Source organism: Hibiscus syriacus, unplaced genomic scaffold (genome assembly GCF_006381635.1).
Source record: "Hibiscus syriacus cultivar Baekdansim isolate YM2019G1 unplaced genomic scaffold, ASM638163v2 tig00110418_pilon, whole genome shotgun sequence".
Classification (NCBI taxonomy): Eukaryota; Viridiplantae; Streptophyta; class Magnoliopsida; order Malvales; family Malvaceae; genus Hibiscus; species Hibiscus syriacus.
The window spans coordinates 2,116,436-2,177,383 of record NW_024062730.1 but is presented as its reverse complement, the minus strand read 5'-3'; the positions used below and the strand labels follow the sequence as shown (position 1 = coordinate 2,177,383).

The window sequence follows — 60,948 nt, the reverse complement described above, 5'->3', positions numbered from 1 at the left end:
AACTCAAAAACCAATGCCTAATGTAATACTAGGATGTGAGAGGAAAGCTATGCTTACAATATATCAGATTGCCGAGGAGCACATCGACAAAAACACAGGTCAGGTTAGAATGAAAGTACAAGAGATGGACTATTTTATTTTCTAAGGGTCTTGAAGCTGGAAAGATAAATCGAGAATTGCAACGCAAAAGGAAATACAAAAAATCACAACTCTTAGTACTTTTACAATCTCTGTTAGTTGCCGGTGCACCCTGCAGTACGCCTCAACATGAACAGCAGCATATAAGCAAACAATCAGAAAGTTTAAAAGGGAAATTCGCCCCTCTTTTTTTTATATAAGAGAATCAGTCATAAGGAAGCAAAGATACAAACACTGCTGATAATTGGTTTAACAAGAAGAATAAAACTATATATTAGTTTTCAGAAGAAATCCTCTAACTATGATTGTCATGGCGAAGTAATTCATCAAATTGATAAATCTTACCTTCACTTCTGAAAATCCACAAACTCCGAAAATGAAGTTATTCTCACAGGCTAGGCCTAGGCTTGTGCATACACTCAAAACTATATATTAGTTTCGGATTAGGCACTTTCGAATTTTAGCTTCGTGAAAACCGTTAATTTAAAGCAATAATACATAAAAGGACGGTTCATGCCACAGCAGGCATTAATCGCATAGAGTGAATTTTCAACTTTGGAATAAAACAAAATGGTCAATAATCACAAAGGAGCAGAACGACAATTGAGTGAAACAACAGCAGTATTCTTTTGATTGCATATAATTTCCTATCAAACTGAAGAAATACCACCAATGTATCATAAGGCACAAAAAGGAAAGATATTTGGGATTTACATTCTGTAAATTCTACCTGTATATCTGCTACAATTGATACAGAGCTTGAATTTAGAAATGTCGTTGAGAATTTTTTTTTACTCATACTCAAACTGCACCTCTACTTGTATATATTTCCTCATGAGCTGAACCATAGACGAGGTGAAATTGGCCAATATCTGGCATTCCGCGTGTGACTTGGCTTCCGAAACAACCCCAAAAATAATAATTTTTCTAAGATTTGGGCATCGTTTTAGCAGCTCCTCAACCCAATGCGAGAAAAGGTCGTTGAGTACAGTCCATCCAAGCTCCAGCACCGTCACAGTCTCCAAATTAGAAGATCCTTGGAGACCGTAATGCATTTCGCCATGTCTCAACTCGTACCGCAATGAAAGATGGTTCAATTGTGGAAAACAAACAGCAATTGTTTCCAAATCGATAACTTCGTATTCATCATCAAAGGTCACGTCCCAAAGTCGAAGCTTCCTCAATTTTGAGGATCTTGAAATCATCTGGTAGAATTTTGTCCAGAAGATTGCATAGCTACTAACATCAACAACCTCAAGATTATCGACAGTCTCACCCATGTCGAGGTGTATCACAATAGCATCATCAAACTTTAAATATTTTAAGGTGCCTTTTCCAATCAGTTCAAAAACCTCAAGGGAACAATCCCTCAAGTGTAAACGCTCGATGCTATCAGCCTCCAACATAAATCTATCCAAACTGATTGCTTCAACATAAATACTCTTTAATGTTGGGCTGCTCAATTCAAGTGTCATCTGTGCATCTGAAATTGCTATCTCTAGATCGACAAGCTCCAAGCATTCAAGCTTCGGACATGCAGTGAGCAGAAGTCTCAAATCCAAATCTGAAATAGTAACATAACTCAGAGAGAGGGACTTCAAACAAGGGAATCTCTGAAAGTTAGGTTCAACCCCAGTTATCGAACTGTGAGCCACTGCCAATATTTCCAACTTCTGCCTCCCACAGATTTCAAGAATGTTAACATTTGGGCTCGTCCGGACGTTATAAAATAACCGGCGCAAGGTTCCCCTGGTATACATGAGCCAAGCAATTACAGTTGCAGCATTGAACTCATCAACATCATCCATTAAAATCGATAGGCCTTGCAGTCCTGTAGTTTGGAATATTGTTTGAGTAATCAAGATCTCTAATTGACTAGCTGTAATATCACGATAAGCAGGCCAATCATTAGAATTAAATGCTAAGGTGTGAAGGTGTATCCGGTAAGCTTCACGCCATTTTCGACATGCCATAGAGGCTATCACCACATCCCGGGCATCTTCAAGCCGAGATAAGATGTTTCCAATGACTTCAATAGGTAGATGCTCCATCGCCAATAAAGATCAAAAGCCTCAAATCGACAAATGCTTTTCCAAAGATGCTCAACTAGATATAAGCAAGCAACAGATATTCTTCATAACTCAAAAAACCAAAGGGGAAATGGGTTGAAATCGTCGCCATAATCTTGTTTTCCAGCACCTAAAAAGGGTCTGTAGAATAAAACAAGCACAAAAGCGACTCAAAAACATAATTTTTTAGCTAGATCTTCAAACATACTCTTATGTCCAAACAAAATGTCAAGCATCAAAAGAAGAAACAACTTGTTGGGTTTCAAAGGGAATTTGAAGATCAGAATATAAGCAAGATTCCAACTAAATAAACGTTGACCTTAAAAAGAAGGATCAAGGTAAAGATCATGTAACTGGGTATTTTAAAAAGAATGATTTTTACAAGCTAAAGTCCCTTCAATGACTCAGAAAAGATAACAAAATAGGGTTTGATACAGAATAAACTAAGAATTCAATACACGTATAAATTCAAATAAAAGAAAAGAAACAACAAAATAGAAATTTCAGCATCTGGGCATATAACAAATATGTTAAATTGTACAAAATAAACCACCCAAAGAGAGCTTACCAAGATTGGGGTTCTCTATATGGCAGCCACTGACGATTTTTTTTTTTTTTTTGAAGAAACCACTGACGATTTTATGTGAGTGAAAAAAGAATAAATAAGGTTTGCTGAATAATAGATTCAATGTTTTTTTCTTTTCTTTTTTTCCTACTTGATTTGTTCTTTTATTTCTTTATTTCGAATTTTAGGAAAAATTATAAATTTGATAACTGAACTTTCATATGATTCTTATTTTACTCACAATACTTTTAAAATTTTTAATTTACCCACTCAACTTTATAGATTAAATTTTTTTATTACTCTACTGTTATATCCCTAACAACTAATTGACGTGACTTCTTTTAATATTAAAATTCAACCACATAAGACGCCACATAAGATTTCGATTTAATAAAATTAATTAGAAAAAACCCAATACAAAATCCTAACCCCAAATCCTACCACAAAAAAAATCTTGCAAATTAATAAGGCAGTCATGAAAGTCCACAAGCAACTCCAATGGAGATTTTATAAACTTGTTCCAAGAACCAAGCAATCACAATTACTAATTGAAATTTACACCCAAAATCCTATACAAAATCCAAACCCCAAATCATATCGTAAAAAAATTGCAAATTAATCAGACAACCATAAAAGTCCACAAACAACTCCAATGGAGATCTTATAAACTTGTTCCAAGATCCAAACAATCACAATAAATGTTTTTGTTCTCTCTCTAAAATTCAAAAATGAAAACACAAAAAAAAAAAACAAAGAGGAAGAAGAAGAAGAATAAAGAGGGAAAAGGGGGAAAAATAAAAAGGATGAAAATACCGAAAAATTGTTTTCAATTTTCCTTGCATGTCGTATTCTTCTTCTTCGTCGGCTCCAGCAACAGCCAAGACTCAAGACCATCGCATGTTTTTCCTCAGCTTCCATAGTAGAGAAAATGGAAATGATAGGATGAAGAAAAATAATAAAGAGGAGAAAGGAAAAAAATGAAGGAAAAAAGGAAATATAATTTTTATTTAGATTAAAACAACGTCAATTTGGTCAAAATTTTAATTTTTTAAAGATTCAAAACTACGTCATTTTAGTATAAGTTTTCACGTCATAATGCCATTAATTATTTAACGGCTGAGTGACAAAAAATATGTATAAAGTTTGATAATTAAATTAAAAATTTTAAAAGTAAAATAAGTAAAATATATATCGTCTGAAAGTTTAGTTATCAAATTTGTAATTTACTCTTTTTTTTAAAGCTTTGAAATTTAATTGAATCAAATCAGACCAGAACGTGCCTGCTTTCACCTCTCTTTAAGCAAAACCCGCTGCTATTCCAGTTCACGCCAACGTGGGTCCTTCGTTTCCTTTTTATTTTGTCGTTGTATAAGGTTTAATTCAAGTAGAGATCCCTGAATTTTAAGTTAATCTCAACAGTTCAAAATATTTAATTGAATCTTTGAAAACACAGTTCACATGTAATTAATTCTAAGTTTAATTCATTTGTAGAATTTAAATTTGAAAGTGTGGATTTTATTAAAAGTTTCGGTAAATTATACGTTTAGAACCTAAACTATCAATTTTGGTCTTTTTAATACTTAAACTTTCAATTTTTTCAAAATTATATCAAACATTTAGAATTTGTTTCATTTTAGTGTCTATTGTTGAGAACTTAACTGATGGGTTTGTTGTCCGATGTGTCTACAGTTGTCTCATCTGTCGATCGATGAAGCACAAACTTTTTAACATGCACCTTTTTGACCCCTTAAAGGTGATCCCGGCATCTGTTTCACTGAAAATGCTTCAATCTCCCCAAATCAACGATAGACTCTTCGACTCCTTCATACTCTGATCTCTGTCATTAGCAGTCTGATAGACCTAAAATTGGACTATGTTAGTCGACTTGTCATTCTCTCATGGTCCATCATTTGGATTGATCGTCCATCCATCAGAGTTATACCCTGTTAACCTGTCTGTTAAGCTTTTAACGACAAGATATTAAAATGAAACAAAAACTAAACGTTAGGTATAATTTTAAAAAAAATAATAAAATTGTAAATACTAAAATATATCAAAACTGGTAGTTTATGTACTAAATATATAATTCACTCTAAAAAGTTTTGAGTGATTTCATAATTTTGATTCGGTTTACCTATATTAATATATAGTTGATAAAATTATCTATATAAATATAAATGACTAATCATCTTTTATAAAAGATATCAGAACTTTTTTGTGGAACATTTAGTAACAACTCAAGGTGAAATTCAATTGAATTTGAAATTGATCGTGTGTCATGAGTTAACTCCTATCAGAATAAGTTCAAGATTTATTCATTTATTAAAGAGAATAATTACTTATTTTACTATATATCGGTTTAAATTTGTAAGATACTCATATTTTAACAGCTAATCTTATTGTCGTTATTTTTTTTTATTTTCACTCAACTTTAATTTTTCTTATGTTCGCAAAAACTCTACTACTTACATTAGTGAAGGAACATTGGTAATGCAAATTGAGAAATCCCATTTTATTTGAGTATTGACGTACTTAAGTGTTTAAATATAATCTTCGTATTATTTTAATAGTATAATTATCATTTTGTCTTTTTTTTTTTTGTGTAATCTAAGGTGATTACAAGTGATAATATTTGTTTTAAAGACTTAATCATTTGACAATGAAAGCTCAAATACACTGCTGTCGTTGGTGTTCGAAACCAGAGCTTTTAGAGATAACAACTATATCTTTAGCCACATAGGTTGTTTGATTCGTGCTCCTTTTTATTTTTTTATTATAAAATGAGAGAACAACTTTTATGTGATTTTCTTATAAATATTATGAACATATATTTTTATAATCATCATAGAATATTAAAAAATGTCTTGTGTAATTTCTTTTTATTTACTTTTACGTTTTTCATTAGTCTGAGATGGTTTCAAGTTAATTTTTATTCAAAATCTTAGTTTTTAACGATGTGTACACACCCAACAAATGCAATTGTTAGAAGTCAAAATCTTTAGAAAAGATAATACTCTATTTAACACACTCCATAGGTTATGTATAATATCGGTTAAAACACATAAATGACACTAAGTGTCCTTCACACAACGTTTGATTAAACTAAAGTGATTACAAAATAGTATCTATTTTAAACACTTTCAATCATTTGACAATGAACACTCAATCATCCTGCTACAGCTGCTGGTGCTCGAACCCGTGACCTCTAGGATCAACAACAATTCCTTTAAATACTGAAGCAATTTAGTTCATGCGAGCGACCCTAATTGTTATGTCACAATAAAATTCACGTAAGACCCATTGTTGTTGAGTCGGCTAACATTACAATAGACATGCCAAATCAAACCAACTCTGAGCCCAAATGAATTCGGTCTAGACATGCAGTTGGCCCAGTTTCAGTTTATTACAATTGCTAGGGTTTGTCATTGACACCCCTATATATTTTATCTTCAGCCACAAAACTCAATTCGCGGCTAGGGTTTTCTCTCCTCTGGTAAATGCTGTGTATTCAAACTCTCATTTATTCTAAAAAAAAACTCTCATTTATTCTCAAAACAACTCTCATTTATTCTCAGATCTAATCTTGATGAGTCATCTTTTCGATTTTTACGTGACTTGATAACTTTGCTTCGCAGGTAATTTTATAGTGTTGTACGTGGAAAGAACAGATATTCAGAGATGAGGTGATTTTAATTCTGTTTTTTTGTGTTCATCTCATCGGCTTGATTTATTTTCTTCTGAACAATGCTGAATTTAGATTGCTCATATGTATATATGTTTTCCTGATATCTGTTATTTATATTGATTTGTTTCTTAGGATTTTAATATTGTTTTTGAGTTGCTGGACTTGAATTAGAAGAATTAGGATCCTTTGAATGGAATGTGTTTTATGGAATGATCTGTTCGGTACTTCCATCTATGAAATATGAGATATGCATGATTTTTTGTTGTTCATCGTATGATTATGAGCTCTTTATTTGTTGCCTTGGATTATTAATCCTTCACCACGCTAATTTGTGAAACATGTAGTTGGTTCTTATATATACTAGTTTAGGGTTTTATTTCCTTAGGGATTTTTGGTTTCTCATTTACAGTAAGCTTCAGAGTGATGCCCTTAGAGAGGCTATTTCAACCGTAGTAGCTCAGTCCAACGAGAAGCAACGTAAGTTTACGGAGACCATTGAGCTCCAGATTGGGTTGAAAAACTATGATCCCCAAAAAGATAAGCGTTTCAGTGGTTCCGTGAAGCTGCCCCACATTCCTCGCCCTAAGATGAAGATCTGCATGCTTGGTGATGCTCAACATGTTGAAGAGGTAAATTTTCATCTGCTTGCTTTCCTTTCTTGGAAGGGCATGTTGTTTTTAGATTCGGGTATAGGAGTTATGTGAAGCTTATACCTCTAATATTTGATTGCTGATCTATGCTGTGAGAATTGTTGTTTAAATGGTTTATTGTACTGCAGGCAGAAAAGATAGGTTTGGATTATATGGATGTGGAAGCACTTAAGAAGCTTAACAAGAACAAGAAGCTGGTGAAGAAACTTGCCAAGAAGTATCATGCCTTTTTGGCTTCTGAATCTGTCATCAAGCAGATCCCTCGTCTCTTGGGTCCTGGTCTCAACAAAGCAGGCCAGTATTCTTTACAATCACTTGTTGCACCTGTTATCAACAATCTTTTTAGTTGCACTCCCTTAGGCAATTGATTAGATTCTGCATTTTTTCAATTGTGGTTTCTGAAATGTGATCTTACATTGCTGATTTTGGTGACAAGTGCAGGAAAATTCCCGACCCTTGTTACCCACCAGGAATTACTCGAGTCCAAAGTGAATGAGACCAAGGCAATGGTTAAGTTCCAGCTAAAGAAGGTGCTTTGCATGGGTGTTGCGGTTGGGAATGTAGCTATGGAGGAGAAGCAAATCTTCCAAAATGTGCAAATGAGCGTCAATTTCCTTGTTTCGTTGTTGAAGAAAAACTGGCAAAATGTGAGTTTCCTTGGCTTTTTTCTGTGTAGGCTAGTTAGCTACTCCTTCCGCACAATGCTTATCTTCCTTGATCGTATATATGCAATGGGATTTTAATGTTATTTCAACTTGTTTAGTACATAATAATAATGACGTGTGCTAATTGCAGGTGAGGTGCCTTTACCTGAAGAGTACTATGGGTCCATCAAACAGGATCTTTTGAGTTAACATTTACCATTCTGTTAGAGTTATGTATGTGGGGATTAATACTACTATATCGGTTTTAATCAGAATGCTCAAATTTCCTGTTATGCTTTTCCATTATCTTAAGAATTGCAAGTTCTAGATGAAGTTTTTTGTTTTTTTATGAGAACGGCTTCTTGTGAATGAATTTGGCCGTGATTTTGCATGAAAAAGTACTGCTTTGATGGAGTTTTAATGGATTGCTTTATGGTTTATAACCGAACAACAATCTGTAAAAAATACCACGGTAACATGATTATAGATACAGAATATATAAATTTTGAAATAAAATATAAGTAAATTTGAAAATGTATCTAGTTTCGGGGGTGCAGTTCAGCTTATTTCATGTAGAGGTCTTTTTATACAACTTTGTTTTTGGTAACTAAAGGTAAGTCTAAACTAATAATGTATCAAGCTTCTCTTCCTAAGCTATTTGCATGATACTTTCAAAGTAGAGCTGGTGGGGCTGCCGCCATGATTCTTCCTTCAAGCTCATCTTTCGTAGCCAGCTTTGCCAATTGATCTGCTGTCTTGTTGCCATTTCGACCTACTTGTGATAAAGAGATCGTCCGTGTTCTCTCCTTTAGCTCATGTATGTGAGATTGTCGGTGATTTTCCGTCCTTATCTTTCTTGCTTAGAAGGTGTAGTGCTTCTCCACTATCCACTTCGAGGATTATTTTCCTCTCCCCTAGTCTCCATGCATGCTTAAGCCCCTCTAATACTCCCCATAATTCAGCTTCTACTGTTGAACAGATTCCCACGGCTTTTGAAAATCCTAGAAGCCACATGCCTTCGCTATTTCAAATTACTCCACAAGATGCATATCCATCTATTGCGTCTCTTGCTCCGTTCGTGTTGATCTTTATCCAATCTCTCGGTGGTGCTTTCAAATGTTGTGATTTCCGTTTGTCTACAGTTGTTCTTGCTATTGCCGTCTCCCTCGCTTGAATACATTCATCTTGAAGATGTTTCCCTTGCTCATACACTGTTATTCTTTCCATGCTTTCTGGTTCGAATACACATACATTCCTATGTTTCCATGCTCCCCCAGTCTTTTGGGTCTTTTGCAAAATGTTTCGTCTTCTCTAGATTTGTCAAGATCCAGTCTTTAAAGTTCATCTCCAGGAATTCGTTGAACAATTCTGGGCGGATTAATGACTTGCATATTTCTAGCGCTTTTGGGCATTCCCTGAATAAGTGTTCATTCGTTTCTTCATTAGATCGGCACACTCCGCACTTGTTGTCTGAGTCCATGTGTCTTCTCGTTCTTTCGCTGTTGGTGAGAATCTTACCTCCTGCTAGTCATAGGAAGACTTTCATTCGTTGTAAGTCATTGAATCTGTCAATCGTTTTCCATATTCTTTCTGTTGGTTCGACTCTTGTCCCATCCTTACCTATAGGCTGATCGTACTGTGAATTTACGATTCGGATTCCATTTCCATCTCGGACTGTCAATCGCCTGAACCTGTTTTGGAGTCAAGGTTGCCATTAATCTGTGTAAAATATTACGAGGTAGTATCGGGTTTATAAGTTCCCATCTCCATTCCCCGTGTTCATTGACCATGGCTTCAATCGTCACCTTGGGTAAATTTCTGGCCCGTTCTTGGTCGTTGACGTGATCTTTTAACGCACCAACGTCGTCTAGCCACGGGTCTTTCCAAAAATCAATGGAGTTGCCGTTTCTAATCGACCATACCAAGTTGTCTCTTGCAGTCTCCCATAAGCTGACACCTTTCCAGAGTCTCGTGCAGTTATGTTTCGATATGTCGTGTGGTACTGTTTCTCTCCATTTATATTTGGTCTTCAGAACTTGTGCCTACAGTTGGTTCAGGCAAGTTACTAGATTGAAGGCGATTTTCATTAAGAATGCGTCGTTTTGTTTTTCTAGGATCTTGAAGCCAAGTCCACCATTCGGGATCAGTGAACACACTGTATCCCATCTAACTAAACTTAGCCCTCCTTTGTTTTCCGTTTTGCCCCCATAAGAAGTTTCGGATTACCATTTCTATCTCTTTGCATGTGCTTTTAGGTAGCAATGTCGATTGCATAGAATAGTAGGGGATTGTTGCTAGAACCAATTTCGCCAATGTTATTCGGCTTGCTAACGATAGTGTCTTCGCCGTCCATCCTGTCAGCCTATCTCGGACTTTTTGGATGATGTGCTGGTATATATCTTTAGTGACTTGGTTGTGGAGTAATGGTACTCCTAAGTAGCTACCTAGGTCCCGAACTTCAGCAAATCCAAAAACATCACTGATTTCCTTCTTGCATTGGGTATCCACATTCTTAGAGGATAGAATGTCTTTTCTACGCTTACCTTTTGTCCCGAGGCGAGACAGAATTTCTCAAGTATATCTCTAATAGTTACCGCTTGCGTTGTTGTGGCTTCGGCGAATAACATCATATCGTCCGCAAATAATAGACATGAGATTTCTGGCCCATTACGCACAAGTCTAACCGGTTTCCATCCTCGACTCTTAATGCTCTTTTGAATGGCTAGTGCAAGTCATTCCATACAGAGCACGAACATATACCGTGAAAGGGGGTCTCCTTGACGGATACCTTTACTCGGTTTAAATGTTTCTGATGCTGCACCGTTCCATAGTATTTGTGTAGTCGCTGAAGATATGCATCTCATAATAAGTTGTCTCAGTTTTGTTGGTAATCCAATATCTTATAGCGTATCATCTATCAATGTTCATTCTAGGCGATCGCAGGCCTTTTCCAGGTCAATTTTGATGGACAGAAATCCTGTTCTTCCTTTTTTCAAGCGCATGGAGTGCATTACTTCTTGTGCGATAATTATATTCTTTGTGATTAATCTCCCAGGAACGAAACTGCTCTGATTCGGTGATACCCAGTGTGGCAAATACGACTTTAATCAATTGACTATCACCTTCGTGATGATCTTGTACAGTACGGAACAAAGACTTATTGGTCGAAATTGGGTAATTTTCTCAGGTGCTTTAACTTTTGGTATAAGCACTAGCAGTGTTCGGTTCAAAGCTTCCTCGAATTTACCCCCTTCGAAAATATCTTTCACAATTTGACAAACGCTGTTGCCAACTGTCGACCAGTTTTTTTGGTAGAAAAAAGCGTAGAAACCGTCTACAACCGGGGCCTTTAGTGGTGCCATATCGAAAAATACTTGTTTGACCTTACTGTCAGTGATAGGTTTGTTCATGTCCTCTTTAAAGTTTGCCGGGTTCGTAGGAAAATTACCTCTTAATTCATATCTGTGTCGAGTGATAATCGAACTTGTGAGGAGTTCTTTGTAGAATTGTACGGCCATGTCTATTAGCTTGTCTTGTTCAGCACACCATTTATCATCTTGAAGTTTGAGGGCTTGGATATAGTTCGTTCTTCTTCGCTGCATGGTGCTTGCATGATAGAACTTGGTGTTTTTGTCACCATGTAATACTCATTGCTGTCTTGCTTTTTGCATCCATATAGTTTCTTCTTTTTCTAGTACTTCGTCAAGTTGTGCTCTTAGTTCCTTATCAAATTGGTTTAGTCGCTCCGAGTAGACTCGTTTCAATACTTTGTCAATTCTTCTAATCCTTGCAAGTAGTGTTTTTTTCCGTTGTCCGATGTGTCCAAATACTAATCAGTTCCAGCTATTGACTTTGGATTTGAAATTCTCAATGTTGGTTAATATATCATGTTCACTATCCCATGATTCTTTAACCAGGTTTGAAAATTCCGGGTGTTCTTGCCACGCGGCTAAGAACTGAAAAGGTCTCTCTGAAGCACGGCCTCTTGATTTTGGTTCATGGAACAATACAGGACAGTGATCGGATCCTACTCGGTCTAAGTGCGTAACCAGCGACACGGGATATATATTAGCACATTCTTCGTTGAAAAGACAGCGATCTAATCTTTTCCACAGATTCCCGCGTTTCCAGGTGAATTCCGCACCTCAAAATTCTGCTTCTATGAGTTCCGATTTGAAGATGAATTCTTGAAAGCCTTTATTCACTCCATTGCCGTGGTTTGATCCTTCTCTCTTCTCTTCCCTTCGCAGTGTACTGTTAAAATCTCTGCCTAGCATCCAAGCTTCGTCATGACCGAGGTTTAAAGCTGAAAGTCGACCCCATAATTCCTTCCTTGCTGTTGGTTGTGGACTGCCATTTACGGAAGTAAAGAATAACCATCTAGAATTCCCTTCATCTCGTACACTCCCATGTATAAATTGTGGAAATACCTTCAAGATTTCTATTTGTATAGAATCCTTCTATAGTATCCAAATTCCTCCGCTATATCCATTGGCTTCCATTCGAAAAGAGTTTGAAAATCCCATTTTATCTATTATTTTGTCCGCTCTGTCTCCACTAGTTCGAGTCTCAAGAATGGCGACTACCTTAGGATTATGTTGTCTGCAAATTTCTTTAAAATGTCATCTGAATGACGGACTTGCTGCTCCTTGGCAATTCCAAAATAGAAAGCTAATCATTGGTTCTATTGATAGCCTAGTATTCCTACTCTTTTCTTGATTATCCTTGGCTTAGTATCCTTACGGGGAATGGTTTGATTTTTTCACTCTTTCCCTGCTTCTTTTTCTCGTGCAAGGATTTATTTCGCATGGATAATGTTCCTTCTTCCACTATGGACACTGCTATATGTTGTCCACTACCTGCTTTTGTCCTTTGAGTTGGAATTACTGTAGCTTTTGATCCATCAGGTGTCTGGATTTCGATATTTCCGGTCTTTGGGCTCTTAAGTTGTGTGTTTCCATTACTGCCTTTATTTTCTTGTTCTCTCCTCTCATCGTGTTGCCTAGTTCTTCCTTCCACATATGGATCCTTTGTTATTTCTTCCTATGATATTTCTAAGGCCTGGAAGCGAGAACCATTGTTGGTGTTTCCTCGTTTTGTGTCTTTGTTGGTAATTTCCTGGTTTCTGAGTGGTGGTCTCCTTCCGGGTTTTGCGACCATCCATGATCCGTAAATTGAGTTTTCTTCGGGTACTCCAATGCTATAATTTTGTTTCTTTCCTTGACTTGTATCAGTTTCTTGAGTCGTATTAGTAGTTATGCCACAAGATTCTGTCGAATGACAATATTTGCCACACTTGCAACAGATTTAATCTTTTGTATTCTAGTTGTTGAATCACTCCGTCAATACGAATACTCAGAATTAGAGGTTTGTTCAGATCTACTAATATTGCGAGTCTAGCAAATTTCCCATGGCCACCAACGTTGGTATTGTAGTCTATTTTGACTACTTTCCCAATGATTGCAACAATGTGTTTGAAGAAAACTTCGGAGTAGTATCGATATGGTAATTTTGGGATCCTTACCTAGACTACCACTTGTGATGGGAAATTTTTCGATGTCGAAAAATTTCAACTCCAAGGTTGAACTGTGAGGTGTCACGGACCGCGAGCCAATGGTCGAGGTTGCCACAACACAAGGAGTCCAAAACTACTTAGTTGGTGTTTTGGGCCTTCCCACATCCATTCAGATTGACCCATTCCATGGAGATGAAGAGCTTGGCATGATTATGGAAAGAAGATCACTTGGTTAATGCATGATCCTTCAGATTCTTTCCATAATCCTTGTAGTCTTCTATTTAAGGCATATTCTCAATAGCTTGATGTACTTTCCTTAGATAGAGAGAGATTGTGTATATATGGTTCCCCTAGATTGTGAGATTGTATAGATCTGGACCGTCGATGTACTTTAGATCTTAGTTGTTCATTGAGGAGAACTTTCACTATAAATAGAGGCCTCTCCTCCTCATTTGTACTCACTTCTTCATTTTGTGAAATCACAGAGCATTCTCTCAACATCTCTATTGTCTTTGTGCTTGTGCTTGCCAAGTTCTCTTGTTTTATTTGCTTCCGTTGGGAATCCTAAGCAACTCTACTTGGATTGTTTTCAGCCTGACTTAGCCGCTATCACAAAGAAAGCGACTAAGGTCGCACGTTCTAGGCATTGAAGTTCCAAGGGCGTGACAAGTGGCATCAGAGCTAGTTTTGCGAGAGATGGCACCACAAAACCAAGACGAGGCCCCAACAGTCACCAAAGTGATAGAGACTCACGTTGCTGCGGTAATAAGCATGCTAGCTCGAAGGATGTTGTGGCATCATTTGAACGAAGGGTTGACAGGCTTGAGAACATGTACAACGAAGTCAAGGAGTCTCAAGATTCGTTCAAGTTTTGTCTGAACAAGCTAGAGTCCTTGGAGGAAGGGCTCAGCCAGGAGACTCAGGGAGTCCTCGATGATATGACTGAGAAGGTGGATGAGCGGACCAGGGGTCTGGAAAGTATGTTCCTGGCCATAAAGGCGGAAATGATGCGGGAGATATAAAGGAGCTCAAGAGTGAGTTGTTAGTCTACAAGGTTGTTGTACTAAATGAGGTGACTAAGGAGGCGCCAACACCTAGACCCAAGATCAATGTCTCTAAGCCGAAGAAGTTCAAGTTGACTCAAACTGCCCATGATGTGGAAAATTTCATCTAGGCATAGAGCAATTCTTTCGAGGCATGGGTGTGGAAGATGATGCATCCAAGGTAAATGTTGCTTCCAACTATTGATGTCGTTCTCTTATGGTGACGACGTAGGTGTTCCGAGGAGAAGGAAAATTCAATTTTGATCGGGACATGGAAGGAGTTCGTGAGATAATTCAAAGAGTAATTCTATTCCAAGAATGCTTAGCTCGAGGTGTAGCAAAGTTGAAGCAGTTGAGGCATGAGTAGTCACTCTTAGAGTATGTCAAGAACTTCACAGAGATCAAGATGTAAATCCTGAATTTGAGTGAATTGGAAGACTGCTTTTTCTTCATGGATGGACTTCAATGTTGGGACAACATGGATATCCAGAGGAGGGGAGTGACCAGACTCTCTAAAGCATTAGATGCAACTGAGGCCATTACCCCATTTGAAGTAAAGGAGATCGACTATCTCAAACCAAAGCCAAAGCTGAATGGCAATGGTGGGGGAGAGAATGCTAAAGGTGGATCAAACAAGTCGTCTGGGGGCAATGGAAGTCGAGTGACCAGACCAAAAGGATTTCCAATCTAGGGGTGAAAAATGACTTATCTTGCTTCAATTTTAGGGGAAGGAACATGAAGAGAGACTATCCTCATCTTGAGAAAGTTGTTGCCATCAATGAGGATGATGGGCAAGAGAAGGAGACCTTGAAGCTTAGATCCATTTTGAGCTCTATGGAAGTCAAGAAAGGTCGTGCCGAGAAAGAATTGATGTTTATGAACATCACTATGGTAGGCCACAAGATGAGTGCACTAGTCGACACTGGTGCATCCGAGTTGGTCATGTCTGAACTAATTACCAAGAAACTTGACCTTCGTATGAAGAAGATAAGCAGCTTCATCAAGACCGTCAATTCAAAGGAGGCTCCAATTACAAGGTTGTAAGAGGAGTTGAGCTCAATATTGGAGGGCGAAATGGCAAGGAAACTTTGAAGGTAATCCCACTTGATGACTTCGACTTTGTTTTGGGTCTTAGTTTTCTCGATCAGATTAATGCATTCCCTATTATGTTTGTTGATTGCTTGTGCGTCTTGATCTGAGACATTAATGCATCATTCCAGTGAGCCGAGATGCTAGAGTTGGGGCAAAGATTTTGTCCACAATCCAAATCGTAAAGGGGGTACGTAAGGAGGAGCCCACCTTTGTGGCGACGTTGGTGGGATATGAGCTCGTAATGGTCGAGAAGGTCTCAAGTGTAGTGGGATAAATGTTGGAAGATTTTAGGGATGTGATGCCAACAAAGTTATTGAAGACCTTGCCACTTGAGAGGAATATGGTCCACAAGATTAAACTTGTGCCGAATGAAGAGAAGTCCACTAGAGCACCTTATCAAATGGCCCCGCCTGAGTTAAAGGAGCTTCACATACAGTTGAAAGAGCTCCTTGATGTTAGGTATATCCGATAATTCAACGCAATCTTTGGTGCACCAGTGTTGCTCTAAAATAAGCATGATGGCTCTCTTAGGATGTGCATCGACTACCGAGCTTTGAACAAGCTCACTATAAAAAAACAAGTACTTGATCCCATTGATAGCTGACTTGTTTGATCAACTTAGTGGTGCAAGGTGGTTCACCAAGTTGTATTTAAAGTTTGGATACTATAAAGTCAGAATAGTCGTGGGTGATGAACCGAAGACAACTTGTGTGACACACTACGGTTCGTATGAGTTTCTTGTAATGCCTTTTGGCCTCACGAATGCCCTCGTAACCTTCTACACGTTGATGAACAAGGTAGAACAACTCTTTCTTGATCAGTTCGTTGTACTGTACCTTGATGATATTGTGGTATATAGTAAGACTCTTAGGGAACACGTTGAGAACTTAAGGAAAGTGTTTCAAGTCTTAAGGGAGAACGAGCTTTGTCAAGGAGGATAAATGCTTATTTGGATAAAAAGAGGTCCCGTTCCTAGGCCATGTTGTTGGATGAGGCAAGCTCCGAAATGATAGGGACAATATTTGGGTCATTGATAAATGAAAACCACCTACCAAGGTGACTAAATTGAGAGCTTACCTGGGATTAGCCAACTATTACCGACGGTTCGTGAAAGGATATTCCAAGATGACCACACTTTTGACTAAGTAGCTCAAAAAGAATAAGGTATGGGAATGAAGCATAGAGTGTCAAGAAGCTTTCAAAAGGATCAAGGAGGTCATGGCGAGTGAACCGGTGTTGGTGTTGCCAGATTATACCAAGCCTTTTGATGTTTACTCCGATGCATCCGACGTTGCCATTAGTGGGATTTTTATGCAAGAATGACATCTAGTTGTATATGAGAGACGGAAGCTCAATGAAACTGAGAGGAGGTACTCGGTTCATGAGAAGGAGATGAATGCGATGATGTATTTCTTGCGTATTTGGAGACACTATTTGCTTGGTTCCAGGTTCGTTGTTTACATTGACAATGTTGCAAATAGCTAATTCCTCACTCAAAAATAAGATTTCTCCCAAGCAAGCTCGTTGACAAGAGTTCCTTGTTGAGTTTGACTTTTCCATGGAGTACAAACCTGGAAAGGTGAACTGTGTTGCAGATGGATTAAGTCGGAGGTATGCCATCGAGACGGTGGAGGGTTATTTGCTCAATAAGATTAATGAAGGGCTACCCCATGACCCTGTGGTAAAAAGATTAATAGATGGAGATAATGAGGGGTGAACTCGAGAGTTTTGACTCAAATGTGAGTTGTTTTATACTCGAGGGCATCGTCTTTTTGTACCTCAGTATGGTGAACTGCACAAGGAGATCATGAAGAAATGCCATGACTCCAAGTGGGCGGAACATCCAGAAGTTGATCAAACCATGACACTACTTGCGGAGAAGTATTATTGGTCACATATGGCTGATGTGCAGGCCTATGTGAAGACTTGCATTGTGTACCAACAAGAGAAGGTTGAGATGAAGAAAAATGCGGGATTATTGCAACATTTGTCTATTCTCGGACGACCATGGGAATGTGTTTTGATGGACTTCATAGTCAATTTGCCAAATATTGATAGGCTTTTAAGCGTCATGGTTGTGGTGGACAGGTTTTCAATGTATACGATGTTCATTCCAACCAAGGAGACGGTTTGACTTTTCCTCAAACATATAGTAGAGTATTGGGGAGTACCAAAAACCATTGTCAATGACCGAGGCATACAGTTCATTGGGAGATTTTAGACCGAGTTATTCAAGTTGATGAGATCAAGCTTAAACTTTTTATCAGCAGTCCATCCACAAACCGATGGGCAAACCGAGCAAGTGAATCCTCTTTTGGAGATTTATTTGAGGCATTATGTGAGTGTCACTCAACGTGTCTGGCCAAAGTTGTTAGATGTGACTTAGTTTTCCTACAACTTGCAATGGAGCGAAACAACAAGCCAAAGTTCGATCGAGATCGTGACTGGGCAACAACCGTTGACACCCAACACGATTGTTACCAAGTATGATGGGTCGAATCCAGCAGCACATAATTTATCCAAGGATTGGCAAAAGTATCATGACTTAGCCTGTGCTTGTTTTCACAAGGCGAAGAAGCGAACCAAGAAGTGGGCTGACCGAAGACGTAGAGACATAAACTTTGAAGTTGGCGATCTAGTCTTTCTCAAGTTAGTGAATGTTTTACACAACCCAAGTGTGGACAAGGGCTTGTGCGAAGGTATGAGGGTTCGTTCCGAGTTGTGAACTGGGTAGGCACCATGGCCTATATATTAGAGTTACCACGAACCATCTGACTCTATCTTGTGCTCCATGTTAGCCTGCTTAAGTCATACTAGCAGAATGAGGATGATCCTGATCAAGGAAGGTCACATCGAGCGCTAGTCAGAGTAAAGATCTCCTATGACAAGGAGGTTGAAGACATCTAGGCAGAAAAAATTATTCAACATCTAGGACATCGCCCAAGACATGAGTACTTTCTTTTGTGGAAGGGACTTCCCGAGAGTGAAGGGAGTTGGGAGCATGCCGAGGGACTTTGACAATTCAGACCCATGACAGACCAGTATCATTTGAGGCGAGTGACAAGGGCGTCATCGAAACCAGTAGGGGAGAATGTCACGGACCGTGAGATCATGACCGAGGTTGCTGCTACACAATGAGTCCAAGACTACTTGGTTGGCGTTTTGGGCCTTCCCACATCCATTCAGAATGGCCCATTCCATGGAGATGGAGAACTTGGCACAATTATGGCAAGAATACCACTTGGTTAATGCATGATCCTTCATATTCTTTTCATAATCCTTATAATATTTTATTTAAGGTATATTCTCAATAGCTTTATACACTTTCCTTAAATAGATAGATTGTGTAAATATGATTCTCCTATATTGTGGGATTGTATAGATCTGGACCGTCGATGTACTTAGATCTTCATTTTAAGGCATCTCCTCCTCATTTGTACTTACTTCTTCATTTTGAGAAATCAAAAAGCATTTTCTCAAACTCTCTCTTGTCTTTGTGCTTGTACTTGCTAAGTTCTCTTGTTTTCTTTGCTTCCATTGGGAATCCTAAGCATCTCTGCTTTGATTGTTTTCAGATTGACTTAGCCGCTATCACAAAGGAAGTGACTAAGGTCGCACTTTCTAGGCGTTGAAGTTCCAAGGGTGTGACAGAGGTAACTACCATAAATCGTCCAAGGACCTTCAATGAGGATGCACACATAATCACATTCCATCTCAAACATAACTAGGCAATAGTCATTATCGAGATCAACCACAATGTATTTTTCTCGGGGTTTCAATAGTTGTTGAATCATATCCAAAGAGTTTCATAATCTATCATTCTCCCTAACAATCTAACTATAATGGATTTGCTCATGCTTTTGTCTATTCTCTCGTGCACTTTTTTAGAGAAGTCGACAGAAGGTATTGATTCTCTTGTATCGATTATAACATCGCCTTCTTCCAGTAGAATAATATCCATACTTGTGGGGGTTTTGATAATGGATGATTCATCTTGCCTGCGACTAACCCTGCATATGATAATAACCTTTGTGTACTTATTTTCTCTCTACTTTGTTTCTTCTTTGTTTTTTTCTTTATCATCAAACATCTTCTTGTTTCCTCTATATGTATAATCTCTTAGTTTCTTTCCTTCTTCAGCCCTTGAAGTTTTTCCAATGGTGATCCAGGTCTTTATAGGGTTACAATCGAATCAGGTTGATATCTTCCATGAATTGGTTAGGTTTCTCCAAGTCCAGAGGTTCTTTCGGTGGGAGTCTAAGAGGGTCATCTGGTGGTGCGAGGTTTTGCAGTAGGTTTTCAGTGGAATTATCAGTTATTTCTGCGTTATCGTTTTCGTTAGGGTTTCAGGGAGGGTTTTGCATGTTTTCTTAATTACTTTTGTCTTTTTATATAACTATTGACATAAGCAAAGAATCAGTCGGTTTGTGTAATTTAAAATCATTTGTTTATAAGTTATTTTATATTTGTATAATTCTTCTGAATAATTATTGTGCCGTCTTCTTTTCTTCCTTTGTTTTTTGTTTAGCCGGGGGCAGCACCAATCTTAATATTGGTTGTCGATCGCCGGTGATTTTTATTTTTCTTGTTCTTTTTCATATTATGTCTTTGTTTTTTCTTGAGTTGTTTACTTTTAAATAAGATTCTCTGTCCTTGTGACACAATTTCTCTGCTCTTGTGACATGTTCTTTCTCTGCTCTTGTGACACGTTCCTTATAGTTTTCGGTAAGTTTTTCGCATACTTCTGCGGTCGTGTTGGTGCTTCTACAAAGATCCTCACGGTATTTATTTTTTGATTGGCTTGTCGGTGGTCACGTATTGTCAGATCCCTTCTTTTATAAATGGTCATTTGCCGATATAATCAGACTTGCGTAGCGAAACAGTCTCGTTCGACAGAGATAAGGAGTTTGATGAAGGTTACGGATTGTTTTGATGTTTGAGAGGTTTCATTCTTTTCATATCTTTGGGCTTAATATTTAAATTTTATGTATGAGTATTTTCTGACAGTTATCTCCAATTTTTGTTTAGATGAATTGTAATTTTGATTCCTCCATTTTTATTAATGAAATTCAGTTGTCATTGTTAAAAGATTTATCTTAACTGAAAAATATTAAAATATATCATTTTATTTTAGGTATTTAATTTCTTAATCAAAATAAATGTTTTATTTTTTATTATATAATTGTTTTAAAATCAAGTTTAAGATGTCTAATAAAAGGATCATGTCACTCTTGACTAGAGGCGACAAAAGGGCAATCTGGATCGGGTCATTTTGGGTCGGGTAATTTCGGGGTCTAGATTAATTCTGTTTAATTTTGTTCAGATCGGATTGGATTTGGTTCGGGTGTATTGTGAATCGGATTGGGTCAATATTTGGGTCGGGTGATTATTGGATATGTTGTTTTTCGGTTTGGATCAATATCAGATCGATTGATTTTTTGATCGGGTCAATATCGGATCAGTTAGATTTCGAGTCGAGTCAATATTGGATCGGTTGATTTTCAGTTTAGGTCAACCTTTAGATTAGGCTAATTCCGGTTGAATTGGTTATGACTCTAATCAAAATTAAGTATATATAGAATAATTGATATATATTTGTAAAAATATGTATTCTTATTTGTTAATTTTATCATTTCGGTTTAATTTCAATTAGTAATCGTTCAACATTTTGAATTAAACCATCATTTAGAGATGATAAATGATATTTTGACACAAATACGATCCTATGATACATATTAGAATTTGATTTCAAAATTTTATATTGATCTCTTATGAAAAGTTTATAATGAGAACTACTTGATAAAGAAATAGTTTTTTATTAAAATATTTTTATTTTCAATTATAAATTTAATAATTTATTAAATTTTAAAAATTAATACATAATTTTATTTGTTAAGTTTTAGTGGTAACATAAGTAAATTATATATATATTTTTTATTATAAATCTAGTATTATTTCATTTGTTTTAATTGTTTTCTATTATTTTTATTATAAATCTAATATTTTTATAACAAATACGATAAGTAAATTTTATTTATTATTGTTTTCAATATTACAATTAAATTCTTACTTTTATATTCCTCTTAAATTTTATATTATTTTATTATAAATCTAATATTTTTAATAAATTATCAATTTTATTTAAATTAATTTATTATTGAAATAACTTTTATTGTTTAATAACTTTTATCAATTTAAATATGTCCGGGTTGCTTTTGGGTCGGTTAAATTTAGTTCGGGTTACTTTCGGATCGGGTTAAAATTCGATTCGGATTACTTTTGATTCGAGTTAATTTCGATTTCGATTCTGATTAATTTCAATTTCGCTAAATTTTGGATTGAGTATGGTTTTAGTCGAGTATGGGTCAATTTTCATTATCATGTTCGGGTTATTGGTTCGAATAATCATGTTTGTGTCAAGTTTGCGAGGTCTACTCGTGATAAGTTTTTTGTTTAACTTTCTTTTGAATATAAATATAAAATGAAATCGAAAATAGGATTGAGAGAAAATTCAGTTATTAATTTTGTAATTTACCATAAAGTTAACATTCTATTAAAGACAATGGTAAAGGTAGATGCTGTATTACCTTATTTGCCGAAGTGTGTGCTGTATTGCCTAGTAGCTATTTGCCAGTAGGTTGCTACGATTCATAAACTTAGCGCTGATCTCTCGTTTCCTCCGCTACTCAAAACTCAAGCTGGTATGTCTTCTCCTTTTTCTCCCTTCCTTTGATATTTAACATGATCGTCTTTTATATCTCCCTCTTTAAGATTTTGTGTTGCTCGATTGTTTCAGCTTTGATTTCTTGTTTCAAGTATTTCAGCTTTTATATATATGATGGAGCCATGATTTTCTGTTTTTCTTGTTACATGCAAAATTGAAATCTTCAGTTCTTGATCTGGAAAAAGTTCCAACCTTGAAACCCAAAGGAAATAAAAAAAAGGGAGTAGCTTTTGTTCTGGGTTGATTTGGGTTAGTGAAGAGAAAATCTTTTTGAATGCACCAGAAGTGTATAAAAATGGTTTATTCTATGTGTTTGATCATTTACCAAGAAGATTGTTATTTATTAGTACAACTCTTGCCTCTCTTGATTCTAAGCTTTTCAGTGTTGATAGCTGACGATTCTTATTTTGATTTAGTGTGACATCTTAAACCCGATCTGACGTTAAGATGACAAGTATGAGCCTCACATCTCCTTGTATTGTTAAAGCTGCAATCCCAATCCAACTCACAGGTGCTGTTGTCAAGGCCCCGAGATCGCTTGGATCTGTTAAGAGCATCTCGAAATCATTTGGCTTGAAATGTTCCTCAAATTGCCGAACATCCATGGCCGTGTACAAGATTAAGCTCGTACGACCAAATGGTGAGGCAAGCGAGATTGAAGTTCCTGATGATCAATACATTTTGGATGCGGCTGAGGAGGCTGGACTAGACCTACCTTATTCCTGCAAGGCCGGAGCTTGCTCCACATGTGCTGGAAAGATGGTTTCGGGTTCCGTCGATCAATCCGACGGTTCCTTCCTCGACGATAAACAAATGGAAGACGGTTATTTGCTGACTTGTGTTTCGTACCCTACCTCAGATTGTGAGATTCACACTCACAAGGAGCAAGATCTCTACTAAGTATTTTGTGGTCAGAAAATGAGTTAGTTTCTTAAGTAGCTGTCCAGACTATTATCAGAAGTTGCCAATGAGAGTAAATACTCTCCTACCGTAGAATGTGTTGTCTTTTATTGTGTAACGTTTGTTACTGTCATATTTAGGGGTGGACTGAAATTTCATATCATAATTGTTCTACTTGATTGGTAGAATGAACCAAACATTGCTATCTTGTTAAATTCTAGTCCACTGAAAAGGTGTTGTATAAGTAAGATACAAGGATGTCATTGCCAGGTTAACATAAACTTTCCTACAAGTATATCTATCGTGTCCCGCAAACCTAAACTTTCCTACAAGTATATCCGTCTTGTCCCGGAACTTCTGGGAAGCATGGACATCGATAATGCTATTATGTGTCGTGTTCCAATGCATTGCTTCTATTATATCATCTGAGCTGCCTGCTAAGCCAGCTCCACCACCATAGCCTCATCAAAGAACTTGTTGATTCTCACATCTTCACTCATTCCCTGAATGGTTTTAAACACAATTCACTCAACCATTTGTGATTGCCCTTTTCTTTTAAGGCTCTTTTGTCAATTTTAAGAAATAAAATCCGTGCGTGCATAGAAGTAACACCTAGCGATACCTTTGTACGCCTTGTCTTCACCATGAACTCCCGAGCAAGGTGCTGTATTGGTGCAGGTTCAAGAGGCCGCAAAACTATGCTCTTGCCCAAGGGATCTCCGGGTACTATGGCCCAACCCGGTGATCAAATACTGAGAGACAAAAAGCTTGTCCTTGTGTGTGGTACCTCAGATCTGTCTCGAAATTGAATGATTCTATCACAGGTAAAAATGCCTAAATGAGAAAAAGGATCAGATGAAAATTGTAAGCATATAGATGGGGCGATTAGTAGCTATTGGCCAATTACGTGAATATTTCTATAAGGAATTTAACCTTAGCTTTTCCTTACCTTCACAATATAGGCAGGGGTACCTGGTTGAGGCACATCAGCTGTAACATGACCACGTCTACGAGACAATACTGTGTAGATAGCAGAGACACAATCGATTGGTGTTTGTATCTGAAACAACTTTACGAATTTAATCACACGTAAGTTGGAGAGTCATCAGAACAAGTTCCATATTAAAAATGATATCAAAAAGAAGAAACTTCCTTTAACTTCCTCCTTCATAAGCCAAAAGAGGCTTTGTTTCAAGGTAGGACTGAAACCTCCGCATAGCTCATCCTATCATGAAGAGGATACCATGGGCTCAAGAGAAATTGCAACCATAAAGACCGAGAATATTTTCAGGTTTCATATCCCTGACAGAACCCAACAATGCCTTGTCCACCTCAGTAGGGAGCGTATCATCCAATAAAATATTAGGTCCCTATAAAACAAGATTCGTAATGGCCAGAGATACTGAATATTAGGACTTGAATTCGACTTTTCAGCTCTTTGAACAATAGGAACAAGATAGAATCACCAAGTCGGGGATTAAGTTAGAAACAATGGAATTTGCACTTCTGTTACCTGCTTATCAGGTCCAAATGCCCAGATAGAACGTGCAGCAAGCAAATCCCAGTCATATTTTGTCTTGAAGAAGTCACCAAGTTGCTTCCGACTCCAGTCAATACAACACCATTCTCAATGTCCTCTGCAAGCCCTCTCTCCAATGGCTCTGCAAGCTTAAAATCATGGACAAGCATTTTGATAATACAGCCTGAAAGCAAAGTACTACCAGTAATTATTCCTAAAAGCATGTCGATTAAAGAAGAGCTTAGATGGCTGGCTACCCATGGTTATCTTATTCTTCTTCTTGTGTGTTTCAGCAAAGCATTTCATGGAGGAAGACCACCACTGTTTCACAGAATGAAACAACAGGATCTGCCACCTATTATAGGAAGCATAAGAAGTAAAATCACACATAGTAAGCACAGCTCATAATAGACAAACAAATTTCAGAAAGGAATACGAAAATAGTGTGTAAGAAACTAGATACCTTAACTTCCACCTCAGCATACAGCTCCCTAAGGTCTTTCATGATTGAGTTCAAGTACAACTCTCCAGTACCTAATATAGTGTGCTCACCAGATTCCTCCACTTTAGTAATAGCTAGAGGATAGCTTTTGCTGATCTTTCGAAGCCCCTCCACCATTTTGGGCAACTCACTGGGATTCAAAGGCTCAGTTGCTGTTTTTACAACAGGAAGTGTATTAAATTGTAAAGGCCGGAATATGCATACATATTCATCAAGTTCCACGTTACAAGGGGTGGCAGTTTTCATAATTGAAGCATCAACACCTTCAATGAGAACCCAAGAACCAGGAGGAGCACTGCTTACTGGTATTCTATATCGAGCTTGGTATATCCATAATTTGGTTACTTCTTTGATTGTCATGTCTTCCTCATCATCTGGTGAATAGCCTTCTCCCAGTACTCTCAAAGTTTGTCCTGTTTGAATTCTACCACTGTAAATTCTACCAAAAGCATCAAAAACACTACAATCGGACTTGGGGTATAGTTTGGTCACGTTAACCATAAGGGGGCCAGAATGATCACAATCTACCATTGCCTTGTAAATCATTGAATGTTTAGGTCCGGTGTAAGTGCGATCAACCTTCTTAGCTGCAACATCCTTGGGAGATGGTATGTGCTGAACCAGCATATCAGTGAGCCAGTCTTAGCAAAGGCCTAACATTTAGCTTGTAAGCAGCATTGCTAAGTGTAACACCTAACTCTGCAAGGGTTGACTGTACACTCTTCTTATGTTCACCAATCACCAGGCTATATATCTTATAAAGGGGTTCAAGCACAAATTCGACAAATGATCATTCTCCTCCACCAGTAGGATGTTTCCTTTTAAAAGTCCTTGTATCAAGATGATAATAAATATCACCCCAAAGACGAGATGCAAACTTCTCAGCGTCAAAAGGAACTCCATGGAGTTTGACATACAATTTTGCAAATGACTGCAACGTGAAGGACCATCCTGCAGATGCACTAGCAAAACAAACATTTCAAGAAGCGGGATCAATAGCTGGAACATTACCAGCAGTTGTAGAAGCGGCAGATATGTGGTTATTGATTACTTCCAGGGTATGCCTTAATTTATGGTAAGCATCCTTGGGGGGCAACTTAAGTTCTGCTATCAACAGGTCAACCTAAAAAAGTAAAAAGCATTTGAGCAGGACTGCAGGAACAAGATGCGGAACATCATTTTCATCAGAAAAACTTAGAGATCAATCATAAGGAGAAAAGAGTTTACCTTGTTTATAACAACTACAATAGGTAAGCGCTCCTGTATTGCATATGGCCCTCTCAGTGTTTACCTGTTCAAAACATGAAGGCAAAGGTATTGCTTAGAACACCGCATATTGATTCGTTTTCATAATTCATTATTCATAATGCAGTTACATCGTGTAGTAACCGAAGTTCAACTATTGGTAATGCAGTGGATTTGAAAAGATTTGATTACGTGTAGTATAATTTAATTGCAATAAACCTCAGAATTCTCATTCTCTTTAGGTCCATTTTATGTGTACTTTTCCCTCCAAAGAATCATAAAGACAATTCCTATTTCTAGGTATAATATTAGGCGGGTCTCAACCATAGCCATAAGAAGAACAAGATAATTGATCATTAATGCATTTTAAATACTATGATACTCATGCAAGACATGTTGCGGAAGACGACTATCGGATAGAGCAAAATCGCAACTGATAATTTGAGAAAATAAAAATGAAGATAAAAGAGACAAAATTTACGTGGAAAACCCCTAAATAATATAGGGTAAAAACCACGAGCAACGGTAGAAGAATTTTACTATGAGAAAATAGGAATTATACCCTCTCTCGATCTACTAAGGAGAAAACAATGATAAATTTTCTTGATAAAAAAGGAGAAAACAACTCTCACGAAAACTCTCTAAATTCTCTAGTATTGGGAGAAAGCTATAATGCTTTGAGATGGTTTTGAAAGATAAATGAGTTAGGGTATTTATAGTTGAAGCCTAAGGACTAATTTGTAAATACCCTAAAGTTTAATGACTAAATGTTGTAATTATCCCTTGCATAATTCAACAAAAATAATAATTAAAAAAACAAAAGCAGTCGCCGGCTGCTATGAATTTCCAACCACCCATTTGCTTTTATCTTTCAACAATCTCCCACTTGAAGATTTGATTGGAATAATCATATCTTCACACCACTCTTTCTACCTTGTATCTTCATGTTGCTTACGTCTCTGACAGGCCACAAGATGATCGACACCAAGTAAATTTATCAACATTGATCGCCTTCGTCATGAAATCTGCTATGTTGTCTTTGGTATGGATCTTCTGCATATCTACCGTCCATTCTTCTACCTTTTCACGAATAAAATGGTACTGAACTCGTATGTACTTTGTCCTTGAATGAAATGTTGGATTCCTTGCTAGATACAAGGCGCTTTAGCTATCACAAAATAGAGAGATATACTTTTGATTGTGTCTAAACTCTTTCAATAACATCTTCAACCAAATTGTTTCTTTACTGGCTTGTGTAGCTGCTACATATTCTGTCTCTGTTGTGGATGTAGCCACAACTGACTGCAATTTTGAAACCCAGCTTACTGCTTCACCAACAACTTTAAACACATATCATGTAATAGATTTGCTTTTATCCAAATCCCCTGCATAGTCAGAATCGACATACCCATTGATAAGTAAGTTTGATCCTCCGTAACATAATGCAACATTTGAGGTCCCTTTGATGTATCTCAGGATCCTCTTTACTGTATTTCAATGCTCTTTTCCTGGATTCGCCATGTACCGACTAACCACTCCCGCTGCTTGTGCAATGTCTGGTCTTGTGCATATCATAGCGAACATTAAACTTTCCACTGCTGATGCATACGGTACTCGAGACATCTCCATTCTCTCTTCTTCACTGCTAGGACTCATACTGGAGGATAATTTGAAGTTAATAGGAAGGGGTAGAAATTTGCTTACAATCTTGCATGTTGAATCGTGACAAAATCTTCTTCAAGTAATTCTTTTGTAAAAGTCAAATCTTCCTATTACTTCTGTCTCGGTGAATTTGCATCCCTAGAATCTTGTTTGATGATCCCAAATCCTTCATTTCAAATTCCCTAGCCAGTTATGCCTTTAATTCTTCAATATGATTTTTGTTGGGTCCTGCAACCAACATGTTATCCACATACAACAACAATATAACAAAATCGTTATCACTAGACCTCTTGAAATAAGCACAAGGGTCTACATTAAGTCGGTTGTATCCAAGACACATAATGAAGGAATCAAATCTCTTATACCAACACCTCGACGCCTGCTTTAGATCGTACAGAGATTTGTTCAACCTACAAACCAAGTTCTTCTTTTCTTTTTCTTCAAATCCTTCAGGCTAGAGCATATAAATCTCTTCTTCAAGATTTCCATGAAGAAAAGCTGTTTTAATATCCAACTGCTCTAGATGTAAGTTCAATGTAGCATACATTACCAAAACTACTCGAACTGTTGTTAGTCGAACTATAGGAGAAAATATTTCATTGAAATCAATACCTTCTTTTTGAGCATATCGTTTGACCACCAGTCTTGCACGATACCTCTCAACTTAATCGTCACCATTTCTCTTGATTTTAAAGACCCATTTGTTACCAATTGGCTTCCTTTCTTGTGGTAGTGGCACAATGTCTCATGTATTATTTTTATGAAAGGATTCGATTTCTTCTTGCATCGCAATCATCAACAGTGAAACATCTGAGCTGTTTATTGCCTCCTGGTATGTTGATGGATCACCATCCTCTGTTAAAAGGCAGTATGCAATATTACCTTCTATAACATAATCTGAGTGTCAATTAGGACGTCTTTTCACACGATCTGATTGACGAATTGTTGGAGCTTCAGAACTCTATGGTTCTTGTTCATCATGTGCTGATTTTACTTCAGAAGAATCTCCTTGTTCAACCTCCTTTTCTACATGTATCTGTGTAGTATCTGTGTAGTTTCTGACTTTTCAGCGTTATCATCATCTTCTTTTCTTTGTAGCTTATCTTCTACAAAGATAACATCCCTGCTGATGATCACTTTGCGGGTAGTGGGATCCCACAAACGATACCCTTTTACACTATCAGCATACCCCAAGAATTTGCATTTCCTGAATTTTAGATTCAGCTTTGAAATTTCTTGAGAGTTGTACATCACGTACACAATACTTCCAAATGCATGGAGGTTTGAATAATCAGCTGGTTTACCAGTCCACATCTCCATTGGTGTCTTTAGTTCTATTGCAGTTGATGGAGCTCGTTCATCAAATAACAGGCGGTATTCATTGCTTCTGCCCAGAATGATTTTTCTAGGACTGCATCCCTCAACATTGCTCTTGTTCTTTCTAACAAGGTTATGTTCATCCGCTCTGTCACACCATTTTGTTGAGGAGTGTTCGCCACTGTGAACTGTCTTTTGATGCCTTCTTTCATGCAAAATTCATCAAATTCTTCACTTGTGTATTCTCCTCCATTATTTGTTCTGAAACACTTGATCTTATTTCCAGAATCAAGTTTCACACACGTTTTGAAGTTTTTGAAAGTTGAAAATACATCTGACTTCTTCTTAATAGGGTACACCCAACATCTCCTGGAGTAATCATCATTAAATGAGACAAAATATTTTACTCCGCCTAGGGATGTAACTAGTGCTTGCCATACGTCAGAGTGAACCAATTCTAGAACACTTTTGCCTATAGAATTTGATGTGTTGAATTTTAACCGGTGCTACTTACTTGTTATGCAATGCTCACAAAAAGTAAATGATATATTTGTTAAGTCTGGAAGTAGCTTTTGCTCCACAAGAACTTTCATTCCTTGTTCTGACATGTGTCCAAGTTTCTGATGCCATAGCATTGCAGAATCTGAACTACATGAGGCAACAGAGGTTTCTGCTTCTAGCAAAGCCTCTCCCTTCAACATGTACAAGTTTGCTACTATCTTTTCGCCTTTCATCACCGCAAACGCTCCACGGAACATCTTCATGATTTCTCTCTGTGTTTCAATCTTACTTGCATTATTATCCAACAATCCGTAGGATAATAATTTTTTCTTCAGGCCTTTCACGTATCGCACATCTCAAACAACTTTAATTGTTCCATCATACTTCTTCAATTTGATGGTTCAAACGCCAAAGATCTCTAAGGCATGATTATTGCAACTATACACAGATCCTCCTGAGACAGGTTCATAATAATGGAACCATTCTCTTTTTGAGGTCATGTGATATGTTGCTCCCGAATCAATGAGTCATATATCTGCAAATCGTTTTCTACCTTCCACGGTGGTTGACGCTTCACAACATAGAGCATCTCCATCATCTGAAGTGTTTGCGGTATTGCTTTGTGAATTGGAGTTTTTATTTAGACTCCAACAATCCTTCTTCAAGTGAACCTTCTTTCCACAGTTGTAACACTTTAAATTCTTCTTGCTCCTCGACTTCGATCTACCATGTTTGTGACTGCTACTTTGGCCACGTTCTGTTGATCTCCCTCTCATTGTTGTCAAAGCTTCTGCTTGTTGCAGATTTACTTGTCTATCTTCCTTGTTCTTGCGTCGATTTTCTTTTTGTAGAACAGCACCTGCAATGTCATCGAAGACTATACTGGTGACATTATTGTTTGTCAAGTTGATGAATTGATCATACGAATCAGGTAGACTTTGAAGTAAAAGTTCAGCACGATCTTGTTCTCCTATTGTACATCTTAAGGATGTAAGCTGAGAAAATAATGTGTTCAGTGTGTTTAAGTACTCCGTCACTGAAGTAGATTCTGGCATACGGAGTGTGTATAATTTCCTCTTAAGGAAAATTTTATTGTGCAACGATATGGCCTCGTAAAATTTGGTGAGATGATCTTATATCTTCTTAGCCGTCTTCTTCTCCTCGATGCTTGACAATACTTCATCTGCTAATGCTAAATGAAAGTTTGCCATAGCATTCCCGTCTATTTCGATCCATTTGTTGTCATCTGTGAAATCTACCGTCCTTTCACTGATAGCTGCTAGACAACCATATTTCCTCAGGATGACTTTCATCTTTAATTTCCACAATGAGAAATTTCTCCCATTAAATTTTTCAATATCAAATTTTGTTGTCATAGCTTCTATTATGGATAGCTCCCACTATTTCACTATCGTGAATAGTTCTTTAGAACCTTCAAAAAATGAGTAATAACTTCTTACTTTCTTATGTTGGAGGATCCACTTTTTGGTGGCAATCACAAAGACAATAAGCAGATATTACACACTCAAATCTGGCTCTGATACCAATTGTTGCGGAAAACGACTATCAGATAGAGCAAAATCGCAACTGATAATTTGAGAAAATAAAAATGAAGATAAAAGAGACACAAAATTTACGTGAAAAATTCTTAAATAATATAGGCTAAAAACCACGGGCAACGGTAAAAGAATTTCACTATGAGAAAATAGGAATTACAACCTCTCTCGATCTACCAAGGAGAAAACAATGATAATTCTCTCTTGATAAAAAAAGAGAAAATAACTCTCAAGAAAACTCTCTAAATTCTCTAGTATTGGGAGAAAGCTAGAATGCTTTGGGATGGTTTTGAAGCTAAATGAGTTAGGGTATTTATAGTTGAAGCCTAAGGACTAATTTGTAAATACCCTAAATTTAGTGACTAAATGTTGTAATTATCATTTGCATAATTCAACAAAAATAATAATTAAAAAAACAGAAACAGTCGCCGGCTGTTATGACTTTCCAGCCACCCATTTGTTTTTATCTTTCAGCAAGACATTCTTACCATAACTCCTTCAGCAGTTTCAACAATCAACACAACACCATCAGCAAGCCTAAGAGCAGCAATCATTTCATCAGAAAAAATCACATGACCAGGAGTGTCCATGATGTTATAAAGATAGGATTTTGAGTTGCTATCCTCGAGAACAAGTGACATAGGAATCGCCTTGATAGATATCCTTCTCTCTTGCTCATCAATCTTGTATCAGTGTATCTCACGTGCTTCTCACGATTTTCATCAAATGTTTTCATATGGTGGGTTTGCTCAACCAACATGTCCATAAACACAGTCTTGTCATGCTGCAAGTATCCAACAAGGGCAACATTCCGAACCAAAACTATGTTTGACATCAAACCAATAAGAAACTGAGTCGATACATATGTTGAAGAAGCCTTAACTCCAACCTCAAACTTTATATTCCTAACAGGTTTAATAATAGGTTGTTCAAGAGGTAGCTCATCTTCATCCATGACTAAGGTCTCGACATCCTCACCGTAAACCTCTTCAGCAGTGGGGTAATACTTCTTGTCCTCAGCAAGGACAATCTGATTTTCCATATCAACGTCATCAGCAGCTGTAATCCTTCCATTAGACGTACCAAGTTGAGCCTCACCATTAGATTCTTCTCTTTTCTCTTGGGCATGCATGTCAAGGAGATCTTCATCTTCTTCTATCTCACCTTCACTCTCCCTGTCGGACTCGATCTCAGGTCCGATATAGTTCCCAAATTTATCATACAAGTTATCATCCATTGCTTAAATTCCTAAACCCACCACATGAAAAAAAATGAATTCAAAAAGAAATATATGAAACGTGAAACAAAAACCGATTGAACTCCACTAAGATTTGGATACAAAAATGGGCACAAAGAACAAAATTAAATAATCTAAACTATAGCCATGCTTCAACATTAAAACCCAGATGAAAAACAACAATAACAGTAACACATATAGCTAATCTATACAAAAGGTTCATATACGTCCAAACCAAGAAAATTTCCTCTAGCTAGAGATGTCACAAACTCTTAATTATTTCATTTCATGTCTGGGTTTAATTAAGAAACTCCTTAAAAAAATTGCAAGAAAATAACTCAGGATACAACTTTATTCAACATGGGCAAGTAATCAAAGAGAGAAACAAAAGATGTGTTCATTAAAAAAAAAGTAGCAAAATGATTAAAGAAAAACGTGTGAATCAAAATAATCAACACAAATCAGACAACATGAAAAGAGAAGTATGTACCTTGAAGCACTGAACAAAGAAAAGAAGAGGTAGAAAGATGAAAATGAAAAGCAAGGGTTTATACAGAGGTTTTTGAGTAGTAGATTCCAAGCATTCGAATCAAATTGAGTCCATTCGAATTAAATGTTGATCAAATTTTAACCAAATCGAATTCAAATAGTTTATGCTCTGTCTCAGTTCATTTACGGTCCTAATCGTAGAAATCAAGCATTTAGTCGAAGACTTGAAACTCTAAAGCAATTATTTATAAGATTGGTTCGGGTTATAAAACCATATCCAAATCAACTTAATCTAAATAATTGCTATAAAAATGCAATGATTGCTTCACCCCCAAGAAAAAATACAAGACAAATTCTTGTTCATATATAAACACAAATTATCAAACATTAGTAGAAACGAACTGTTAAGCTATGGAAATTCAAGTTATATACATTAGCAGATTTGATAGATGGTTCAGGTATCCAGCATTTCAATAAAACAAAAAAAAATAAAAAGGACAAACCAGAGACAATGATGAAGTTCCAGCAGAGAAGATTCTAGAGTGTAATCTATTTACTTGCAATTCAAGGGAACCAGACTTAGTGAATAAGGAAGCACTGTGCAAAAGGTGAAATCAGTGCCCAACTTGGAAATGGAGCAAACTAGTTGCATCGTGTTCGTCTCGATATTATATAGCATGATCTTCAGAGAAAATCTCATTAGTAAATAGCCATCTCTGAAGGATAAAAGATCAACCCATGGTTCCATTTCAACAGACAACCTTTGTGTTACTCTCTCTTGCAGATTGTAAAGGAACTGTGTATGTTGTTCTTCCATTTCCTCGAGCGTTTTCGAGATCTTCAACGACCACCGGGATTCGAAGTAATAGTCGAGACACCACACCTGGAGTCCGTGTTGAGAAACCAGGATGTAATGCAGCTTGCTGTCCGAATCTCCGATACATGCTTCGGGGATGCTGATGAATTCATCTGCGGGAAGTGGAACAGATACCAAACATGAAAGGTGAGAACTTCATCACCATCAGTCAGCCAGTGGAAAACCCCTTCCACATACCACCCGCTGTTCTTGTACAGGTTACTGTTGCACTTGCAGATTTCGACCGATTTCTTCCAGGCCCTTGTCTCCAAAGCATATATGTCGAACAAGAAGCATGAGACATCGGCTTCAGTTTCGATTTGTTTCACTTTGATAAGTTTGAACTTTGTTGATGTGCCTAGGGTATCTTTGCATGGATCAAATGCCAAAACAAAGTTTTCTCTATTAGGTTCATCCCATTTTAGCCTCATCCATTCATGGTTCGAGGGGTTGCAGATGTAGAAACAAGGGTCTATCCTAGGGAAGCAACTGCGACATCAGACCAAACCGTTGCAAGAAGACAGCACCACAACATGTTCAGGAAGGAAGTCCAACACTGTCTGAAAGAGCTCAGCTTCTTCAGCATCTTGCTTTTTAACAGGAATGTAGGCTACAGTGGAGATTTCCTCGTAGCTCCACCTATATCTTTGTTGGAAGAAGAAACCTGATAGTACAGCCGGCTCTTTCTTCTGGGATTGAACTTTCATAAAAATGGGGTCGGAGATGAGGCGGTTCCACTCTTTACAAACACACTTTAATCGTGGCATGTACTTGGTCGGCAACCGAGACAGCACATCAAAAGGAATGTAATTGTTTAGCTCCCCTAAATTACCCATTTCCTAAAACACAAATCCATTCCAGAAAGCAAACATTCACACATCTCTAGAGCATTCTTACAAACAGGCCAAATGAAATGCAGAACAAAAAAACTTGAGCATTAATCAACTAAACTTACAATATCATTGTAAGTCGAATCAAACAAAGAAAAAGAAACAACTTTGAACATCAAATGTGAGCATCCTTTTAAGAAATAAAGAGTAGAAAACCACAGTTTTTCTACTGCAAAGCTCGGATTTTTACCCAAAGAAAAAAAAAAGAGGAATGTGTAGAAATCAGAGAAACAGGGAAAATAAAATATCAGAGATAACACTACGTATATGAATCAATGAAAAAAAGATGCCAACTTTCTTTTAAGGAAAACAATATAAACATCACTTACCTGCGAGGAAGAAGGACGGTCACATTTTCTCTTTGTAAAGCTCATATTTTTGCTTCGATGGTGAAGGAAAAATGGAAGATGAAATGAAACGAACAATAGTGTGAAGAGCAGCTGAAAAGTCAGTCAGCAGAATGCACATAGAATAGAACTATGCCAGGGGACAATGTTTTATTTGGATCATCAAGTTCAAGTTTTAATTTTTTTTCTTAATATATATATATATATATTCTTTTCTACTTAATAAATTAAATTTAATATTTTTTTAAAAAAATAAGAAATATACACTTACTTCTTAGTCCTTAAGGCTTACTGCATCTGCCCGGGTTCAAATAATGAGCAATGAAATCTCATGGTAATTTCATTTATCAAAGGAGTGATTCAAATTTAGAGAAACCATCTTTAATATTTTTTTTAAATAATTTAGAATGGTTATAAGATAATAATTATTTATTATTTTTAATACTAAAATAATAATAACCATTGCCATGGTATTGTAGTCCTCTCCCTTTAGCTTCATCAACCATTTTCCAAAACCAGCTACAAGTAGGAGGATCAACCTCCATGAAATGCTTACCTTTCAGCACATACTCATTTGCCCACCAAAACTAAAGAGTCGGGTTTAATCACCAACGTTTACACGTGCGGAATAATATTGGCCTTATTTCACTCAACCAAATCACACAGTTTCAATATATAATAATAAATTATATATTTCTCGTAATAGTTGCTTACAACTGTGGTTCGCTTTGGTTCACAAGTAAAGGATTTTATAAAAGCTAAAATATGCAAAACGACAGTGTGTTGATTAGCATTTCATGACACAATTCAACAAACTCAAATCTAAATTCATTTAATAATTTCGAAATTACCAACAACCAGATGGTCTAGTGGGATGAGTCAAAAGGTTTCTTAAGTAAAGTTAGAGGTTCGAATCTTGACGTTTGTGAATGGAGAAAATTAGATTGGGAGAGTCACCCTCGCCTCTGCAGTACTTGATCTGAATTAGTCGATTAATAGATTGGATACAAGTGATAAAATTTAGAAATTGCATTTATTATTCTTATTGTGTAGTTATTTTACGTTAAGAACACATGTTGGTGAACTGCAAATTGACCTTGTTTCTCAGAATCCAATACGACTCATATGAACCAAAAGACAATAGCATCATTTTTTTATTAGTAGGATGATAAAGTTGTATTTATTTAAAATAATTTTAATTAATTAACATATATATATATATATATATATATATTATGTATATACAACTACTTGAATATATAATATTTAAAGAAAATACTATATTCTTTTATAACTGAAATCATTTGTTTGATTCTAAAAATTTGAGTGTTAAAATGTATTCATATCTACATCTTTCAAATTATTATATCAATATAAACAAAAATATATATAAAAAATGGAGTGTTTAAAAGTATTAAAATCTATATCTTTTAAATTATTATATTTATGTCCCAAATTTTAAATTTTACTTTAATAATTCTATGTTTTACAAAATTTTAAAATCAATCTGACAAAACTCAAAATCAAGTCACCGTTAATATATATATATACCAGGTTACTAATTTGTAAATTCACCATCATCAACATATTCTAACGAGCATTGTGTGAAAAGACACTTCAACACACACACCTTCTCTTTTTCTAAACATAATAAACACATATCTTGTGATATACAGAACTTCATTTATTCCTTTTTCTTCTTCCTTTGAAGTTCATTTATTATTTAAATAATGATATATTATTATTATTATTATTAGAAGTAGTTGATATTCATAAATCTCATTACTTCATGCTAAAATTGATTGTTCACGTAACATAATAGGAAAAACAATCATACACTCGTATTCAATTTCACTTTTTAGTTTGATTACAAGAAAGAAATGAAAATTCAGTGTTTACTTTCCCATGCTAAAATCTGGTTAATTTTGAAGAATTCTATAGAAATTTTCAATTTTGTTTAATACCCACCAACCATCAAAGATCAATGAGCTTGATCCACATAAAAAAGCCAATAAATCAGCAATAAATGGCATCTCCATATAAGGCTAATCTATCCATCCATGTAATGATAACTCGGACGGCCCCATTAACATTTATTTTTAGCAGAAAAAAAAAGTCGGGTTTCCTTTATTTTACTTTCTCTTCTACTTTTAGTTGCCATAATTTATAAGCCCATTGATTTCCCACCCAATTTTGCTTCTTCAACTCTCCCAACAAAACTACATAAATCCCATAAAAAAAAAGACACCCAAAAGAAGGAAAAACAGCATCACTTTCTATATATTTTATTTGTGAATTTAGTTAATGTCGTCTCATATTCTTTGTGAAACTTCCCTTTTCCTTCAATTCAACTCCACCTTCTCCTCTCCTTTTCTCGAATCTGATTTCTCCAATAAAAAAATCTCTTCTTTTTGGGTTTTCTTCAGAAATAAAAATAGTTTCTTTTCGTTTCTTTTTAATATTCCAGGAAACGTTGCTGTCATTGCCAGCCATGACTGAGGTCCTTCATTTTCCTTCACCTCAAAGCACAAGCACTTCCTCTCCTTCCTCTTCCTTAACCTGCACTCATGAAAGAGATGACTTTGTTAATGAAACAAGATGTGACCAAGGAGAAGACGAGGAGGAGGAAGAAGTGAAGGAAACGCAGAAACAGGACACGGATCAGTTGTCTTTGTTGGCTTTGCTTGTTACCCTTTTTAGGAAATCTTTGGTTGCTTGTAAGAACATTGATAGAAGGGAGCTTTGTGCTATGGAGATCGGTTCGCCAACCAATGTTCGACACGTTGCACATGTTACCTTCGATAGGTTCAATGGCTTCTTGGGTTTGCCTGTCGAGTTTGAGCCTGAAGTTCCCAGGAGAGCTCCTAGTGCAAGGTTTCTCCTTCTGCCTTTTTTTAATCTTTAACATAATGTTCCATTTTTTGTGGCATTCTTAAAAGAAAATTTCTTGAATTGTTACTACAAGTTTCCATTTTTTTGGCATTCTTAAAAGAAAAATTCTTGAATTGTTACTACAAGTTTTGTTTTTCTTTCCGCTTATGTTTGGGTCCACTAGCTTTAATGTTTGAACTGTTGGTGCATTATGGTGTTTTATGACTCTTTTCTGATGATGGTATTGTTTGGTAATTTCAATTGATGAATTTGGTTAATGCCACTAGTTGTTTGTGTTTATACATATATATATATGATGGTTTAGGCAAATTAATTATTGTAAAATTAGATTTCCATGTTAAATAGTCGAATCCCGTCTATACTTTCTCAGAGAAAAAGAGGGGGGATTCAATTCTTTGCATTAATTGTATGTTTCCTTGGGAAGTTGTTTTGGCTTATCTCTTTGAAATGTCATAGCTAATTGTATGTTTTTGGAAGGAAACACAATCATACAAGAGGTTGAGTTAATATTCTTTACTGCTTTTTGCTTTAATTCGCCTGCTCTGTTTGACCAATTTCTTCCCTCGGAGGAAATTTTTGATGTACAAAGGGACTGCCATCATTTTGATGGTTTGTCGGTTTGTGTGCGTGTATATATATGTATATTTATATATCAATAAGTTATGTATGATTGAGAATCTTAAATTTTTCTCCTGCTTTAGGTAGACATGTACGGTATGTCTCGACTTCTAATGTCTTTCAGAATGACTTTCGAGTAGTTGAATGATTTTTTTTGAGTTTCTTGTTGAAAGTTAACTAATCAGAAGTTCCTCTAGTATTAACGGTTAGTAGTGCTAGGTTTGTGGCCTTCTACTTTTGGCGGTGTAACAAGTCTTCATTATCTGGTATTAAAGTCGAGTGACTAGGTAAGCCATCGAGGAACAAAATTTTCTCTACTAGTTTTCCAACTTTGATGGTTGGCCGGCCATTAGCTTATCTGGCTTACTTGTTTGCTGTTCAGACTTTGCTGGTGAGTCGTTTTGAAGAGTCCTGGATGATTTCTCGTGTTTTTCTCTTTGGTGTTATCCCTCAAGTAATTGAGATTGTTGGAAATAGCCAAAATTTAAGTAAATAAACGTTCAACGGGTGAGGGGAATTGCACCGAGGCAGCTATCTTTGAGGGAAGAAACATTGGTGTGCAATGCAAGTTTAGAATCGATCTTATGATGCGGGCAAAAAGATTAGAGGAGACAGTTTTTCATTGTCTTCTTACCATGTGGTGTTGGTGGTGGGGATTGGGAGGTAAACATGAGGGGTATAATTTGTTAGAACAGTCATCTTCTTGAGCTAATATAGTTAACTGTTCTAGATTGCCGCGGACTTAATTGCTAACAACTGTTTGAGATCTGTTCTCATTCTATTTCTTCTGTGTCTACTGTCGACGAGTGCTAATGCCACTAATGATTTGTTTATCGCTTCGTCAATGCTAACAAATTAAGAAGATAGGATGTATTTTCTATGCACACCCATATACGCACATGACAAATATTGAAACATTTTGATTATAGAGACTGGCAATTCTGCAATTGCACTGTCTTGCACGATATTCCATTGCATGTACGGGTAGCAGAATGCTAACATCCTAACACAATCTCTATGGATCAGCATATGTCATCGTTTGTCGTTTCATTTTTTTGGCAGTGCAACTGTCTTTGGAGTTTCCACAGAATCGATGCAGTTATCCTATGACTCCAGAGGTAACAGTGTGCCAACAATAATCTTGCTAATGCAAAGGCGTTTATATGCTCGAGGAGGCTTGCAGGTTTTCTTTCTTTTCTCAATCCTCTCCCTCTTCAATATGCTATATAGCTCCATAATTGGAGAACATAGACGTCTCGAACATTCTCTCTTATATATATGACCGAAACATATTGGCTTCACTACATGCAGGCAGAAGGGATCTTCAGAGTCAATGCTGAAAACAGTCAGGAAGAGTATGTCAGAGAACAATTAAATGGTGGAGTGGTTCCAGAAGGGGTCGACATACATTGTTTGGCGGGACTAATCAAGGTATGGCGATGCCGTTTTAATCTCACCTGATCTTTCCTTCACTTACATTTGATGTATGTGATTATGGAGTTGAATGAAAAGATGAATTAACTGCGAATAGTTTTCTAGAAATATCTCTAATGTAAATTTTATCCAGGTACGTCTGCAGGGAAATGTCATTGTATTTTCTTCTTCTTTTCCTTTTTATTATCGAACCCGAATATGCTAATTTGATGTTGGTTTATTGTTAGGCTTGGTTCAGAGAACTTCCCACTGGTGTTCTGGATTCTTTATCTTCAGAGCAGGTAATGCAATGCCAGACCGAAGAACAGTGTGCTGACCTTGCACGACTTCTAGCCCCAACAGAATCTGCTCTACTAGATTGGGCCATAAATCTCATGGCTGATGTTGTTCAGCAAGAACATCTAAACAAGATGAATGCACGTAATATAGCTATGGTTTTTGCTCCAAACATGACTCAGGTGAGTTCACCATAATGCTCTCCTTAAGTTCACATCCACATTGGTTATCCATAACAAGAACTTCTTGAGCAAAGCCTTTCGTTTCTATCAATATTGATGACATATTGTGCCGATTAACGATGGCCTGGTTGCAGATGGCAGATCCTTTGACGGCATTGATGTATGCAGTCCAAGTGATGAACTTCCTCAAGACACTCATCTTAAGGACCCTGAGAGAAAGAGAGGATTCGGTGGTAGATCCAACTCCCGCATTCCGTTTGGAGCCTTTCGACGAGAACGGAGATCAAACCCCTTCACTCTCCTGCATCCAAATACTGAAAATGATAATGAAGAGAAAGAGCTGGCCTTTCTCGCTGAAGAGCCTTCAAACGAAAGTTTCAGGAATTGTAGTCAAAACAACGAGATCCCAAATACCGAAGATCACAGCCTGATGCGCACTGTTGACAAGCTAATTACTGATGCAGATCATCCCAATGAGACTGAAACTTTTATCACTGAAACCGATGCCATTGTATCCAACAACCTGAAACCTGCAACTCTGGTGATTGATGGAAAGACCAACAATATTGGCCAATCTAGTAATTCATGTCTCAAGGAGTCCAACAAAATCATCGATCTGCGATCGATACTTCAGATGACAAACACTGTTGACAAGACCAAAGGGATAACCAACTTGAGCCGTATAGATTCAAGGATAGAACGCATCGAATCATGGCGTTGAAGGGTACTCAACAACGGTTGAACCCTAACTGATACTTTGACATATGATTGCTGTGAATGTTTGTTTATTTTGCAAGTTGTGAAGGGAAAAAAAGGCAAATTTTTTCTTGCATCTTTTCAGTGTGATGACTGGTTTGCTTAAACCTTGTGACCCTAACATTTCTACTTAGACACGGAAATTACCACCGGAGTTCGACGAATTCCGGTATCTATTTTCTGTTTTACTTTCATGGATTACGATCTCTTTTGTATAATGACCACTAAATTAAGTCATAGCACTTAAACCACCAATCCTTATTATGCTCCACTAGAAGAGGATTCCATTGATCTTTTCAACTCTTTTTACAGAGCACTCAATTGACTTTAACATATAATCTCTTTATAGTTCCTTCTTTCTTGCTTCCATTCCCCCAGCTCTCTTCTCTCTCTATGAGTAATAATCATCTTTCGAAAGAGATTAGTGGAGAGCCAGCCCATGGCTGCCTCTGGAGGCCTTAAGCACATCTTCGAGCACACGATACCAGAAGCCCCAACACTGTTTGGGACATCTTCTTGGAAACAAATCAAGCCTTCTTCTCAAATTCAACCGATCGAACAATCTTCCATAACCGAAATCTTCGGCGAGCTTCATTTCAAGGAGAACTCCAAGTTGCCATCACCTTCCTTCCCTATCTCACCCTTTTCTTCAGCAATATTGAACCTCTCTTCCAGGGAAGATGAAGACATCATCCTTAGTTCTAGCAGCCCAACAGTGCTCCGTAAAAAGAATTTTTCGTCGAACTCGGAGGGCCTGCAAGTGTGCACCGAAGGGCTCGGTTCCGAGAGCTGTGACAACGCCTGGGACAACGACACTACAAATGATATGAAACAAGAGTGGCAAAGCTGCAAGGAGAAGATAGATGAAGCAAGCGGCATAGTGAATGGAAAGAGAGGGAACATGCATGGTGAATTGAAGGCCGTTAAGTTGAGAAGATCGACCGGTGTCGGAGACTTTCCGCCGCGATTTCATGCATAGGGAAGAATGGGAAGCCGGTGGTTTCGTTCAAATCTTACAGGCAAGATGGGAGGTTCGTGCTGAAACAGGTGAGGACCCCTACGCAAGAGTTGTTGCATGCATGTAGGGAGGATGGTAGGTTGAAGCTGCAGTTTATGCAGACAGATGATGAATCAATGAAACACCAAGGATTTGATGAAGAAGGACATTTGATGAATGATGAAATTGATGATGCCGGTAAAGATAAAAGGCAAGCCTCATAAGATTAATCCATGTCATAAAAAGAACAAAGAAAAGAGGAAAGGGTGAAAGGTTGATTTGCATTCATGTAATAAAAAGGACGAGAAACAACATTCCCCAGTGTATTATAGTCCTCAAAGGGAATTGCAAGTTAATTAAAAGAGTGCTAAGAATTTACTATTTTAATGTTGTATTTACGTTTAATTTATGTTAAAATAATGTTTATTTATGATCATGAACTTCAAACATAGATAATAAAACCAACATGAAAGATAAAAAATAAAATAAATTGTCTTTTTCTTTCAAAATTTAGAAAGAACAAAAAACAAAACATTAAATACGGGAATTGCATGAAGCCCCAAAGAGCATGTTGGGTTCATTATCATGAGATCCAGCCATAATATGTCACGTTCTAAACTAAGCCCTATAACAGCTTATTTATACTAGTCTTGTGAACAGAATTCTTTTCTCTCAAGTTATGTTTCTAACCTTAAATTTAACCCTCTACAAAACTAATGCTCCAAAACAAACATATGATACTTAATGAGTCTACTACAAAGGAGGAGTCCATAGAAGAAGGCTCTATAGCGGAGGAGACTACGGTAGACTGGTAGAGGATGCCAGTGGACGATGTCTCATCAGGAGAGTGTCAGAGATAACAGAGACGAAGCTAGGATATCAGCGTAAGGGAACAAAGTTTAGTTAAAAATAGAATATAGAGGACTAAATTAAAATAAATTAAAATTTAAAGATTTAAGTAGGTATTTATCTTATATATTTTTCAATTATAAAAAAATCAGAGGGCAGTGCCTCTTGAGAAGCATAGCTTCATCCCTGCGACAGAGGACACTCTCAAAACATATTATCAGAAGATTTCATATGAACGAACATGATAAAGATTTAGGTGTATTACTCGATGATTGTTAATGTGGTCGTGTTGATCTTATTTGATACTCGACCATGTGTAGTGTAGGGTAACTGACCAAATATCTGTGAATTGTGATACTTGATATTGTGTGGTTCAATTTAACACCGTATGAAGAGCTGTGCAACAATGATATGATGTTATGTGGTCCAAACACCGGACTGCTTTACTACCTCATGCTATATGGTCCAAATACCATGTGTATTAATGTCTAATATTTTGTGGTCCAAGATTGGATTGAGCATTGGTCTGATACTGCGTGGTATGTACCTTATGATCATACTACTATTAAGTTGTGTTGCATGATGTTTATATTAGTAGTGACTAATGATATGTTGTTATCACGAGACGTATGTTAAGATGATTGATGCTTGTTTTCATATATCCATGCTTATACTTGTATCACATGTTTATGTTATGAATCAATGAATATCAGCGTAGTTGTATGTTAATGAACTTGTCAAGCTTAACGTTCGGATGTTTCCGTTCACAAGTGACTAGATTGAATAGCACTCGAGGAGCTTCATTAAAGATGGATTCTAATACCGAACTACTTTTCGAGTACACTACCTTACTTCTTATCTGGACTTTATATTCAGATAATTTTATATATTTTGTTAATGGTATGCACCTCTTATTTTGACATACATTGATTTAAATTATAGAGCTTTGCATTTTATGAACTTAATTAATATTTTTTATCCATTATGACGAGAAGTTAAATTATAATTACTCTTTGTTCAAGTCACTTTCGATTCAAATTAGTTTTGATATGAACTAAATTAGGTATGAGTTCATGTTGATCTAACTAAAATTCAAGTCAATTTTAGTTCAAATCAATTTGTTTCAAATTTCAACTCAAATTTGGGCTATTATACTCGAATCTATATCAAATGTCAAGTTGGGAGTTCAAATCAAATTTGCTAGATCCAAGTCTATGGTTGTAATTGAGCATTTGGGCTTTGAACAATTCTTGTAATTTGCTTGGACCTTTGTAGTGAAATGAAACATTATTGACCAAGAAAAAGAAGACACCATAAGACAACCTTTTTTATGGTATAAAATCTGGAAAACTTTTATTTAGGAAAACATCAGTTAACACCTCACTCATTAGAAGACATTTAGGAAACCATGTTAGGTATTGAGCTATACTTCTGATTCAAACACAGTTGTTATCAGAAACACATAGTAAACTGCTCTACAAAGTTCGCTTCGTTTTTCTACACACCAGAGCATTAGGGTACCAGAATCCGATCACATTAACCTCACTCCTTGGCTTCTTGTTTCTTATCTTTAGAACTGAGATACCATCCCACAGCGGCACCGAGGGTTGCAACACCAGCCAGAACATAATTCCGAAACTTATCGCTTGAAGCTTTCTCAGCAGATGCTCTGGATGTTGAGGTAGTGCCACTGAGATTAGCATCAGCTGCAGTACCCCCTAAACCTGAATCGGATTTCTCCCTTGGCTTCTGTTCCTGAAATATTTCAAGAATTCTTTGAATGTTTGACCACTATTCTTACACAAAAACCCTAATCATTAAACCGTTACAGAATTCAGTCGTTACCATTTGATTGACAGAAAATCATGACCAAGTGAATTGCCATAGCGCATCAGCAGCTGCTAATATAAAGTTCATGACTGTACGACAGAGACTGTATGGGCGTGCAAAGTTGCATGTGAAAAGTGTTTGTGCATGTATCATTGTGGGAATAAAAATTTTGAGCATACCCACAGATTTTAGGTCAAGATAGATCAACATAACAATTGATATGAGCATACCTGCGTGCAAGTTTCTCCAATTTCTCTCGTTCAGTTTTCTGCAATAAACATAGAAAAACAAAGTAAATAGACATGTTCTAGGACATTTTGCAGAACTGATGAAGAGGAAGAGAGAAAAAGCGGAGAGGGAAAAGTAGAGATGATGGAGACCAGCTTGATAGATCGACCAGCAACATTGGTCACAAACTTCTATGATGCATAACATATATAAACCAACACCGTTATGATGGACAAGCCTTGAACATCATTGATTTCCATGAAATCTATAATATTTTCCATTTGAATTACATGCATTTAAACTCAGAAACTAACACTAGACCATTTCAAAGATATTACTTACAATACCCAAGGCAGCAATGCAAGGACTCTAAAACACAAAGTAATCCGACCCTGGCATGAGAAAAAGAAGAGACCAAGGAAGATAACAATCGTCACATTTTACATTTACTGGGCCAGCATTTATGATGTCAAGACCTTAGATACCCCTTCTCACTGTCTGGCCAAAAATGGATGATCCAGTTTCCAGACCATTGAATCTCACCGGACCTATATTCTACAGACTATTATGATCATTATCAACTTATTTATAATTCCAAGTTGAATCTATAGGAAATCATTAACAACTCGACACTGCACAGTCCTAAACACAACCTAGTAGGGAAAGGGAAAAATAATTAAATCTATGGGAATTAAATAAAATGAAAGGAGTTCAAGAAAAAATGATTATCATAACGTCAACACAAACTAAGAACTCTGAGCTTACACCAAAATAACTACGCTAATGGTACATGATGAAAACAGCCTGAAAAGATCGAGTACCTGGATGTAAACATTTTCAGCAGCCTTTTCTTCCTCACTGAGTACCTTCCCACTTCCACTCGAGAACCTACGAGAAATGTATCTGACAGCCGTTCTGGTTGCCATAGTGTTGACTATATAATCCCTGCAATCAGTATAACATAGACAATCATGTAACCAAAAGGAACAAAACCAATAATCTCATTGTATTACCACCATCAAACAAAGTCAATTCCTCACACATAATGGAAATTATGGTCAAATTAACTACGATTCAAAAATATGAAAGTCACATCAACTTCATATAAAGGTTATCAAACAATGTTCTAAAACTAATCAAACCATAAGGCTCTGGAGACCTAAAGGACTAAAACATGAAAAAGTCAAAGGAAAAACTTCATTTCTAAGCATTTTAAACTAAAACCCATGTTCTATTTTCCATTCATTTAATTCATTTCCGGTTTTCTTTCATTTCGTAAATCCGGTAAAGCCCGGGAAGGATCAAATCGAGCATTACATAATTCATCAGATTTGGTAACAATAAGTAGACAAAAAAAATTGCAAAACTTGGATTAAACGATAAAAAAGGAGTAATTAGTAGACAAGAAAAAGCAAACAAAAATGGGGTGAGAGAAATTGCTTACGGAGCAGCAGAACTGAAGTGATGAAGACTTGAAGATTCGTTGTGGAAAAGGTATGAAATAGGGTTGTTAGCAGGGATTTTAAATTGGGCCTATTTTCGGATTGGTTTTACCAAAGAAAAGCCTATCAAACTGTTATACTCGTCACCAGGGGCGAACCTTGAGGTAATATAATAGTGTCTAATAATTTTTTTTTTGGAAGGTCTACTCTTTTTTAAATTTTTATTGAGAGATTTAACTTATATTTCATTTTAAAAAATGAAGATCTAATTAATTTTTTTAAAATATCAATTTTGAGGGATTAATTTAAAATATTCAAAAGTTTCAAGATTTTATGAGAATTACTAATAAATTTGAGGGGACCTAATTAAATTTTCAAAAAGATATAAGAGGTGTAATTTAAAATTCCTAAAAAATTAAAGGTGCTAAAACTATCCGACTCTTTTTACCATCTACGTAATTTTATCCAAATATCACCCAAAAAGAATAAAAAGCTCCATTATTGCACCCTTTTATGTACTAAACTATCACCCTTTTTGACAAAAGTGTAAGAAGACACATCTCACAAAATGAGTCTTTCAAAGGCATGTTTCACAAAATGAGTTTTTCTCGAGTTTTGATGATGTAGCGTTACACGTGGAAGGCGCGTCCCACGAAATGAGCCTTCCTTGAAAAGCTATTTTCTTAAAACAAGTATTCTTTATTAATACCATATCTAATTTAGGGTTAAGATTTTGTTAAGCAATTCTAGGTTTTTAAAAAAAATATTTTAGGATTAGGTTAAAATTAAAAACTTTAACCATTAGAATTAAACCCTAAACCAAAAATAATAGACCCTAAACATGAATATAAAATTATAAACATTTAACACTAAACCCTAAATAAAAATAGTAAACAATAAACCATCAATTCTCGCCAAAGTTTTCCGCTCAACTTAGTGTAACACACTAAACCTGATTGGGCCTAAAGTGACACACTTGGTTGTCGAGACAACCCTTGATTTCTAAAAATTGTTCATTTACATTTTAAAACATACTATAAGGTATCAAAATAAACATACTATATGGTATCAAAATAAACATACATGACAGTTATAAAAATATTTTATAAATCAGAGCTCCGTGACACATTATTTTAAATAAAAAAAATAATACAAACTTAGAATTTGATAAACCAAATACATGAATAAGGTTCTATGAATACATATGACTACTAAAGTTATAGTATAATACTCTGAGGAAGATGTTGGAAGTCCTGTTGCGACGATACTCCTCGAACTGCTCAAGCTAATAACCTTTGAACGAGAAAATATTCGAAAGCTAAACTTTTAAAGACCAATAATATAATTGCTAATCTAAAGCAGCATTATGAATCACATAAACATAAACATGATAAAAACATGGTACTAAGCAGTAGGTACATACATGATCTTAACCAAGTGATACATACTTTAAGGTTTTATTGTTCTATCGCTGAAGTAGATGTCTCATGCTTCCCTTAATCCCTTGCTAAGGGCCTCGCCATGAGTACACCTCTATTAGGTCTCTACCCACACTAACTGTAATTTCTTTACATTATCTAAATATGACATTGACACTGTTATGCATTATCTGAATACAACAGTAACTCTGTTGTTCATTATCTGAATACAACATTAATACTGTTGTGCATTATTTGAATGCAACACTGCTAGTATCTGGTCAATCATAGCTATAAGACACTAGTTAACTAAGGGAATCCGATGCCACATAGCATCGGTGAAATTTCCACCAAGATGTTGAATGATCTCCTGGTCTCACATAGCCATCAGATAGATCATGGATAGGGAACTTGGTCATCACTTACCAATTGGTACAATTCTCGCTTAACTAAAGCATTGGCTCGATCTCACACATCGGTTAAACCAAGCTCTAAGGGTATCTACTGTACTGGACTGGTGCAACTATACATGCATGACAGAGGGCTCAAGGCCTCAAAACACTGACAACGCTCCACTAGGGCAACTAAGGTAAACTAATTACACACTAGTGTAGCTCGACATACTAAAGTGAGGTTGAACCCTCACTAGCTATTATCTCGCTCGTTTTCTCTTCTAGAACGTTGTGCAAGGGTTTATTAATATATTATTCTGATAATTTATTATGGTATTCTATTATGGTTATTAACACTTAAGGGTATTTTAGTAAATTTTTTCTCTAAAGAGGTCTCTATGCGTTTTATGATTTTACGATGATTATTTTGTTTGTTATTCATTGCTTGTAATACTAGCTAGCATGATTCTTGACGCGAGTTCATTATTGGGCAGCGACACTTTAGTCGTTTTTATCGCACTCATCTTCAATACCCTTGAATTAGAGGGACGACTTATATGTTCTCGGTTCATTGACGTTCTTGGAGTACACAATTTCACTATTACGTAATATGCTTACTTATCGTACTACTTGTTGGTACATTCTCTGTAACGATTCTTGTTTTTAATTATTTGATACGTGCTCGATTGAATATACTTGGATGTATTACGCCTAACATGGTTACTTCGGTTGTACCTCACTTCTAAACATGATTCTAGGCATATTTTGCCATTTAAGTTCCTTACGGACCTAGCCTCATCATTTCGGGTCATCCTTAATTCTTACAGGCCTTAACGAAGTCGAATTGAACCATCCAAAATGGGTAATATCAATACCCTACATGTAATATCAATACTCTTATGTCAAGTATCGATTCTCCTATGAGTATCAGTAAAAAAAATGGTTATCAGATTATAAAATTTACCCCAATATCAATATTGTTACCCTCAGTATCAATACCAGGGCTACAATATTAATAATACTCCTTAGAGTATGATACTCTTCTTGTATTTTACCTAGAAATCAATCAAATTCATCTAGTATCAATATTGATTGTTCATTCAATATCGATACTTGAGCCCATAAATGTCTTGTTTAAGCTCAGAAAACACACAAAAATCATCCCAAATGTCTTAGTTTGGTTCCTAATAATGTGCTAAAGCTTTAGGAGGTTACTTAGGATCTTAAAGTGGTATAAAAACAAATTTAATCATAAATCAAACATAAACCCTAAAATGCTAAAAAACACAAATATTAGCAAATCTTCATGCTTATTAAAGCCTTAACACTCCAATGGATTAGAAATATCTACCTTACTATTAGTGTAATACCCCAAATTTTGGTTAGTGATTAAAATATAAGTTTTGAAAGTTTAGTGGCTAAAGTATAAACTTTGCAAAAGTTAAGAGACCAAAAATGTAATTTTGAAAAAGTATATATTTTTAGCCCTTAAATGAAAAGTTTGTCATAAAACAAGAATTTTTCATGAGAATCAGATTTTCGATACGTGATTTGTATTAAAAGTTATAAAGCGAAATAGTTCGGTATAGAAATTTGATAATCAAATCAAATTGAAATTTCACAAAATTTGAAGGATGTTAGATAAAAGTTGGAAATATTATTTCCATATTTTAGATCAGTGAAATTTAGCATGGATAAGTGGAATTGAAGTTAATATTTTAGATTTGGTCAAACAGTGAGAGTTTAGTGACTAAAATGCAATTTTTGAAAATTACATGCCAAAGTAGAAAGTCAAAGTCAAATTGGGTGGTTGAAGAACATGTTTGATTTTGAAGATTTGAAGGAAGATTTTTATGTTATTGAAGTTGCTGAATATTTCTAAAGCACGAGTGATATTTAAAATCAAGTGTAGAAGCTTAAATCATGTTAGGCCATGGTTAGGGTTTATAGAGTTGATTTAATTTTAATTAAATTTGATGTTATGAAGACTATAATAGCATGAATTTAATATTAGGAGGTTGAATTCATGCTTGAAAGTGAATGGAAAGTTTACCCTAGCTATTTTATGATTTTCGGCCATAGGGAAATAATTAGGGGGAAATGTTGAAAATTTTCCTATGGTCTAGAATTGATATTAGAAGTGTTCTATGTGTTTTGGATATCAATTTGGAAGCTTGAAATAGGAAAAGAGTTATTTTACAAGTTTTGAGAACTTTGGGATATTATTGCATAAATGGGTTAATTGGGGTGTTCAATGTTGAATTTTAATATTGAAATGTTGGAAATTAAAGTTAGAAATTTGTTTGGAACCAAATTACAAAATTGGTAAAATATGATGGTGGAATTTAAAAGGTCCTAGGAATTTAGGGACTTGGTTGTAAGTTTGTAAATGTGATGGCATGATTTTGTTAAGAAAATTTCAATGCTGGAAATTTTATTAGCATGCTTATTTTGAGTTTAAATATTGGTTTGGGATCAAATTAAAAGTTTATTATAGTGGATTGTTGAGTTCGAAAAGTTTAAAGAAATTGAGGATGAAATTATAAGTTTTCAAATATTTGAGGATTGATGTGAGTATATTATCAAGGTGCTGGAAATTTTAGTAAATTATGTGAAATGATCATAATGTTGAATGATCATTATGAATTAAATAGAAAGGTTGATATGAATTCTAAAAAAGAATTCATAATTAGTGGCTTGATAATGAAATGGGCAAAAGTTGAAGGGTTGATGATGAAAATAAATATTTATGGAATCGAATGAGGATTTTGGAAAGTTTGAAATTTATGATGGAAATATGATTTAGTTTTATATCAATTAAGTATTGATTTTATTTCTATAGACTTTTATATTATTAAGTTTAGATTATGTTAGTATGATTCCAACATATATTTGAATATTTTATGTTATTATATATGACGTTGTCAAAATTAAATACATATATTTTAACTTAAAAATCATGAGATCATCGTGTATTATTGTGAAAAAAGTTTTGGAAAAGTGCAGGCGTTATGAAGCTGACAATGATTTTAGCATGAGGCTTGCATGATGATGGGCTACAGGAAACTAAAACCTTGGAGTACATAGGAAATTTTAGCAAATTGAGGATAACCCAAAATATTTATCACTGGTCAAGCAGCTAGTCATAAGTGCAGTTAGATTCCAAAAAAAAAAAGGAAAATGAAGATTATATCCAACCAAAAGTGTATGTTATCAAAAATGGTCAATTGGGGTGAATCGGTGGTGATTTTTGTGTTCAAGATTTGATTGAATCATGAACTGTCAACGAGAGAGGGTTCTCATTTGAAAACGAAAATATATTAAAATTTGCATCATTGCATACATGTTAGGCATAAATAGGATCATGACATTCATAAAATACATGATAATCAATGCAATTAAGAACTTACAGGTCTCGTAAAAGAAAATTAAAGATCGAAGATGTTTAAACCTCAAGATAAAAGTAACCATTTCAAAGTCTCGAAAAATGAGAAGTTCAAAAGACACCAGAGTCAATACAGATTTCCATATCTGATGACGACGAGACGAATTTCCACAAGAGAAATTGATTTTCAAAGACTCTGTTGAATTATAAACTCTCGAGTATGATGTTTTCAAATTCCCGAGTGTATACTAACAACTGGTAATATTTAATTTTCAGATTCGATCTTCTTGAAGACAAGAGAAATAAATCGATCTCAATTCAGTTCTTTCCAAAGAGTGGTGGAGTGAATCAAATTTCTTCAAAAGATATGTTTTTCCCTAAAGAGTAGCGAAGCAGATCCTCATTTTTCAGATTTGATCTTCCTGAAAAGCAGCAAAGCAAGTCAACCTTGATGCAATGTTTCTTGAAGAACAGTGAATTGATTCACAATTCCTGAGTCTAATCTCCCCTAAAGAGTAGCGGGCCATATCCTCATTTTCCCATATTCGATCTTCCTGAATAGCAGTGAAGCAAATCAACTTTGATTCAAATTTCCCTGAAGAGCAGCGAAATGAATCAAAAAATTTCAAGATCTGATTACCCAAAAAAATGGAGCAGATCAAGTCCGACCTACCCTGAAGTTGCAGTGGAGCAGACTAACCTTTTGAATTCCTTATAACTGGACAAATGTAACCATCCTTGATCTTTTCACTATTCCCATTACACGATAATGAACAAAGAGGGGTAACTGTAGATGCTCATTTTGTCTGGGGCTTTATCGAAGTTTCATTTGCCAATATTACAAGACACAATCTGGCAACCTAATTACAACAAATACCACCAGCTCGTAAACATAACAAGACTCAACAACTAAAGCCTAAGAGTTGGAAGCCTACATGTGAAGACCAAAATAACTAGAGTTTCTAATAGTCTTCAGTAGTTGTCGTTTCATCCATGATGTTGGATCAAATCTGATCCGACGGCTTATATCATCTCGCTCACCCATGACTCCTCGACTTCCACTCGTATCCGTTGTCGTCACCGGACTTGATTCAATCTGGTCACCCATGCTCACTATCATCCTCACCAGGCTTGTTTCACGCTGGTCACCCATGCTCACTATTGTTCTCACCGAACCCATTAGGGCATTGTCTTCGACCACTTACTCCCCTGTCAGAAAAAGCCAAAAGAAATGTAAAAAGGAGAGATTTCTCTCTCCATTTAACGCCTATAAGACAAAAAGAAAGGGGGGGACACGACAATCTTTCATCTTTTCATCTCCAAAAAAGTAACAGAACAGAAACCAAAGAACAAAAAAAATATCCTTTTTTTCGAGCAATCAGCAACCAAATACCAAAAGAGATAAAAAAAACCCATAAAAATATAGAGACCTCACATTCCTTGTCGAAAAAATGTCACCCTCGTCCTCTGGTGCTAAAATCTCACCGATTTGTCGAAGGTAATCGTTGTATGTGTCTTTTTTAGGGTTTAAGGGGGTCGGTTATTTAAGGTTTTGGTTATTTTTGGAGTTTAATTTTGGTTGATGGCCATTCAGTGGTCTTTTATCCCTTCGTTGGGGTCGTTTTTTTGTGGCAACCATGTTGATTGCCTTGGCCACGGTGGCCGTCGGGTTTAGAAAAGAAGTAAAGCAAACAAAAAAAGGAAAGAGATGAGGGATGAGAGGAAGAGAGAACGACGTTGAGGGGAAAGTGATTAGGGAAAAGAAATTATTCAAATGGGGTTAGGTTTTGTTTTTAAATCCTCATTTGGAGGCTTTAATTAGGTGCCTCCAAAAGTGTCGTTTTTATCTAGGTTTGGGATTGCTTATTTTCACGTTATGGTCTTATTGTGCAAGGGCTCCCCCACTCTTAGTTTTAATGCAAGTTAGTCCTCTTTTTAGAGGTTTTTTTTAGTTTTGAATTTTGCCTTTGATTTTGTCCATGTTACAAATTAGTCATAGTTCCCTTGTTATTTAACTCCCTGTTTCCTTTAAATTTTGTATGTTTAATTTTAGTATTTTATATTATTATGTTCATTTCATGTATTCCATATTTAAGCTTTTTATTTATTGAATGTATTTATTAATGTTTATATCTCATGCTTTAATGTTATTTGATTGTTTCTTGATATATATATATATATATATAATTGATTTGATTTTGAACCTACCCGTTAAAATCCTTAGTTCATTGCTACCATGTTTTGAATCTTATATTTGACTTTGGATTTTTATTTTATTTTATTTTATCTTATTTATTTATTTATTTTTAAACTTTGGTTGCATGATCCCACGTTTTTTTCCTTCCTTTATTTTGGTTCATCTAACTATGTTTTCATTGTATATGCGGACGTACTTTTTATATTATATTAATGCTTGGTTATGTGAATGTGTGTTATAATCCCTTGTTTCATGTTATTATGTTAGCACATATATATTAAATACGTGATATGGTTATGTGAACTTGGCATGTTTTTCGTTCATTTACCAAAGTAAGGTACATGTATGAATAATGGATCTTGGTTAATTAATTTAGTACATGTTTATAAGTGCTTTTAGAATGTGTAGGTTCGTATGAATGCTTAGTCACATAACATCCTTTCATTAATATGTATGATCCTTATGAGAATAACTTCACCCGATCAAATAATTGGAATAAAGGTCGTACCATTTCATTTTTCGGTTATTGTGAAGTGACTGTCTTAAGGTATAAGAAGGTTACTTCCGACAATTTTAAAATAAAATCGTATCTTATCAAGTGAAATCCTAAAACTTGACCACACCTAAAATTTGATAACGAGAGAAAAATAAATGTTCATCTATTTAAATTCGTCAAGAAAAGATTGTTATAACTTATAAAAGGTCTGGTCTCGATGTCTTTAAATAATCGAAAATCCTTCTTCTTTCTAAAATGATCGGTAATTCTAGTTTAATTTGTTTTATTTTATTTTTGTCATTATTCATGCATTTGAAATTTCAATCAATAATGAATTTTCGAATGAGATAGTAATATTTCTTTATTTCAATTGGAGTAAGAACTAACTGCTCTAAAGCATGAGAGGTCTTTTTTTCTCGATAGAAAATAATTAAATATTATCATTTTTCATCTTAAAATTCGAAAAATATAATTTATAGGGATTTTAAATTAAATTAAATCCGAACTTGTAAATTTCATTGCAAAGACAACTAATTAATCGGATATGTACCGATTTAGAGTGTTGTGGGGGTGCTAACTCTTCCCCATGCGTAATCGACTCCCGAACTCATTTTTTTGGAATATAGACCAAAAACTTCATTTTGATAAAATTAAAATTAAATTTATTAAAATGACAACGGTTTTGGGTGTCCAATCACACCCTAATCGAAGATTGGTGGCGACTCCTCAACTTTTTTTTTAATTTAGAAGGAAACATCAAATTAATCGAGACAAGATTTTTTAAGTCACTCCTAATTAAATTTTTAAGAAATTGTTTTGACATCAGGACTATATGGGATTTGGATGGTACGTTGAGCTTTTCTCTGAGAAGATACAAGGTAAGGTTAGACGTTGAGTTTGCTCCGCAATTCGTGGTTTTGGACCTATGTGAGTCCGTAGGCTAAACGGGAGTTGTATGGAGTCTGTTTATCCAATGAGCAAGTTGTGTTTCGAACAGAAGCCATTGGTCTTAAAATGAAAAATGTGTATGATTGTGTGGCTTGCCAAGGAAGGTAATTGGTGCATGTATGAAACCAAGATATTTGTTTAATCTGGAAATCAAGTAATTTGGAAAAATGTTAGTTGATCATTCAAGCATGAGATATGGAATTATATGTTTAGAGTAAAGAACAAGTTACGTATGAACATATATGATTGATCTTTATCTTGGTTATGTGCATTGCTTTGAATGTTAGTCGTTCACTGGGATTTATAAGCTCACACTCGTTGTTAACATTTTTCAGAGGATTAGAGTTGAGTTTGGAGGTGAGGAGCTTGACATCGGTGTGATCAAGCAACGTTAAGGCATAAAGTAATACGTATGTGGTTTTTGGAAACTTTGTGTGGCGATTTGAGGACATTTGGGACTTAGACCTATTATTCACTTTGTTGGACTTATAATGTTAGATTTTGGTTTGTAATAAGTGAATTTACATTTCAGATTTGATGTTGGTTTGATTCGTTGAATTTGGATTTATAAGTATGAACTTGTTGCTTGAAGCATGAGATTACTCAAATATTGTTTTAGACCATAAAGAAGTGTTTGAAGTGTTTAGTTAAGTGTAACTTGTAAACTAAACGTGTTATACTCTTAGGTTGCATGAAACGACCTTAAATGCCAAAATGAGTAGGTGACTTGTGCTTCAAATGAACTTTTATGCAATTGTTGATTTTTAGGGCCAAATCCTTGATTAATGTGTTGACTTGTGTTAGAAAGCATGTTATACCATTGTCTGGACATGTATGAAGTGGTTGAAAACTGTCCAAGCATGTTCGTAGTCCATGAATACTTTTATGTGGATAATTAGTTGACTCAATATGCATGTTCTTGATAAATCTACAATTTTCAGAAAAAAGATCGACCCCTTTCAAGAAAGGATCCATCCCAAAGTTTCTGTTTTGCAAAGGATCGATCCCTTTAAATAAAAGATCGATCCCTTCGTTGTTTTGCTCGATAGAAAGAGGTGAAATTGCATTCATTAAAGGTCTGAAGTGTTCTTAAATTCTAATTTGACCCTTGATGATGGTATAGGTTCGATTTAACCCATAAATTGATTTATTTAATTAATTAATTAAACTTTAATTTGAAAATTTGATGAAATTTGAGTGATCACTTCTTAAACACACTTAATTACATAATAGAACCCTCAATTGCATGTTACTATTTGGTACATAAGTTTTGCATGTATACGTTTGGGTTCCTAATATTGTATGATCGATTGAGTGATTGTCCGATTGGTATGAAATTTTGTGTGTTGCTTTCTTATGACAATATTTAACATGTGGTAACTTAATAGGGTGATTTGACTTGTTGATTTATTATACTATGTGAAATGACCAAAATACCCTTAAATGTTTAAATGTAATATTTGCATGTTTAATTGAGATTCAATTGCATGTTAGTTACATTGAACACTTTTTGTGATGAATATTAAGAGATTTTAATTTGTTTCCTTCCGTGAAATGTGCATAATGTGGATCCTGATCTGTCCAACACGATTGGAACGTAATGTTCGCTCAGGTATCCGGCTCGGACTCCTGGACCGGGTATGGGGCGTTACATGAAAGGCGCTTTGTCTTGCAGATTTCTTTAAACCACTCATCCAGGCCACGACTAATAAAATTAAGTTTATTGGGCACGAGACCTGTGGAAGCATTCCATAGTCTTTGAAATTCTTTTTCACATGAACTCTCCAATAACCATGAAGCTTCAAATCTAAAGTGCCACTGCCGATCGTTTAAGCTACGAGAAGTCGTATCCAAAAGCAGCGGACAATGGTCAGAAAAAACGTGTGCTAAATGCTTCAAAGAGTAATGTGAAAATAAGGATTTTCACACCTCAGTTACCAAACCCCTGCCAAGCCTTTCACAAATGTTGGTAGCTTTAGTTCGTCATCTTTCCCAAGTAAACTAAGTACCCATGTAACCAATATCCATTAAACCACAAAAGTCTACCGTCTCCTTGAAAGCAGACATTTGACGTTCACTACGATCAAGGCCCCCTTCTTTTTCGAATGAAAAGAGAATTTCATTGAAATCCCCAATTAATAGCCAATGTACATTTGAACTATTATCTAATTGCCTCAACAGTTGCCAAGACTCCCAACGCCTACCCTCCTCCAGCATACCATAAAACTTAGTGCAACACCACTGCTTACCATCCTCGTCTGCAGTGATTAAAACATCAATATGAGAACTAGAATAGGATCTCGATACCACATCGCATGTGTACTTCCACGTGAAACACAAACCACCCCTCGAGCCCTGTGAATCCACCTCTATTCCGTGTATAGAACCACACGACTTGCGAATCTTTTCCATACGCGAACCTTTAACCTTTGTTTCCATAAAGAAAACAATAGAAGGATAAATCTCTCTCAGTATTTGCCGAAGACAACGAACTGTCTGGGTCATCCCTAATCTAACTTTCTAAGTTATGACCTAATTTTTTATTTAACTTACATTTTAATATTTTTTAATTCAATTAAAAGTTTTGCCTAATAAGATTGACTTGTACCAATTAATATCATCATGTATTGGTACATATTGACTTGTACCAATTAACATGAAATTGTAATATTTTTAATCAATTTTACATAATTATATTTAAAAATAAAATATCATCATTTAAATTTTTTTTACTTAATTCAAAATTATGTTTATATATATATATATAATATTAAATACATAATTAAGATATATTTTTATATATAATTTAAATATTTGTTTTACAATTGATAAATTTAAAATGATATATCAGAGTACATCAATATCTATAATATTGATAACATTAGTTTTAATCTTTTCAAATCATTGTTTAAATTAATAAAATAATTTGATAAAAATAAATATTATAAAATAATTTATCTCAAATTAAATGCATTTATTTTCTTTGCGCCTTATGAACATTATTGGCGTCAAGTACGTATGTGTGCCACGATCAAGCTCCTCTCGAATCACCGACTCGACTCATTTAAACACGTTCGGGAATCGGAGATAAAGATGTCGATGCAACAGTTATACAAGGTCTGCAATAAGAATACATTGGTGGATATGCAGAGATGGTTAGAGATGTTACACTTGATGTGAGTATGAGGATTATTGTGGGGAAGCGAGATGAAAGCCTGGAATGGAAGAAGCCATTGAACGACTTCTTTGAAGCAATTGAAAAGTTCATGGTTTTCGATGTTCTACCGTTTCTGGGGTGGGTGGACATTGGTGGATAATAGTAGTCCATGAAGAATATAGCTAAAGAATTGGACCAAGTTGTGGAAGGATGGCTTGAAGAGCACAAGCGTACGTAAGAGAGATGAAGATGAGGCAAATAGTGAGCAAGATCTCATGGGAGTGTTGCTAGTTATTCTCCGTGATGCAGAGGAGCACGGTGTTGATACCATCAACAAAGCCACCACTCTCGTACGTCCATTTTTAACCAAATCCTTTATTGATATTATAAATACAAGCTTGCCCATGCTATATTATGGGAGATTCATTATTGGTCTTTCCATGTTTATAATCTAATAGGCTCTTATATTAGCGGCGGAAGATACCACGTCAATCACAATGACATGAGCTTTGTAACATCCTGAAATCCGGGTCTGCGATTAAAATGAGAATTTTTGAAATTTGGTGATAAAAATAGAATAGTTAAATAGTTTAATGACTTATTGGAAATATAGTTGAAGGTTTTTTGGTAATTATTGAATGAATTAAAGGGTAAAATGGTCAATTGACAAGTAAGATTTTTATTTCCCTTTATAAGATAAGGGAACCACGTGGAAGATGAGAGATTTCTCCAGAGTTCTCTTCTTCTCCTTTCTTCTTCTTCTTCACGTGAAGCCATAAGCAAAGGTAAGATCTCTTGTTGGTTGATATTCAGTCGAATTTAAGATTGGGTTTTGATCATTAGATGATAATTAATCTTAAGGAAAGCTTAATTTATCTTAAAACCATAAGATAAAGGAGTCAAGAGAGATTAAAGATTAGAAGTTTTTAAAGGAAATCTTGAATGAAAGTTGATAAGTTAAATTGGAAGTTAAATTTGACTTGTCAAGGGTCTAATTAAGAAGTTAGAAGCCATAGAATTGGAATTAAAACATGTTGCAAAGTTGGTATAATTCTTGAGTTACATATGAGGAATAGAATTTTGAAGTTAAAGATGGTTTATATGGATATAAATTGGTTTAAGCATGTGTATATGAGTTAAGAACATGAAAGGGGATAAAAGATGAAGCATTTGAGTTGATTTGAGTGGATTTTCGTGCACGAAATGGAATTCTGGGCTAGTGTGCATCGGTACACATTCAACCTGTACCGATGCATCAAGGGTAAATTTCCAGAAATTGTTCAGTATGTATCGATGCACAGGAAGTGCATCGATGCACCCCTTAAAAATGGAAATATCGAATGCAATTAGTGCATCGATGCATAGGGAGTGCATCGATACACCCCCTTAAGATTAAAACATCGAAGGTGCTTTGTGTATCGATGCATGAGTAGTGCATCGATGCACATGTTAAGGGATGCATCGATACACTGTAGAATGTATCGATGCACTTTAATGGAAAATGGAATAAATCGTTATTTCAATTTATGAAAGGATAGATTAAGTATATCAAATAGGATACTGATAGTATAAATACATGATTGTGTAGATATCGATCGAGAGCAAGTTTCGTAATGATTGAAAGGTTAGAATTGATCAAGAAGAGAAAGAAAGCCATAGGAGTAATTGCTAGTAAGTGAGGCCAAGGTGAGTGCATCTTATTTTAATATAGAATTATGTGGAAATTGGACTTGCGATAAGTCTAATTCCTATAGTTGTAGTGCATTAAGTCATGAAATATAAGTATGTGAATTTCCTGATTTGTATGTATTCATGATTATATGTATTGATATGTTTTTGTATGTGCTATATGATTTATGTAAAAATATTATTATGTGATATATGAAAATGTAATGTAAACTACATATAAATGGTGAGACGTGTAAATATATGTACATAGAGAGAAATAATAGAATAAAATATAATCCATATAACAATGAAATATGAGACTATGTGAATACATGTCTATAAGATAGATTAGGTAAAAATAGGAGAATATGATAGAAGTGAGTTTATGAGAAGCGATATGAACTGGGTAAGCATGTATAAAAGTTATATGAACAATAGAAACATGAATTGGGTAAGTACATAGTTAGGTGATCATTTATATGCATTAGTATAATAGAATTATATGATTTAATAAGAATTGATATAAGCTAAATAAGATTGACCATAGAATGAAATGAGAATAATATATTAATTAAGAAGCTTGAACATAAGTAATAATATGAACATATAAGATAAGCTATAAGGGGAAAACTCATGT

General features: G+C 35.7%; 4 protein-coding genes and 3 pseudogenes across 8 annotated transcripts; 3 read left to right on the top strand and 4 right to left on the bottom strand.

Annotated features, from left to right (window-relative positions):
• Window positions 1-743: 743 nt before the first annotated feature.
• LOC120124357 (F-box/LRR-repeat protein At1g67190-like) lies at window positions 744-2,887 on the bottom strand. Of its 2 annotated transcripts, none has more exons than XM_039143058.1 (2): window positions 2,776-2,862; window positions 744-2,209 (listed from the first exon to the last, which is right to left on the bottom strand). In XM_039143058.1, the coding sequence occupies exon 2, from the start codon at window positions 2,187-2,189 to the stop codon at window positions 930-932; it is 1,260 nt and encodes a 419-aa protein (XP_038998989.1). In that variant the 5' UTR covers window positions 2,190-2,209; window positions 2,776-2,862; the 3' UTR covers window positions 744-929. The 2 variants fall into 2 exon arrangements, 1 of the variants encoding a protein (XP_038998989.1); XR_005516269.1 differs by lacking the exon at window positions 744-2,209 and adding an exon at window positions 2,216-2,348 and having other exon boundaries at window positions 2,776-2,887.
• A 3,316-nt stretch (window positions 2,888-6,203) lies between these two features.
• Window positions 6,204-8,050, top strand: LOC120124349 (60S ribosomal protein L10a-like). Of its 3 annotated transcripts, none has more exons than XM_039143054.1 (6): window positions 6,204-6,268; window positions 6,410-6,455; window positions 6,867-7,086; window positions 7,236-7,401; window positions 7,549-7,754; window positions 7,903-8,050. In XM_039143054.1, exons 2-6 carry the CDS (start codon window positions 6,451-6,453, stop codon window positions 7,954-7,956), a joined length of 651 nt encoding a protein of 216 aa, XP_038998985.1. In that variant the 5' UTR covers window positions 6,204-6,268; window positions 6,410-6,450; the 3' UTR covers window positions 7,957-8,050. The 3 variants fall into 3 exon arrangements, with proteins under 3 accessions (XP_038998985.1, XP_038998983.1, XP_038998986.1); XM_039143052.1 differs by having other exon boundaries at window positions 6,207-6,272; window positions 6,415-6,455; XM_039143055.1 differs by having other exon boundaries at window positions 6,249-6,265; window positions 6,408-6,455.
• Window positions 8,051-11,054: 3,004 nt separating this feature from the next.
• On the top strand, window positions 11,055-41,462 carry LOC120124502 (annotated as a pseudogene).
• Window positions 21,996-26,984, top strand: LOC120124503 (ferredoxin-1-like). 2 transcript variants are annotated; one of them, XM_039143167.1, is made up of 3 exons: window positions 22,006-22,100; window positions 22,561-23,032; window positions 26,974-26,984. In XM_039143167.1, exon 2 carries the CDS (start codon window positions 22,573-22,575, stop codon window positions 23,023-23,025), a length of 453 nt encoding a protein of 150 aa, XP_038999098.1. In that variant the 5' UTR covers window positions 22,006-22,100; window positions 22,561-22,572; the 3' UTR covers window positions 23,026-23,032; window positions 26,974-26,984. The 2 variants fall into 2 exon arrangements, with proteins under 2 accessions (XP_038999097.1, XP_038999098.1); XM_039143166.1 differs by lacking the exon at window positions 26,974-26,984 and having other exon boundaries at window positions 21,996-22,102; window positions 22,542-23,292.
• LOC120124448 lies at window positions 23,442-32,564 on the bottom strand (annotated as a pseudogene).
• On the bottom strand, window positions 33,607-34,745 carry LOC120124447 (annotated as a pseudogene).
• Window positions 41,463-44,675: 3,213 nt separating the features above from the next.
• Window positions 44,676-46,187, bottom strand: LOC120124504 (uncharacterized protein At2g27730, mitochondrial-like). The gene is made up of 3 exons (XM_039143168.1): window positions 46,030-46,187; window positions 45,212-45,248; window positions 44,676-44,907 (listed from the first exon to the last, which is right to left on the bottom strand). Exons 1-3 carry the CDS (start codon window positions 46,132-46,134, stop codon window positions 44,693-44,695), a joined length of 357 nt encoding a protein of 118 aa, XP_038999099.1. The 5' UTR covers window positions 46,135-46,187; the 3' UTR covers window positions 44,676-44,692.
• Window positions 46,188-60,948: the final 14,761 nt, after the last annotated feature.

What these genes read in the sequence shown, in the direction of transcription:
- LOC120124357 (XM_039143058.1), bottom strand. Translation starts at nt 2,189, where the DNA reads ATGGAGCATCTACCTATTGAAGTCATTGGAAACATCTTATCTCGGCTT.
- LOC120124349 (XM_039143052.1), top strand. An exon ending in TCCTGGTCTCAACAAAGCAG is followed by an intron (nt 7,402 to 7,548) that starts GCCAGTATTCTT and finishes TGACAAGTGCAG; the next exon opens with GAAAATTCCCGACCCTTGTT. An exon ending in TGAAGAAAAACTGGCAAAAT is followed by an intron (nt 7,755 to 7,902) that starts GTGAGTTTCCTT and finishes TGCTAATTGCAG; the next exon opens with GTGAGGTGCCTTTACCTGAA.
- LOC120124503 (XM_039143167.1), top strand. Translation starts at nt 22,573, where the DNA reads ATGACAAGTATGAGCCTCACATCTCCTTGTATTGTTAAAGCTGCAATC.
- LOC120124504 (XM_039143168.1), bottom strand. Translation starts at nt 46,134, where the DNA reads ATGGCAACCAGAACGGCTGTCAGATACATTTCTCGTAGGTTCTCGAGT. An exon ending in CTGAAAATGTTTACATCCAG is followed by an intron (nt 45,249 to 46,029) that starts GTACTCGATCTT and finishes TGTTTATTGCAG; the next exon opens with AAAACTGAACGAGAGAAATT. An exon ending in ATTGGAGAAACTTGCACGCA is followed by an intron (nt 44,908 to 45,211) that starts GGTATGCTCATA and finishes TTGAAATATTTC; the next exon opens with AGGAACAGAAGCCAAGGGAG.